The sequence below is a fragment of the Talpa europaea genome (assembly GCF_964194135.1).
Source record: "Talpa europaea genome assembly, chromosome: 4".
NCBI lineage: Eukaryota > Metazoa > Chordata > Mammalia > Eulipotyphla > Talpidae > Talpa > Talpa europaea.
Window position 1 is genome coordinate 77621137 of NC_140070.1, and position 72089 is coordinate 77693225.

Sequence of the window (72089 nt, forward strand, 5' to 3'; positions counted from 1 at the left end):
CCGCCTCCCTTTACCACCTGAAGGAAACCAGGACTAGCATTAACAATGTTGTCCTTGGTCCTGGGATGTTTGTTTTTCCTAGTGGAATGGGTTACTTTCCCTTGGTTGTCCTTATCTCTGAAGCCTCCCTAAATTCTTCAGAGGTCCCCTCCTGCACTGTCCCTAAAACTGCCTAATTTCTAGCTTGCCCTGTGTCTCAATCTGAAACAATAAAAAAGGGGAAAATTACACTACACATATTGTGCCTTCAATTATTTAAGTTGTAAGGATTTTCCTCAAATGGTATATATAACTGTGGAAATTAAACTGAATAGTTAGTAGATTGGCAGGCAAACATAGCTGAGGTTACTTCAGAGGTAGGACGACTTGTCTAGTACCCACGAGTCCAGCTTCGTCACAGAGCCAGCACTCTTGCTATCTGTGCGTACCTCTGCTCTCTGACACCTGGGACTACACACATTCCCTTAGCCTAATTGCTGGGGAGCCTCTTCCATGAGGGGAAATAATGGCCAGCAGAAGCCTCATACCCACCTCTCAAATCTATGCATCCTGCCCTGAAATTGGGGCTTTGGAAGATGCAACTAGGAAAAACATTAACTCTGTGGCTATGTTAAGAATAACAATTTACATGGCTACTCCCATTCATGATTTCAGAAAATCTTTGATAGCCAATTGAAAAAATGTAGATTTTGCAAACAGAAGGAAGTATCAATACTTAAACTCTTAGATAAAAGGATAAGGGTAAAGACAGTGTATTTTGAAAATGTAAATAGAAGAACAAAGGACATAGAAACCTATACTGGGAAATGCCTCTCTGCCCATTCAGTACTCTACTGAAGATGCAGATATTTAGCAGAACTATAGAACCACCAATTGTGCACACAAATGAAACAAAAATTAAATAATACCCAGAAAGAACAGTCATCTTCAACAGTCTTTGGCCAGGCTTAAAGTATTACCTCAGGCAGTGGAATGAACAATTCAAAGAACTCTCTGCAATGGCAGAAGTCCTTACCATCTTTGTATTTGCATCCTCCCTTTAAAGAGCAATAAACAACTTCACCAGATTCATTTGTCTCAACATGCATCTTCTAATTCTAATTCCAGTTCAATAATTTCCTTGAAAGTTTAAGATTATCCTACAGATAATTATTAATGATTGAATGCATATACTTTACTTATAAGACTATATGGTCCACACAGCCAGACAAGGCAAACTCCTCTACGTTAAGGAACAAAACCATAAATCCAACCACATATCAGAATGTAAGTTTAAGCAATGTAAGTTGAAGTTGAAGAAATCATGAGTCATAAGACAATTATTCCTCAACAAATATTATATTTCAATTAAAATTGTAACAGGGTGGTTTGTGGGGTTTGGGCTGCCCCTCTCCCTGTCCTGTAACAAAATGACAGGACAAAAGCTGAACAACTTTAGCAAAAAGTCAAATTTAAGTAAAAATCTTAGCTCTCAAAATATTAAGTTGATCCTTTTTGCTTTGTTAGCAGGCAGAATGAGGAGCACCCCAGGATCCCCAAGCCTGCCTGCTTTAAATGGGTTCTGCCACATCAAGACAAAACTTACTCTAGTGCAAAAGATCTTCAATAGAAATAACATAATTAGTGTGTACTAGAGACAATTAGTATGCAATGGCAAGAAGAAAAAGAATACAGTTTCCAAATAAAGCAAAGTTACCCATCCCCTGGGTAAACCCTTAGCCAAACAGGAATGGCCCAAAGCAGGACCACTAAGGCCTAAAAGCCTGCCACAAGCCTAAGGCACCTTCTGGTGGGGACCCATAGAAAAGGGGCAGAAAGGTTACCCGGCAAGTCTGGAAGGAAAAGAGCAAAATCAAGATTAAGGCTCTCACTGTCAAACCTCCCTGCAGGTCTCTCACCTACATCTGTTTCAAGTGTCTCCTTTCATGTCCCCCAAGTCACTGGTACAAGACCAACAAAAGGAAGCAAGCACAGCTTCTTCACAGGTCCCTCTGCTCCATGTGTCTCCTCTATTCTTCTTTCTCCATTTCTCTGCTTCTTCTGCTCCTTCCCTGAATCCTTTTTCCTGGTCTTTATTCTAGCTTCCCCTCCCTGCCCAGATTCCTTAGGGTGGGGCAGGGGTTTTACATTGTTCTAATTCCTAGCATCACCTTTCAGCACAGCTCCACCCTTCCTTGGGTTGGGTAGGGAACCCAGAACCTCCCCTCTCCCTGGGGATTCCACTGTTAACAATTGTATATGAACCTGAAACAAAACACCTTCAGTTCAAAATCTAACACTGGATATCCTTGAATCTGCAACCTCCTGGCAGTGAGCGGAGACATCATGACAGCCTATGAGACATCTGTAATATTGTTATAGAGCAGCCCCGATATTGAACGGGTTCCTGGCTGTGGGTCCTCACCCGCGCGCTTAAAAGGGACTTATTCCCCCTAACACTTCTAACTTTTTATTGTCCAAACATTATCAAATGCTGGTTCATAATATAAAACAGTATCTACAACATTCTATTACTTGATTGCATATATTGTATTATTACATATATTGTTACACTGCTCAATTTTGACTGGTTTATATTTATAGTATCAGAAGAAAAGGGCATTGGAAATTAGCTATGTGGGTTTCAGGAAAAAAAAAAAAACATTTAAATGAATGAATGATAGAAAATTCATCAATTCACTTCTTTGATTGCCAGGTTGTCACACATGACAGCTCTGCAACTTTAAACCACACTTACACAGTGTGCAAGGGCACATTTTAACATGGAAAAGACTGTATAGAAAAATTTTAAAGGGCATTACTCTGGACCCAGGGAACTTTTCATAAATGTTACTTGATAATGATGTGATTGTAGAAAATAGTCTTAAGGAGATAATTTGTTAACATTTAGTACGTATTCTTGAATGTTGGTTAATTGGCACAGAAACAAAGCAGACTATCATTTTTCTTTCAAAGTTCACTTTGCAAAGTTTTCAATTTCTGGATAGAATATGAAAACCAATTTGAACACACCAACAATCTAATCCTGGTGATTACTGAAGTCATCAAGACACTTATGTAAATATAATGTGCATACATAATTATTGAGAAAGTAAGATGTGCCATTCAAGATACCAGATGCCATATCCTGGGGTGCCTTTTTCTACCCCAGCAGTGAATAGACACTGTGTTTAGCACTAATGATAGATAAAAAAAGCATTTAATAAGTTCTGTAATGGCACTCAACCCAAGATTCTAAATACAATTAAATCAAATAACTTAAAGAGATTTTATATTATGCTACAAAGAATTTTTTTAAATGACTCAAACTTACTGGTCATTACCAAAGACTACATATGTTTCATTTTTCAAATGTCTTCTAATGTGGTTAGCAATATGATTTCAGACATGAAAAAAAACAGAAAACTAAAGAAAGATAGTCTATAAGTTTTACAGAGGTAGGTACACGGTATTAGCAGGTACATTGCTTTATTATTCCAGAAATTCCAAATCTCTTAAGTAATTTATGCTTTCAATTGACTTTTGGCTTTCATTTTGTTGAAATCATTAATATAACTTATCACTTAAATACATTAAACACTTGATCAGTATATGACCAAATTGACTTATCACAAGGATGGATACAGTACTCGCAAGTAATTTTGATTATTAATGTTTACTATCAAAGTCAAAATAAAATTATTCTGTCAGATATACCCTCATCCACATCAAAAGCTTGTTTAATCTATCAAAATGTTTATAGCCATATAGCCATATATTTTTTGCCTAATGAAAGAGGAGTGGCAAAAAGATTCAAGTACAAGAGATAGCTTAAATAATTGATCTGTGCCCAAACCATCAGAATTTGGAATATGGTTCATAAGTTATCCTGAGTAGTCTCCGTGGAGTGGTATGGGAGGGAAATTGTTAATACAATCAATCACAAAATTATTAACTTTAAATAAAGCCAAGACTTTAGAGGGCAGATAACTGCCCTCTGCTGACTTTTAAATGTGTCATTTAAGGTACTGGATGAATAGCAAAACAAAACAGTGATCAGAAACATGGCCTCTGAAACCGAATTGCTCAGGGTGGAGTCTGAGCTGGGCATCTGGTTTAAACTTTATATGACTGGGCCTCCCCTGTTGGCACAGCAGTTGAGTGCTGGGCTGCAAAGCTGCCCGCAGCCTCTGCAGCGCCACTTTGATCCCCGGCCCTGCGAGGGTCCCACATGGCGTGCAGACCTCTCCTGCCGCACCCACTGCTCCCCTCAGCAGTGTACTTCATCGGTCTGCCTGTTCTGTTCCCTGCTCTGGCTCTGATGAATTCTCTCACCCTCCCTTGCATCTGACTGTACCCAGTGCTTGTATAAACAAACAAACGAATAAATAAATCTTTAAAAAAATAAACTTTATATGACTTGAATTTCACATTCGTAAATTGGGGACCAAAATAAAACCTCTTTGATGGTTTTCTTTTCTTTTCTTTTTTTTTTTTTCTTTCTTTTTTGGGAAGAATAGATATCCTTACTGAAATTCCTTTTCATAGTAACAATGCATGTATTATTAGGAGTGGTGACAAATCAGAATTTAACTTATCAATGCTATACACTTGCAAAAACATTCTTGGCTTTTGTTTCAAACTTTATGGAGAGGAGTATCAGTCATATAATCTTTGAGCCTAAATAATAAAATTGAAAGAAAAACACCAAAACTAACTTGAATTTTTTATCTTTACAATTGTTTGGTAGAACAGTTTTGAAAATTACTGTCTTTAGAACAAGGTTCAAATTCCTGTTCTTCCACTAACCAAATAATACTGCATATAGAGGTGATTTAAATTGTCTGGGCTTCTACTTCCTCATCTAACACTAAGAGTAATAATATTTCCCTGACACTATTATTTTATTTTATTTATTTAAGAATTATTTATACAAGAACCAGGGTACAGGCCAGATGCATGGGAGGGTAAGAGGATTCACCAGAGACAGAACAGGGAACAGAACAGGCAGACTGATGAAATACACTGCTGAGGGGAGCAGTGGGCAAGACAGGAGAGGTCTATTTCACCATGTGGGATTCTCGCTGGCCAGAAGGGATCGAACCCATGCTGCAGAGGCTGTGGACAGCTTCACAGAGCGGCGCTCAACCACCTGCACCACCAGGGAGGCCCTGACACTATTATTTTAGAGATTAAATGAAATTAGGTATTTGCAACATCTAATGCAGATTGTGATGCACTGCGGAAATTCAATAAAGGTCAGTGATATACTCTAATATTTTCATGTGCTATTTTCCTGAATGTGAATGAAACTGAATTTACTGGGTACTCAGATTATCAGGAAAAATAACTGGTTAAGAGCTGTGCGAAATATTTAAAAATAGAGCTTTTCTGCTATACAATCATTTGATACACATCTTCAAAATATAATGTACATTTCAACACTATGATCAAGATAAACATGGTATTGATGGAAACCTGAAAAATATTTTTAATTCCATTTATCAGTCTAAATTTTGACCTTTAGTTTTTAGATTATATATAGAAAACCCATACAAACACTAAAATTCTAACATCTACTATACTTTAATATAATTAGAGATATCCTAAGTCAAGGATGCCATTAAATTTTAAAAACTATAATGATCTGCACAAAGAAATAGGACTTAGAGTTCTCCCTCATGGCAAGATGAAAACAAAAGTGGAGGAAGCAGTTTTGTTTTATTTAGTATAGTGTTTGTTTTTTTTTTTTTTTTGAGAATATACTTGACAGTAGATACACAATTATATTTTCATGGTTCACATCCAGACACAGGGCAGAAAATTATAATTAGTTCCCAAGCACACTGATGTGATGAAATGACCAAAAGATTTGGAAGAAAGCCTATTTAACTTTTGTTTTCATAAATTCTTTATAAGCTAAAAATCACTAATGTTGCTTAATATCAAATTTTGGGGTGAATAAAATATAATTCAGATGTTTTCCTTAAGTTTACAATAACTTGAAATGCTATCTTATTCTAGACTTTTGGAAATCAATACTAGAAATAAATCAGGCAGCAAGGGATTCATCTCCTATAAGTTTCCTTCTAAATCCAGACAAAATAAGAATTATGTTATATACCACTGAAAAAGTGTCATGTATCATTGATTTATTATGTTAGTGACAGCACTGAAAAAAACAAATCAAACTACCCAAGAAATAGCCAAAAGTGCACAATACAGATGCTGTCTTCTGGAAAACATTAGCCTGGGGTATAACAGTGAGACATCAAATTGCACTGAAAGTGACCACAGACCACACTTGATTGATTTGACCTTTTGTCTTTCAAAACTGTTTATGAAGATCTTGTTTACTTCAGTGTAATTTATATGTTCACTATGGAATATAATTCTTAACTAAGAACAGTTTATAAATTTGTCACAAACTAGGTTTTATTGACTTGAAATATCTCAGCTCATGTAATTTTGGGTATCTAATTATTCTAGGTTAAAAATATATTAAACAATGTTGTTTTCTACTTAGTAAATAGAGAACTTTTTTTTTTTTCATGCTGAAGATACGCTATCACTCATCTATCACTCATCAATTTGAACAGTGCCAACTCAGGCTTTTCACTAATGCCAATTTAGCAGCCAACCCAGTCTTTACTTTTTCCGTTTGCCATCTATCATTTTTAGGCTTACATTCCCTTGTGATTTAACGATACTCCTTTACAAATAGTTATAATGACTTTAATTTTCTTCTATGATGGTGCTATGATCTCATGTAATAGAGATTCTTTAGTTATCCATAAACTCAAGACATGGTATAATTAAAATTTAATTGGGCAGTAGCCTAAGGTAAGTAATGGATGGGATATATAATTCAAGAAATATACTTTTATTCTGACAAATGGGAAGATAAATTCATGGTGCAATGGATTTAATTAAGTAGCTACAAACTTAAATTCTTAAATGGCAATCATAAAAACATCCTTTATCTGTCTAAAAAATTAATAAACATTCAATTTTTTTTAAGTAACCAGAAAGTCCATCCCCCATTCCATATTTATATTTCTCATCTTATGTTTATATTCCTTATCTGCTCCATGGGTGCAGTACCCATGACTGTGAACCTTACACAATGGTGAGGATATGTTACCCCAGAATTAAGACTATGGTATATTTAAGTCAAAGTCATGACACCTTAATCACTACCCAGATTAAAAAGAGTTTTGTTTCATGGAACACAGATTTTTAAGCTTTTGAGAGAGCAATTTCACAATGCTGCATGAGAAGACATGACTATTGGCCCCCTTACAGAGACTAAAACCAAGTGAGCAGGTATGATGCCCAGTGGAAACTGTGATTTATCATGCTACTGTCAATAAACTACAGAAGACTTTGGGCCAAACAAATAGGAAGCTATGGTGGAAGACCATGGTGAAAAGATGCCAGGTAATAGGGAGCCAAATGTGTGCTGGGCTAATTTAATTTTTTAAAGCTGTAACTCAGCCCACACCTTGGGGACACAATTTATTTCTGGCAACATTTTCTGTGAAGCTAAAACAGTTGCTTCACCTATCTCAAATCAGATACTGTGCTGTTTCAAGCCAATGCTTACAAATAATAATTGTCAGGCATATTTTTCTAGAAAATTTAGATTGAATGAAACAGGTTATCATGACTCAAAAGTAAGGGTTGATAAAAATTGTATTTGCTAATTAAATTTTGATTCTGATATTTCTCATAAAATGAAGAAATTAAATATTTAACAATGTTGTAAAATAATGTATATGCATATATTCCAGTAACTATTTAAAATTTACATGGTTGAAGTATAAGAGATACATGAAATACATATGCAATACAATTAGGAATCCGTTATAGCCAGTATTTATAAAGCATTGAAATAATGATTTATTTTTTTAATTTAAACTTTTTTTTTAAATAATAAATTTTATTTTTATATTCCCCATACAATTGCAGCACCCCCCATTCTGACCCCAATCCCTCCCCTCCCGCCCCCACCCCCCTAAAAGTGTCTCTGGTTCATAGTTTTTTGTTTATTTTGATTTTCACTTTCTTATAGTTATTCATTTTCCTGGTCCCTTATTTAAGTTTTCTAGATTCCTGCTATGAGTGAGACCATCCGGTATTTTTCTTTTTCTTTCTGGCTTATTTCGCTGAGCATGATCCCTTCCAGTGCCATCCATGTTGCTGCAAATTGCATGTGTTTATCTTTTTTGAATGCTGAGTAATATTCACATCTTCTTGATCCAGTCATCTATTTTTGGGCATTTTGGTTGTTTCCTAAGCTTAGCTGTTGTAAACAGTGCTGCTATAAACATAGGGGTGCAGGTGCTCTTTGGAATTGATGTTTCTGTGTCCTTTGGGTAAATACCTAGGAGTGGAATTGCTGGATCATATGGAAGCTCTATGTTTAGTAGGTCCAGAAATCTCCACACAGCTCTCCACAGTGGTTGGACCAGTTTGCACTCCCACCAACAGTGCAGGAGAGTTCCTTTTTCTCCACACCCTCACCAACATTTGTTGTTGCTAGTTTTTTTAATATGTGCCATTCTCACTGGTGTAAGATGGTATCTCATGGTAGTTTTGATTTGCATTTCCCTGATGACAAGTGATATTGAACATTTTTTCATATGCCTGTTGGCCATTTGCATTTCCTCTTCAGAGAAGTTTCTTTTTAGCTCTTCTGCCCATTTTTTGACTGGATAATTTTCTTTGTTGTTGTTGAGTCTCATCAGCTCTTTGCAGATTTTTGTGATCAGTCCTTTATCATTAGTGTTGGGTGCAAAAATGTTCTCCCAGTTGGTGGGGTTTCTCTTTGTTTTTGTTATTGTCTCTTTTGCTGTGCAGAAGCTCTTTAATTTGATGTAGTCCCAGCTGTTTATCTTTGCCTTCACTATCACTGCTTTGGGTGATGTGTCTGTAAAGATGTCTTTGATTTGAAAATCACGTAGTGTTTCGCCTATATTTCCTTCTATATATTTTATGGTTTCAGGTCTTATGTCTAGTTCTTTAATCCATTTTGATTTGATTTTTGTGTATGGTGTGAGGTAGTGGTCAAGCTTCATTCTTTTGCATGTAGCAACCCAGTTTTCCCAGCACCATTTATTGAACAAACTTTCTTTGCTCCAATGCATAGTCTTTGCTCCTTTGTCAAAGATTAGTTGACCATAAATCTGTGGGTTTATGAAATAATGATTTATTAATGGGAACTTAGCTCCATTATATTTTGCCTGATTTTTAACTTTCTTAATACATAGGTAATTTCACCATAATAATCAGGTTTGGAAACTTAAAAATTAGTGTATTTTTAATTTCCCTTTGGGTATTTAAACACATAGATTGATTCTAAACAAGAAACTACTCAAGGATTAGCACATATTTGGGGAAAATAAAAAGTTTTCCCCAGAAGACATTGAAAATAATATATGCGTTCACTACAGGATTTTGGATTCAGTGCAATTCAATATGGTAGCTAAAGTAGGTGGGACATGTTTTGCTTCCTAGCTTTAAATGTCCACTGTTCTTTTGTAATCTGAACTTTAAATCTCACAAAGAAATAATGAAAATACTAAATAGGGTAAAACATGCATGGCTTAGTATATTTCTATGTATGTCAGTTGGAATCAATATTACTCAAGCACAAAACATAATCGACAGCACAATGTTAGAGTACTCCTATATGCCTCAGGAATAGAAAGTCTACAAGATCTCTGAAGTTGAAGGTCAAGAAGTAAAGAAACCTACATCCAGGTCCAGGAGGTGCATAAAAAAATGCTAGAAGGCAAATTCTCTAGCTTCTGGCTAAATTCAGTGAGATGTCACAGTCCAGATGAATCGAGCTTCAAGGAAGTAGGATGAATGTCAAATGATTTATGCCAAAGAGCAGCTTGTTCTTGGAGCATGCTTAAGGCCATTTTGTTCAGAGATTTCACAGAGGAAACAACCTGCAATTGTAACTCTGAACAGTCCACTAAAAATCATTAAAAAAAAAGTTCTTTCAAACAGTGAATTATATGAAATGACTGACTAGACTTGCAGCATCCTGAAAAACTTGTGTTGTTAGTAGAAAATTGTTTCAAGTACAGAGTGACTGAGAATAAGTCCATGTACCATTCTGAGCCAAAGCTAACAGATGTCCTCTTATCTTAAATGTTACATGAACAACAAGGCAAACAGAATAAAGCATATGGACTTGACAAAATTGAGATTCGGGTTTAAATAGACATGTACAGTGGCCAGTTTCTAAGTTTTGAATATACTGCCCTTCCAAATAATGATATGACTGACAGCCATGTGTTTGTTTGGCCATAGACAATCAGCCAGGTTCTGCAGCACCTCTGGTCCTGCCAAGATGACTTCTATAGTTCCAAATGCCAATGTCACAGTTAACACGTTAGTATCATGCTTGCAATGCTCATATCCTTCAACATTAGCTACTCTTGATGTTCCATCTGTCAAAGACATATCTGGCACCTGAATAATAAGTGATGCTATATTAGTATGACTTAACAGAATAACAATTAATAGCCACCATCTGTTTATTAAAAGCAAGGAAATGTGTCTAAACCTTGGCAAAATCTTCATTTGTGATTAAATATTTTCTTTTGGAGAATTGGATCAAAATATTACATCAAATTATATTTTAAAAAGTATTTTAGTGAGACAAAATGCTGTTTATGAAATATGATGTTGCTTTTCAATATATTCTTTAACCTAACACCTAAAGAATGTTTACTTTTTTTGAGAGAGTGATAAATGTGTATTAATAAAAGTAACAGGAAAGAAAGAGTGTATTTACAGAAAAAAATTAAAGATAATTTACAAGTTGGAAATATACAAAAACTTTACACTAAAAGTTGTAAAACACCGGAACTCCTTTGTTTGGGCATACTATATAGCCCTCCAATGGAAAATTAGACAGCTTAAGGCAACATAAACCTTCTGTCAAAACTCCTTTCACTAACTACAACATCCCCCTTAACATTTTCCTTACATATTAAAGAAAGAAAAATGTAAGGAAATCAAAATTCACAAGTGAACAAATGAGGTTAACCAGAGATGGGAGAAGTCAATTTCTATGACTGTAAAATTTGAGGAATTTAAAAATGTTGTTGATCACTTATTTATGTAATACATACATATTTATACATTGCATAAAAAATTGTGCTGGTATAAGTATTGTTACAAAGTATCTATATGTTTTTAATGCACTCTATCTGTAATTTCATGGTAATTTAAAAATAATAACATTACCACGGATATAGCATATTAGAGCTGCCATTCCACTTCAAATTTATTTTACAATCCATAATTTTATAACTTATTTTCCCTAGAATTATTAAAATTGTAAGTTGAATACTACACATAAAACCGGTCTTCCTAGATTTAATTGAATTGCTATGAGAACATTTATAGATTTCTCAAACTAGTTTTTTTCCTTTATTATTTATATAATAGCTGGGGTACAGGCCAGAGGCATGGGAGGATGAGAGGATTCAGCAGAGACAGAGTGAGGAACAGAACAGGAAGACGGACTGAAAGCAGAGCAGAGAGGAACAGACATGAGAGGTCTGCCATGCCATGTGGGAATCTCCCTGGCCAGCTGGGAATAGAACCTGTGCTGCAGAGGCTGCGGACAGCTTCACAGTGCTGCTTTCAACCCGATGCACCACTGGGGAGGCCCTCAAACTAGTTAGTTTTGTATTTATTTTTCCCAACTTCAAATTTCATAGTTAATTATGATATTAATACAGTTAATATTTATTGTTTCTTAATTGTAAGGGAATAGACTAATTTATATAATACTATATTCAATACTACATTACCTATAGTAATATGTTATATATTAAAATATACATTACCATATATCTATTTCAGTTACCTAATTAATCTATGCTATCTATCTATGAGATACCTATGAGATAAATGTCAATTTAATTTGCATATGAGAATTTGAGTGATAGACCCCTCAAAATGGCCTTGAGTCATAAAATTATGAAGCAGCAGGACCAGGTTTCAGGCCCCGGTAATCTTAGTACAAAGTCTGCACTTTGTACACATGAAAAGTACATTTAACAGTTTGAAATTTACTCCAGATATTGTGAGATAAATCATTTATATGGTAGGGTTCCTCCCTCCCAGCTGACACCCAACTAACAGTACACTAAGGTTTGGCTACATTAAAATTGATAATTCTCAAACCCTATGATTCAGGAGGTTCAAGTGGGATTCCAGCTATTTTGGACCACAAATACCTTCTTTCAAATCTGTTTTTCAGTTCAAACACAATTTAAATTTGGAAATTAATGCTTTAATTTGTTGATATTACTTGTAAACTCATATGAGTTGGATCTTGAGACAATTTGGAATTCTAATTTTAGTAAATATTAGTTATTGAAAAGAATGTTTAGATCTCTGAATTAAATTTTATATTCTACAAGGCATCAATAAACATGTTAAATAGCATAAAGTCAGTAATGAAATCTAGTATCATAAACTTAGAGTCCTTTCTCCAGGTTTATAACAATAGATTTATCAACACTCCAGTTACAATTACTCATTATGCAACTACTATATATAAATGAACTATCATATATTCTCCTAGAATGAAATGTTATGATAAAATACTTCGTAGACAACAATCTAATAAACATATAAATGAAATAAAATCATCTTGGTATTATGTGAATTTAAATGTGCTGTTTGCCTTCCAGATGTCATTTTCCTTCCAATGTGTTGCCACACCATCTATTTTATCAGCTATTCTAAAATTCTGCCAGTGGAAACATTTACATAATAAATCTGAAGTTTTAAATTCTACCTTTTCACCATTTCATTTACTATATATATTCCACTGGGCTTCTGTCAATTTCCTTCTGTAACATAAACATACCTAGTTTTCAGATTTCTCTGATCTCTTATTTTAAAAAAATCACAAATAATTTTAATAAAAATACCCCATTCAATAATAGTTGACTCTAACAATCTCTTATATGGATTAGAGGGTAATGATATTAAACATTTTGCCCCATCTCCTTATTCAAATGTACTAGTATAATGACATAAGTCATCATCTGCCCCCCTCTTGAAAATCAAACAAATCCAAAATGAATGGGAAAAACCCCACAAATTACATGTTCAATACAACAAACTGACAAGACACTATCACAAATGAAAAATCGGCTGAAATGCTTTTTGAATTGAAAGTGGGCAAGAATTTTGAAAGAACTGAAAAAAGTACTTGCCATTTTGAAGAAAGATCTGTCACTGAGCTTGTCAAAAACAGCAGCCAATGTGCTGTTAAGAAGAGCAGCATACAATGAAGGGCAGAACTAGCCTGCATTTGCAAAGATACTTGCTAGGATAAGAGTTGAGAAGGCTTGATGAATGAAAACTTTCTGTATCTTTTTTAGACCAAAAATATATAACCAGGGCTAAAACAACAACAACATAAACTATGATTGCAGGAAAAAGTCTAATTCTGTAAAAGTATAGATAGCAATGTCTGAGATTCAAATGAATCTCCTTACTTCCAAAGATTTTAATACAAAGATGACCACTTTTTCCTAACAAAAGAAGTAATTTTATTTAAATGATATGCAAATAAAACTCACCAATAAGTGAATTAAAAATAAATTATTAATATGAAATACAAATTAAAATGAAGACAAACTTCAGAAACTACTGGCAGTTTCAGTTGGAAAGGTTGTGCTACATAAATAATAAATAAAGTCTTACTTCTGTAAGAAGAGCATAGAGTAAATGGAAAACACGGGGAAATGGAAAGTCAATTAAAAGAGATCATTAACTAATTGGAAGAATCAGGTAGTGATAGAGAAAATTGCAAATTAAGAAAAATTAGAAAATCAAAGAAATTAGTCATTGTAATAAACGGAGCTAGGATAGCAACAAAAAAAAATCAATAAAACTGAAACAAGATAAAGTTAATAAAAGACTTAAATTAAAAAAAAGTATTTGAAGATGTAACTCAAGAAAATTTTGTAGTAACAAGAAACCTGACATAGTGATACTTGTTTAGAAATTTATGATTGAGTAAATAAAAGTTGTGATAAGAATATATCATATGTGAAGTATAATTGATTCCAGTTTTACCTAAGCTGTGATATATTTTTAAAAGAATCAATGAGAAAGTTTCATTAAAGAACTTAGAAGCAGCAATATTTATACATCACTGACCAAGTTAATAAAAAACATGTAAATATACAGGGGAATTAAAATTAACTTAGATTTAGTTGAATTGCCATCTCTTTTTAAAACGGAATGCATTTTCTTTTATGCCAATACATTTTTCATAATAATTACTATTAATTATGCCATAAATTTAAGCTCCCCATATTCAGCAATTTAATATAAATGAACTATAGATAATATATGCTTCTACTGCAAAAATAGAATTTGAAAATGAAAAAAAAAATTACTATCTTCCATAGTTTGTTCCTATTTTTTATTGCGGAGGCATACTCCATTTTTGCCATGTGCTACAGGTTTTATCTATTACACAGTAGATCTGATTTTAAATTTGACACTATTTCAAATAAAGCTACTACAAACAAAATATATTGCTGGTGAGCTTGCTATGATATACAGATGCTGATTTTTACACTTGAAACAATGTTAAAAACAATGTTACTTCAATAATAAAATATTGCTTATTCAAAAATAAAATCTAGTTACTTAAATAAAATATGAAATAAAATATGAAGTTCCCCACCTCTCAAGCACCTGTTCTCTTTCATATATTGTATCCCTGCCATAAGCCTGGCTTGTCTCTTCTCTGAGAACAACAAAAGAAATGTGTGATCAGGGAACCATGCTTCAGTGTCAGGTACACAAAGAATTAACTTATATTGGTTTCAATTAAAATGTTTGCAATGTAACTTTTATGCCATTTAACTTGTAGATTGCTTCATTGAGAATTTAGGTGATCAGTATGTTATTTTGATGAGTTAGAAGTATTTAAAAGTTTGGACCCTCAATCAAGATCGTATTTTCATACTCATTCACACATATCATCTGTCAAAGAATCAAAGAATAATAATGAAAAAGTGTGGCAGGCAGATTCCCACAATGATGTGATTAAGGTTAAAGACTCTGAGAACCCTAGAGTATCCAGTTGGATCCAATCTAATGACATTAGCTCTTAATAGCAGAGAATATTTTTCAGCTGCAAAGTAACAGAGATGTCATTTGTGAGAAGGACTCATGTTGTTGATTTTAAAAATGGAGGGAGTCAGGGCCTCCCCCGGTGGTGCAGGCAGTTGAGCGCAGCGCTGTGAAGCCATCCACAGCCTCTGCAGGGGGGGTTCAATCCCGGCCTGCCGGCGAGGGTCCCACATGGCGCTGCAGATCTCTCCTGTCTCACCTGCTGCTCCCCTCAGCAGTGTATTTTGGTCATCTGCCTGTCCTGTTCCCCGCTCTGTCTCTGGTGAATCCTCTCACCCTCCCACGCATCTGGCCTATACCCAGGTTCTTGTATAAATAAATAAATAAATCTTAAAAAAACATGGAGGGAGTCAGAAACTAGCAATGTGGCCTGCTGACAGAAGCTGGAAAAGGCAAGAAAAAAAGGAACCTCCCTTAGAGTGTTCGAAAAGACAGGCCACCTTTCTGATACTTTGATTTCAGTCTAGTGAGACCTGTATCCATTTTCTGACCTACAAAACTGCCATAGACTAAATGTGCCTCACTGAAGTCTCTAAAAATATTGCTATATACTTCTTCTTTATTAAAGACAATTCCCCTAAACACATAAGTTTTGTAAACTGTTACCTCAATAAAAATAACAATTAAAAAATAGAAGCTGGAATCAAATCTAAAAATGCAAACACTATGTTCCAAAACTATATGATAAGATAAGGTGATACTCAGAGGGAAATAGAAACATAGTGGTAGAATAAACAATTTCATGAAAGAATGAGTGACAACTAAATTATCTTACTTAAAACATGGCACAGGGCCTCCCTGATGGCACAAGTAAATATGGCACAAATATCAAAACACAGAGTAGGAAAGTCAAACAATAGAAATCGAAATAAAGAATTCCTACTCCATTTTGGTATTTACCCAAAGAATACAAATACACTAATTTAAAGAGATATGCACCCTCACATTCATGGCAATCTTTAAAATAGCCAAGAGTCATAAAACAACCCAAATACACATGGAAATGTGACTGGATAAAGAAAACATGGTATATGTACAAAATAGAATAACACTCACCATATAAGGATGATATACTGTCATTTGCAACAATATAAATATTTTTATTTATTTATACAAATTGGGTACAGTCAGAAGCGCAGGAGGGTGAGAGAATTTACCAGAGCGTAGAGCAGAGCAGGCAGACTGACGAAGTACACTGCTGAGGGAAGCAGCAGGCGGCAGTGCGCCCTGTGGGACCCTTGCCGGGCAGCCTGGGATCGAACTAGCACTGCAGAGGCTGTGGGCAGCTTTGCAACCCAACGCTCAACCACTGCGCCACCGGGGGAGCCCATCATTTGCAACAATATAAATAGACTTTGAGGGTATTATGTTTAGTGAAATAAATCAGATGAAGAAATGTGATTTAACTCACATGTGGTACATAACAAATGAATGAACTAAATAAAAGAAATATAAAATTGTAGAACAAAAGATTAGTGGTTACTAGCAATGAAGGGAAAATTCAATCAGGTGAAAGGAGTTAATTTTATGATAAAGGATAAAATTCAAATTTTAATGGTGAAGTTACTATAGTACATAAAGACAATGATTTAGAATGATGCACATCTGAAACTTATGTAATACTACAATCCTACTTCACTAAAAAAGTTAAGAATTCCAAAACAGATGGCTACTAAAAATATCTTAAATGATAAACTGTTTAAAGTTTAATAAAGGGGAAATTCTGCAAAAATTCAAAAGAAATATAATGATGAAATAGGCAAAAAACAGAGAGATTCATACATATTGTGTCTGAACTTTTACAAAGTTCTGAAAAATTTTGAAAAACTATCGTAGATTATGTTCTAGGGAAATTCAATTTACTTAAACTCATTTCAGAAAAAAGACACCACCTACAATATAACTTCACATAGATGGAATTAGATTTAGTCTACTATAAATGCATAAATACAATGTTTAACAATTTATAGTTAGAATTTTTCACAGATGTAAACTACAAAATTTTTAAAAGATAATTCTAAATTTAGGATATTAAAGTATTGCTCTAAATACAAACTCACATGCACAAACATACACTAATGGACCAAATTCTTACATACATACATTTACAAAAGCAATTTAAGATATCAGTGTACAGGAAAGGATAACTATGTTGCATTAAAAAAATAGACTATATTGCCTCTATTGTGGTGAGAGCAGAAAAATCAAGACTACGGAGGATTTATTAGCCAACATGAACATTCAATTTTCAGTAAAGGTCCTCTCATGCACTGGATATGCATGGCTGCAAACACCACCTTTAGTGCATTTAAAACTAAAGCTCCAGGTTGATAAGTCAGGAAGGTTTGTTTTATAAGACAATTGCATTTTAAAAAGTAAACTGATAGTTGACTTCTACAGGCAGGAAGTATCAAATAGAACCAGATATACACATGGTAATGTACAAAATCAGGCAGAATTTTGGAATTATGGACTTACCGTCTGAAAGTGACCTCTGAGAATGGCAGAATCATGTTGTTTTGGTTCTTCTGCAGCTCTGGAAGCTGAGATTCCAGCCTTTATAAAGGGAGTTTTCACAGCTGCCCTCAAATTTGAGTGGGCATTAGAAGCACCTGGCGTGCTTGTTAAAACATCCAGTTGCTAGATTCTACCACAAGGATTTCTGATGTTAAATTTACTGCTAGTTCTAGGTAGTTTCGAAAATTCAAGAGTTGTTGCTTATTACTTATTTTGAAACTGTGTGATGAGTCTTTAGAAGAATACTACTTGCCATAGCAATTCTTCAGTATAAATAACTCCCCTCCCAATTCCAGAAACAGATTCTTTAAAGAAGTTTTCATCCATAAGGAAGCCAAGTCAATGCCAGATTACAAGGCTTTTAAGGACAGGAAAATAATATTGCTTAGGAGCATACAAATTAAAACTTCCTGATCTGGCACAATGAGAATCCCAAGGCCTTGCAGCATATCAATAAGCACATAGGAGCAGTAAGAAGTCATGGCTGCCCCAGCTCATCTCCCAAGATGTTCCCCTGAATTGCCAGGATAGCAAAATGCAGAAGTAACTATTTGGCAAATATGTCCCTGAAGTTTCTTGGTTAAAAATACTCCTGAACATCCCTTTTTTACTGGTAATATTCATCCCAAATTCAAACTTTTGTTTCTCTTTCAAAACATCATTTTTTGGACCCCATCAATGGAACAGGAGTTATAGCAGCTTTTAAGAGCTACAACCTAGGGGGGACCACTGTCAAGCTATTGCCACAACTGAGGAAGACACTGGAAAGACACTAACACAGTTCTAGAAGGATGGCAGCATCTGTGATTGCATCAACAAACTTGCTTGGGCTGGGGTGATTGCATGAAGGAGTATATTAGCTGCATCTGGAAGACATTCAAGAAATTCACCTATGATTTTAAAAGCCTTGCCAAGGATGTGATGGTTACAAAGTTCAATAAGGCTGTGATCCAGATGACAAACAACTTTAACCTGGTGTGGATGAAAATGACAATGAATAACTCCTAGAGGTGGTTCCTGGGCATTTAATAAAGGGAAATTTTTGATACTGGAACAGAATTGTAGCTAGCTAAAGCAGAGGTGAGAGAAAAATAAACTGCAGGAAAATGAATAGAAGAACCCCAAAGAAAATTCACTGTGAAGGTTTAGCAGAAGTTTTTAACTCCTTAATGATTGGAAATATGGACCCTAATACCAAAAAATTTTCTTTAATAGAGAGAAATGTTTAAAGTGCATTGTTTGTGGGCCTCCCCAGGTGGCGCAGGTGGTTCAGCACAGCACTGTGAAGTTGTCCACAGCCTCTGCATTGCAGTTTCGATCCCTCCAGCCAGCGAGGCTCCCACATGGCGCAGGAGACCTCTCCTGTCTTGCCTGCTGCTCCCCTTAGCAGTGTATTTTGTCAGTCTGCCTGTTCTGTTCCCTACTCTGTCTCTGGTGAATTCTCTCACCCTCCTGCACATCTGGCCTGTACCCAAGTTCTTGTATAAACAAATAAATCTTTAAAAAAAAGAAGAGCCTTCGACAGGTCCTTCAGGAAGTTTTCCAGACAAAATATTGTTTTTGTAGGAGATGACAGTTTCATGCAAGTTATTGTCCCTGAAGATCCTCCATTTGTACATGATGTAGAACAGGAAAACAGTGATACGGATGACCTTATTCTGTCTAGGAAAATATGCATGTTTTTGACTTGGTTTCTGACAAAAACGTTTAAAAAGTAAAAAAAAAAATTGAAAATAGAAAAATGCTTATGAATCAAGATTTTTTTAAAGATGTATTTATCCATGCATATAAGAACTGGGGTACAGTCCAGATGTGCAGGAGAGTGAGATGATTCAACAGAGACAAAGCAGGGAATAGAACAGACAGACTGACTGAAATACACTGATGAGGGAAGCAGCAGGCAAGGTGGGAGAGGTCTGCCGCACAATGTGGCTATCTCCGCTGCTGGACAGGATGGAACCCGCAATGCAGAGGCTGTGGACAGCTTCACAGGCCTGCACTCAACTGCCTGCATCACCAGTGAGGCCCAGAATCAAGATTTTAAAATAAAATAATTTTTATGACAGTTCAATTCAAAAGTAGAAAAAAAAAATCAGTTAATAAAGTAAAAAAAAAAAGTTACAGTAAGCTAAGATTAATTTATTATTGAAGAAAAATATTGTTATACACTTACTTTACCCTAAATGTACAGGCTTGTAATATTCACAGTAGGGTCATTAATATTCTAGGCCTTCATATTCACTCACTACTCACTCTCTAACTCACCCAGAGCAACTTCTATTCCTGCAAATTCAAGTCATGCTATAATACCCTATACAAGCATGCCATTAAAAAAAAAAATCTTTCAGAGCATTATTTTTACTGTACTTTGTTCTATGTCTAGATTAGGTTAAACACATGAATGCTGTTGAGTTACAATTGCCTTCAATAACATGCTTAGAGGTTTGTAATCCAGAGGCTGAGGCTCCACCACATAGCTTGGGTGTGTAGTAGGCTATACTATCTAGCTTTTTGAATCTACATGTATGATGTTTACCCAATAAAATTGTCAAGAAATTGTCTACACTTCTTAAAATACACAGCCATCCTTAGGCCTCACATACCTGTACACTACCTTTGGTAGGATTTAGTAAGAGTTATTATGCTTGTTTCTCTAATACATTATGAACTACACTAAGTTAGGGAATACATGAGTTTATAATCTTTACAGTGTGTCAGTAGGAACCTTCACATAGTCATTGTTTAATAAATAAATATTCCCTTAGTAATTTAAGACAAATTATGACTTTGCAGACAACTTTCTGACCAAAAATTCATGTATGGCCTGTTGAATACCAAAAATTAAAATTAGTTTTCAGAAGATGCCCTACTGACATTTCACCATATATATTATAAATACCAATTCTCTTTAAAATGTCCCTCTCTTGTGTTTTGTATTTCTAATTCTCCTTACAAATTTTGTGACTTCTTTGCTTCCATTGCTCCTATTCATTTCCATACCTTAAGTATGATGGGGGAGGAAACTCAGGTTATGGTTCACTGTCCTCATTTTTCTCAGTCATCTTATTTAACCATATCATCAAAACCTCAGGTTTTTATATTAACTCTATGCAGATTAATTTTAGATCTTCAGCTCTGCCTTCTCTCCTAAGCTCCAGGCTTTTAAATTCTATTACCTACCAGAAATTGCTTTCCAAATACTTTGATAGTTCCACAAACTCAAAATTGTGAGACAATTTTAGTCATCTCTAACATTTGTCTCAATTCTTACTTCCCTCAACTTTCAGATTTCTATAAATATAACCATCAGACTTTCAACCCTACAGGACTGAATTCTGGCAATATTGTAATCTTAGGAATACAACTAAACTTGTGCAAAAGAGAATAATATAAACTAGATCTATAGTAGAATTTGGAATATGTCAAAATAAAAACATACACAAAAACATTATTTTTATAAAAAAATGAATATATGATTTTAATTTTCTAATTAAACATTAACTGAAAATGTCTAAATGTTTAGTGTTAAAGTAAGATATAGTCCTTGATTCATAAAATTAAACATATTGGTTAATAGAGACAAGCAAACAGGACATTACTTAACATGTCTCTAAGTGCTAGTTAACAGAGTGCTCTGGGAACATGCAAGATGGACATGTACCTTGGAGTCTTTTTTTTTTTTTTAAATTTTTTTTTTTTTATAAATTTTATTGTTATATTCCCCATACAATTGCAGCCCCCCATTCTGACCCCAATCCCTCCCCTCCCGCCCCCACCCCCCTAAAAGTGTCTCTGGTTCATAGTTTTTTGTTGATTTTGATTTTCACTTTCTTATAGTTATTCATTTTCCTGGTCCCTTATTTAAGTTTTCTAGATTCCTGCTATGAGTGAGACCATCCGGTATTTTTCTTTTTCTTTTTGGCTTATTTCGCTGAGCATGATCCCTTCCAGTGCCATCCATGTTGCTGCAAATTGCATGTGTTTATCTTTTTTGAATGCTGAGTAATATTCCATGGTATATATGTACCACATCTTCTTGATACAGTCATCTATTTTTGGGCATTTGGGTTGTTTCCAAAGCTTAGCTATTGTAAACAGTGCTGCTATAAACATAGGGGTGCAGGTGTTCTTTGGAATTGATGTTTCTGTGTCCTTTGGGTAAATACCTAGGAGTGGAATTGCTGGATCATATGGAAGCTCTATGTTTAGTAGGTCCAGAAATCTCCACACAGCTCTCCACAGTGGTTGGACCAGTTTGCACTCCCACCAACAGTGCAGAAGAGTTCCTTTTTCTCCACACCTCGCCAACATTTGTTGTTGCTAGTTTTTTTAATATGTGCCATTCTCACTGGTGTAAGATGGTATCTCATGGTAGTTTTGATTTGCATTTCCCTGATGACAAGTGATGTTGAACATTTTTTCATATGCCTGTTGGCCATTTGCATTTCCTCTTCAGAGAAGTTTCTTTTAAGCTCTTCTGCCCATTTTTTGACTGGATTATTTTCTTTGTTGTTGTTGAGTCTCATCAGCTCTTTGCAGATTTTTGTGATCAGTCCTTTATCATTAGTGTTGGGTGCAAAAATGTTCTCCCAGTTGGTGGGGTTTCTCTTTGTTTTTGTTATTGTCTCTTTTGCTGTGCAAAAGCTCTTTAATTTGATGTAGTCCCAGCTGTTTATCTTTGCCTTCACTATCACTGCTTTGGGTGATGTGTCTGTAAAGATGTCTTTGATGTGCAAATCACGTAGTGTTTCGCCTATATTTCCTTCTATATATTTTATGGTTTCAGGTCTTATGTCTAGTTCTTTAATCCATTTTGAGTTGATTTTTGTGTATGGTGTGAGGTAGTGGTCAAGCTTCATTCTTTTGCATGTAGCGACCTTGGAGTCTTAAGCAAGGTTTCCAAATGAAGAATAAATGTGAATGAAAATATGAGCTTATAAGTAGAGGGAATAAAATAATGCTCCTGGCAGAAGCAACAATATTAAAACAACAACAACTCTTTGACTAAAATGTACTGAACTATTTCTAAGTATTAGAGATAACTCATTAAGACAGTAGTTCATTAATTTGCAAAGTAAGATGAGCTAGGAGTAGAGAGTTCACAAGAACAAGGTCAACGGAAAACTTAGATGTCATATTAATGAGTGTGGGTGTAGTCTTAAATGTAATGTAGGTTCAAAGAAATGTTTGTACAGGGAAGTAATCATAAGGAAGATCACTACATGCATGTGATGGGAATTGGAGGTCAGGCTTTAATCAAGTGTATCAATTAGTAAATAGTTATTATAATCCAAATGAAAATGGATATGGCCTATATATAAGTGATTATAGTGTAGGGGGGTGGCAGATAGGGAAATTAGGGAAAATTAAGCAATTGTCTTAAAGTATATTGCAATTGTCTAGATTTGGAGAAAACTGGTGTTATGAACTACAGACATCTAGATTTTGACTAAGTCTGCATCATGTTTCCATGTGCAAAATTTAGGGTGTTTTAATGACTAAATAAATAGAGCACAGTATATTTGCTTAGGGATAACAGAGCTGGGGAAGAGCAGTAAGGGATGATTTCTAAGGAATGACTATATGGAGGAGAGTATTGAGAGTGAAAAAAGATGTTCTATAGAAGACATGAGGAAGAATAGTTGAAAAAAATGGAGTGCAACAATATGAATAGATATGAAAGAGTATACCAAGCAGGAAATACTGCAAAATATCAAGAAAAAAAGAAAAAAAAATTCTTATGGATGATATAGTGCGGACGAGTTAAATTGTTTTCAGGAGACAGGGAGTATAGTAGTGGCCACCAGAGTAAATTGCATATATAAAATTGAGATAATTTTCAAATTATTATTATTATATAATAATAAGCTTTGGTGTCAAGTAAAGAATTAAAGTGGTAACTGAGGGGAGATCTTTGTTGTGGATTTGTTGTTTCTTTATTCTTTAAGCCTAGATATATTTGACCATGACTAAATTCTTATGAAAAGAAGTTAGTAATGAAGGAGAAAAAATGGATGGTTGAGGGGCTAAATTTTAGTCTATAAGTGGCAAAATTAAATTAGGAAAATCAACATTTTCTCTATTCAAATAATAGAAATGAAGAAGAGTTAAATGTATTCTCAAAATTTGTCATGGAATGAGAGAAAATCAATGGATTCCAAATGGGGCCCTGCTGCTTACAAAATAGGAGAGATTTAGATGTGATGATTAAACATATGGACTTTGGACATAGATAGCATGAATTCAAATCTCATCACTTTCACTTTCTGTGACAATCAGCAAATCTCTTAATTATCATCTACCAGTTAATCCATAGCATATATGGAGGTGACATAGCCCCTACTTCACTGATTTAGTATGAGGGCTAAATGAGATTATTCCTAGTAATTGCTTAGGATTTTCCTAATGAAAGTAGCAACTTTCATTATGGAAACTGTTATTATTAATCCCTAAGATTTAATGTGGAAGTTTGAAGATAATTATAGAAATATTTTATACAGAAAAAAAGAAAATATTGAATCTAATTAGTGGGAAGATATAATTAACCCAAGGGACATAACATAATTCTTTATTTTTCCATTTGAGAATGAATACCCTAAAAAAGTAGTCACTACTTGGTTAATCAACTGATTTGGGTGAGGCTTGGCTGAATGAATAACACTTGAATCAAACTGATTGATTTAAAAATGCAAAGACTTCTACTTTGAAAATTATCTCAACATATGGCATAAATACATGTATTAATATCAAAAAAGAATATTGTTATAAAAGTCACATTTCTAAAACATATGTTCAAAAGAGAAAACAGACATAGACATAATGAAATATTTGTCCATATAGTATTTGTGGGCAAGTGACATCTTTTTGTGAAACTCAGCTATCACGCACAAAGTTTTACTAAAATATCTTCTACTAAGCATTGTGATAGTTTATTCCAAAATTCTATAAGAATGTTTATTGTAGTAAAAGAAAAATCAGTTTTGATTTAGGTCACAGGTATATACATACTTTGTATAATCTATCATTTGTTTATAATAAATGATGAGGCACAATGTTTGGCAAATTATTTGCCTTTCAGGGTTCATGATTTGTTTTATTTCAAAAATTTGGAAGTAATATTCATCATTTGATATTAAAGTATCCATGAGCTATTATTATTTCAATTTATAGAAAGCATAATTGTTCAAACATTGTATAACTTTCTATAAATTGGTAATTGTTTTAGAAAAATCTGAAGGAGGCTCTAACCCATGGAAAAATGAGTCTGCATAGTTTTCTAAAACCTCTTTTGGACTATGCATCTTTTTGTAATACAATTATTTGATGAAAGAAAGGTTGCAATTTAAACTCCTTTTTATAATTCTATGCAATATGATAGCAGAGGTCTGTGAGGAAAACAAAAGGTGATGTTCAAAGTGGGAAACTATTTTGTCATGCTAGAAAGCTTGTTTGTAGTTGTTGTGAAATGCCAATAGTGGCTTAGAATGTTATTTCATGCTCAGCAATTTTAAAGAAAAGAACATTAAATTTGTCCCACTCTAGAAATTGGCCTTTAGCCAAAATTCACAGCTAAGTTTAAAAAAGGAAAACATTGTCTTTTATACAAAACAATTCTGTGCTATATTTCAAGGCAGGCATTATTATATTATGGAAATTAATTGATTAGATAGTGTGAGAGGAAGTGCTTTACCTAGAGCTGTGGAGGAAGAGAGAAAGAAAGAAGGGGGAGGAAAGAGAGAGGCAAAGGGAAAGACATTTTCTTCATAATATTGACTACTGCCTCGAATATTTCTCAGTTTTTTCGTGGACATTGGTTATACACGTTGATCATCTGTACCAGGATAAAATTATGATGCTGAAATTATTTTCTAAATGGTAAAAGAAACTACATCAAATGCAACATAATGTGGTTCCATGGAAAGCAATTTCACTACCATCTTTTTTAATATTTTCTAGAAGCGCGGTTTAAAAAATCCATGAAAATGACACATAATGTTGTTTTAGTGGAAACACATGCTTATTATAATCGCTAATCTAATTTTTTCTGCAAATCTTGGGGCATTTTGCATATTTGCCTGGCTATTATACTTAATTATGAAACTATAGTTTTCCAATTTAATTACTTTGAAATATAATTTAGAATCATCAAAAGTCCAGCCTAAACATGAAAAACACATTTGTATTTCTAAAATTTTGGTTTTGCATTTGAATCAAAGTAAACAAGTTAATAATAGAACATATTAAATTATATTTGCATGTTTCAAGCTCATATAAATTTATCTTGCTTATTGTTACTGTGTGCAATGTTATAAATGTTACTTAAAATGGGATGCCAAGTAGTTATACTAAACATAGGGATGACCACAGAGATTGTTGCATAGTCAGAGAATGCTTTTAAAGGAACATTGTTAGCTATAAGGTGATATAATTTTGTTTACCACAATGAAGCTTTATGATAAAATTATTTTAAAATATTGCTTTGCATCACTAATTTTACTCTCAAATTAGAAATCCTGACAATGTGTATATACAGAAATTAATATTGTCCATTTGTCCCTAAAGTAGTTCCAGTCCTATATTTTAAATTATGTGCAAGTAATAAATATATTAATATATACACAATATTCTGGCTAATGGGTAAAAACTAACTTATTATTGGTCTATTTAATGATCCCTGAACATACCACATGCAATTCTTCAGAGTTCTAAAATCTGCAAAATAGGGTCCTCCCTAGTGGCAAGGGGGGTTAAACCTTAGCCCTATCAAGCTATTGCCAAACATAGCGACATGAATTTGTTCTCTGCCCAGCACGCTAACCCACATGATGCAGCAAACCTCTCCTGTCTCACCTACTGCTCCCCTCAGCAGTGAATTTTAGTAGTTCTGCCTGTTCTGCTCCCCACTCTGTCTCTGGTGAATCTTCACACCCCTGCCATCTGACTTCTGGCCTATATCCCAGTTCTTGCATGTGTAAATAAATAAAAATAAATCTTTTTATTAAAGGTTTATTTTTATTTATTTACTTCTTGTATGCATAAGTAAATAAAAATAAACAATTTTAAAAAGATTTATTTATTCATGCATTCAAGAACTGGGGTACAGGCCAGAGGTACAGAGCGGGATGGTGGTAAGAAGATTCACCAGAGACAGTGGTGAGCAGAACAGGCAGATCAACTGAAATACACTGCTGAGGGAATCATCTGGCAAGGCAGGAGAGGTTTACTGTGCCATGTCATGTGGCTTACCTCCTTGGCCAGGCACTGAACTGGTGCTGCAGTAGCTGCAGATTGCTTCATATTGCTGACGCTTAACCTCTTGTGCCATCAGGGAGCCTCCTAAAAATAAATCTTTAAAAAAAAAGTAAAAATAAAATATGCAAAATATAATGAGGAATTGATACTCTGAGTCTTATTTAATCACTTCAAACAGTAATGTGCATATAATATTTTATCTTAAGTATTATTTAAATTAAGGACAAATAAAATAGAGTAAGAAAAATTTGATTTGTTAAAGAGACTCTTTACTTAGGCTGAATTATCTGGAAAAAATGATTGTGATCAATACAAATTGATGACATTAAACATAAACAAAAATCTTTCTCTTAAACTTCTAGATTTACTATTTTTATAGACTCTTGTATGGAGTTTTTATTGCCATATTTCTATCACTTACAGTGGAAAACACTTCCCTATATGTGGTCAAAGATGGGAAAGAAATATGGAAATATGATTTAACATTAGAAGATTTAACAGTGTCTTTAGAGTAATTTTGATTGTTGAAAGCAATCAAAAACTATGTTGTATTTGTTGTTAAAAGATAATAGTATTTTTTAGACTTAAGTCATGCTTAATATATCATGTGTTCAAGTTTGTCTTTTAGACTGACTTGCTTTACTAAAAACCAATTTTTTTTGGTACTAGGTAAATTTTATAGTAGAAAGTGCAAGCAAACTAGAGCAGTTTTGGAAATTTTTGTATATATGGACATCTACATATGTGATGAAACATTCTGTTTGTTGTAATACATGAGAGACTATTTCATAAAGCAGTCTTCTCAGTAAATACTTGATACTGGTTCTTAGGCATCTCTAATATAATTATGATAGAATTTCTAGATGAATGGTATATACCATCAATTGTTCTTGGAAAATGCCCAGTATTTTTACTAAAAGAAAATATTGAAAAGATGACTAATTCAATATTTTCATTGATTAACTTTCCTAAAAATGGTAGTATGAATTAATCTTATCTTTTATACTTCAGTGATAAAAATGATTGTATGATGGCTGTATAAAAGCACATTCATGGATGTATTATTTTATTTCCAGGACCTTTTTTAAAATCAAGTGATATGATCCTGAATCAATTAAATATTTATTATAGTTAATTATTGCAGCTTATTTTTCAAAAAACAGTCTTTAGAGCAGTATTTATGAATTCTAAAATTTTATGCAGATATTTTACCACTGCAATCATTTTACCCCTATCATTTATAATACCTTCTTTTCCTTAGTATGTTGTATTAATTGTGTCTGTTATAACATAAATTTAGGGCACTTTATGCTAATTTATAAAATGAAAGTCAGTGTTTTAAATCTGTAAAATAGAAACTTTAATTGCTCTGTAAAAGCTAGAATTTATCACATTTAATTGAGTCATCTTATAATTATTCTCTATGATTCATTATTTTTATTTTTTGAAGCAAGTTCAGGCAAGATGTCAGAGATATGTATGAAAGTACTACATAATTGAAGTATCTATTGTTTCCATTAAAAGTAACACCTCAGTTTTTGTACTTAGTAAATGTTTAAGCTTCTCTGGAGTTTAATAAACCATGCCCAAATACAGAAAAACGGAAAATGGAACTTTTAGAAAGCTGTCAGTTTATGTTATTCCTTCCAATTTCTTGTTCTTCCTCTTACTTCTATTTTTGTCTTATTCATCTAATTCAGTTAATTTATTTACTACAATGAAAATGGACACCATTGACAATATTAAAACTGCATTGAAAATGCAAAGTAATATTGTACTTTCTCTTTGGAGTTTAGATTTCTGAAATGTTATAGGTTGAAAAAGGAAACTACTAATTTTGGATTGATTTTTTTTAAATTTTTTTTAAAGATTTATTTATTTATACAAGTACTGAGTACAGTCGGAAGCACAGAGGGTGAGAGAATTCACCAGAGCCAGAGCAGGGAGCAGAACAGACTGATGAGGGGAGCAGCGGGCGGCAGGAGAGGTCTGAGCGCCATGTGGAACCTTCACCCAGTGCCCAGGGATCGAACTGACGCTGCAGAGGCTGCGTGCGTCAACCGCTGCGCCGCCACCGGGGAGGCCCTGGATTGATTTTAATGTAAACAATGGATTGAAGTATCTAATGTTGCTTCATTTCAACTCTTCAGGGATATAAAATTTAATGAATATAGTGTTATCAAAGGAATGCCTTATAAAACAGTACTTCATTAATTTCAGCACCAATATTCAAACAGATGGATAAGCCATGTCTATAAAAAAAGTACAATAAACATTAGAGTATCAAAATTGTATAATACTGGTTTGTTTAATCAGAGCCGTGAAACAGAATTAATTTCTCTATGTGTTCTCTTCAGTTTACTAAGTATATGGTATATGTCAATCTCTCCCCAGCCCCATTGAAACAATGGTTATTTTTGACTCCAGAGCAAGCAAACCAATGAAAAGTTACTATTAATAGACAAGATAAACCTCATTAAATATGCAAAGAGCAAAGTTATGAAGAAATAAGACAAGCAGTAATAATATTTTCAGATGTCTTGGGATAGTAAGAAGTTCAGCAGTGAAAATCAAGGGCAGTGTAAAAATCAGAAAAAATCATCAGATATAGAATGAATATTGTATAAAATATAATGAATACCAATTCTTGGAAGTTGTTCTTCCAATATGGGAATCACCTGCTACTGTAAATTATCCTAATAATTCAGTTACTAAAACACATGTACTAAATAGAATAAACACTGATACTTTAGTGCGTTTACTGGTTAACTGGAATTTGAAGATTTAATTATCATTCATTTTGTGAATACTTGTTTTAGAAAAGTATTACTTAGTCGGATTCTAACTTGCAATAAGTTTGAATAAACAGATTTACACTATACTATTTTATAATAAGCTATGCATAAAATCAGTGTATATAAAAACATTTTTTTAAAATAGAACATTTCCAAATAATTTATAATTTTGAGTTTGAAAATTAAGTTATATTTGTTAAGCATATTTAAAAATCAATCAAAAATTGTCTAAAAATGGCGAGATGGATAAGGAATAAGAAACTCATGAATAATACAATCTTTTAAAAAGTGTCATTGAAAATAATCAATGTAATAAAATATCTTAATATTTAGCCATCAGTGATTTTTGAAATTGCAATATTGAAACAGGGTGGTTCCTAGGAAAGGGGAACATTCAAGTTTCCCTGAAACTTGGAGAAGAGATTGGAGAAGGAAGGAAGAGAGATGAGCTGGAAGGAGACCAGGAGGAGGCTCATGGAGCAAGGAGACTTGTGAAGAAACTGCACTTGCTTCTGAGCCTTGAACTGGTTGAAACAGATGAGGGTGAGAGACCCCTGGTGTGGTTAACAAGGGCAGTTTTTATCTTGATTTTTCTTCTTCTACCCCTTCCTTATGGGTCCCCACCAGGAGGTGCTTTAGACTCCTGGCAGGCTTTCAAGCCTCAGTGGCCCTGCTTTGGATCAACCCTGTTTGATTGGACATTTACCCACAAGGGGATGGCTAACTTTGTGTGCTTGATTTGAAAACTATATTCTTTGTCTTTTCTTTGTTACACACTAATTATATTAAAGTTTCTTTCATTAAAGGTCTTATGCACTAGAGAATATTTTTCCTTGATGTGGCAGATGACAGAACCTATTTAGAGCAGTCAGATTTGAGGATTCTGGGGTGCCCCTTTCCTTGCCCTGTAACAATGTGATTAAGACTATATAAATGTTCTTCATTATCATATACATACAAGAATAAGCATAATATTTATCAATACCCTGCAGTTTCTCATAAAAAATAACTCTAATATCCTATTTTCTTTCACCAAAAATAACCAGATATCCAAATTGTCATTTTCATTTAGCAGAAAGTTAACCCTTTTCTTTTTTTTTTTCTATTGTCCATTCCTTTCACTATAGTAAATGAGTTATTGACACATATAGGATAATTTGTAACTAAGTTTTAAACAAAAAAGTGTATAAAATAAACCAAGTGCATGATTGTTTGGAATATGCTTGACTTTAATGTGAAAATGAAAATCATGTTGCAGCTCAACATCCTCAAAATTCAATATGCAGCTAGTGTAAAAACCCATTGCTTTCTGGATACTGAGCAATCTTTTAAAAAGAATTTGTAAGATCTCTCATGGAAATAAGACAATAGCCTTTTTTTTTTCTGGACATGTATAATATTTAAATTATTTTCAGTACAATTACAGAAAGACATCCACAAAATATTAAAACTCCTAATCTATGTGAAGGTGATTAAACAGCAATCCAAAGATACAACTGATAATTAAGAAATTCCATTAGGGATTTTTAGTGATCTAAGAGGCACTGGCCATAAAATATGGGAAAAAACCTCACATTTTTCCCATTCATGATTTACAACTATAAGCAGATTTTTTCTTTGTCTTAGTCTCACAGTGAATCCTTCTGAAGCTCTAACTTTGACCTTTTCCAGGTATGCACATTTTCAAATAACATCTGTTTGTATATGAACTCCCCTCTGACCCCCAAATTCTTTTTCACTAAATTATAACAGTTGGATCTTAGATTCAAAGAAGATTATAAATGAACAATGCCATTCTTTTGTAATTCGATTATGTATATGACACTTTCAGGTTCAGACAAAAAAACTAGCACAGAGTTCACATAAGATACATATTCTCATATGGCAGAAAGAGCATTATTATTCATATACAGTTTTGTTTGCTCGTTTTCCTAATCTTTGTCTTATAATAGTGCCCTGTTTTTTTCTGATTTGCAACTAAAAATTGATTGTAGTAAGTATTCATATAGGACAAAATGTTGTCAGTTCATATAAGCTACAAAGAATAATTGGGGGAAAATGTTTTTCTACACAGTATTCTGTGTGTTTTTTTATGGTAAATCATTAATGCTTTTGAAAATATCTATCAGTGAAATATTTATATGAGTTGATACTGATAAATTTTGTCATACTGGAAATAATTTGAAGTAATTTTATAGTATGTATGACAGGTTTATATTTATAATCTCATCTTTTATAACAAATAGAATAATAAAATAGAAACCATTGCCTGTTAGTGTCACCATCAATCAGTTTCTATCATTGGAATTTTAGATATGCAAAATTTATGCCCTTTAGTATTGGGCAAATTATTATTGAAAATATATGATGCTTATAACTTTGCCACCATCACTGAATATAGATTCATTTTATCATTCAAATGAGATATTAAATGATCGGCTATATGACAGAAAAGAAAATACCTATTTCGGACTATGGTGGTGGATTTGAGGTTACTCCATCCTTAATAGTGTGGTATTGTAACATATCTGAAGAGGTGTAAACCCTAAATCTCTGAATTCTAATACATTGTTGTAAATCAATGGTACCTCCGCTTAAAAAAATACCTGTTTTGAAGAACATATTAAAAATTATAACATTTTAATCCTCAAATATCAATAAAATAATTACAATATCTGGATATTTGAAAATATAAAATACCATTAAATTATTAGAAAAATAACCAAATGATGGTTTTGTTTACTTTTTAGCTTTGTCATTGTTTAATTTGGCATTGAACTATTTAAATTTCCTAAATAGAGACATATTATTACCTTGATATTTATTGAGAAAATAACAAACACACACAAATTCGATAGTTTAAATAATTTAGATGTGACTAATTGATATGCTTCTATTTGGAAGTCCATACCATGCTAGATATGTTGATAAAGTAGTCTCTGATTTTGCTTTGTATATTCCTATATTCAAGGTGATTGCTCAGTTCCACCATAATGACACCAGTTGTGCACTGTTCTTATATCACCCTTTATGGATACTATCTTCTCACTCAAAATATAACTTACAAAGCTTGTCACTTAATGTGGGCATTATATATTGCATTATTTCTTTTCACAGCATAACTATCAAGTGTATGTATAAATAATGCCTAATAAAATGCAAACAATTGTGCTATATGAGGAAAAAATAGTCAAAAACAGATAACTGTTATGGTCTTGGTATGAATCAGAACACACACAATCCAGTTGCTGTTTACAGCCTCCTTCTACACAAAAGGGAAGAACCTGAAGAATTGAGTTCTTGGTAGGACCCAGGCGAGGCTGAGAAAATCTTAGAAACTGGTGCACAAACACACAATGTCCATAGATGCTACCTGAGCCAAATCAAACTCTGTTGTAAAAGCCAACTTTACTTCAGGTTCCTCAACCCAAAGGAATCTTACAGACATCTTAAAGAATTTTTCTTAACAAATAATGACTAAAACACAATACATTACCAAGTATATAATTTACTGTGGGGGTGAGGAGGGAATGGGATCAAAGCAAGGGGGGGTGGGAATTGTATGGGGACTATAGCCAAGATGAATATGCATATATTGTGCAAAAATGAAAAATGATGTAAAATATATAAAACTAAAAAAATAATAATAAAAGGGAAAAATATTAAATATCAAGTATAAATACAGAGCATAAATCATTTTAATTTTACAAGACAAAACTAATTTTTATTTTTCTGTTGTGTGTGATAAATCATTTTCAGAGCAGACATTTTAAACATTTATTACACTGAAATTTCATTTACCATAACACAATAATGGAAATTATTATATTGTGATTGTTGCTATTATTGCATATTTTAAATTGAGTTTTTACTTTAAAAATATTTATTTTTAAAATAATGTATGTTTTTAAGTCACTGAAGTCCTGTGTACCATAAAGCAACCTGGTTTCACTTGAAACTGAATGGTTCATAAGTCCCAGGTTCAGCTCTACAAATCCTCAAACATAACTGTACTGGGAAACTGTGCTGGATGAGTGAACCAAGTTCAGAGGGTTACTTTGATTAAAATGAATTGTCTGCCACTAAGGCTACTGATTTCTCAAAGGTTGCTGATATAACTTCTGAAAAATATTAAAGTTTGCAATCCATACCTTCTGCATTTCTCCTCATTCTTAAGTTCACTAACTATAAAGGTAAATTAAAAATGGATTATTGGTGATAATTTTATTATGATATATCTTACTATGTATCCTACATATGGTTTATAGTCACATGCATTTGTATCGATACATATTTTCATGTTTATCTTTTCACCTGTTCTGTATCACTGGAGGAGGGATGCTTTTCTTTTAACTGAATATAATGACTAAAACAAAGGAGGAATACAGAGACTGTCAGTTTCATTTAAGATGATAAACAGATGAATGTCACTGAAATGAATATATTGGAAAGTCACTGAATATTCATAACCTATTAAAGTCTATATATAAACAAACTTTCTTAGAAAGTGTGTACATAAAATAGCTGAAACTGTGCTTAATGCTGAAACATATGGGGAAACAGCAGTCACAGCTATGCAAACAGTTCATTCTATTAAGTGATTTAATTTAATTAAAGGATAAAGTTATAGATTACAAGACAAATTTGTCAGCCACCTTCCAACAGAACATTGGAAAAACACCAGTGAAATATAAAAATGTAGAGAGAACTGCAACCCTGATAAACAAGGAAAGTCACTTAGCACTTTAAGAATATTTTGAATCTTATTGCTAGATATAATAAAGAAATATACAGCAATTCTATCTCCAGAGAAGTATTGCAATAAATTAAGTAACAGAACCAATGGGTTCTAGAACAAAGGGTGACTGTAGATGTGAAACTTACTCCTGGCACCTCATTTGGTGAAGCTAGTCAAAGGATCAGAAGCACAAGGAAGGAGCAGTTCATCCCCAGAGAATAGAAATCTGCAGAATTTATGCCATTAAGAGAGGGCTCAGAAATGAAACAATGAATGAGTGGTGGCTTTGGGGATGGCTTGATGTACATTGCAGTGAGGGTTTAACACAACAGTAGGTATAGAAATTTGGATTTGAGTATGTTAACTTCACAAAACACCAAGAAACTCCACACAGAACTTAATTTGTTCATGACTCTTTTATTTTTCTCCATTTCTCTCAGGTTTACAGATCACTACACTGTTAATATGAACTTATATCAACCAGCTATCCAACTTATGTTTCAGAAAGCGGATTTAAATACTATATTGGAAGACAAGAAATATATACGCATAGGATTTTTGAGCAAATGTCACCACTGAATAAACCAATATTCATTCAAAAATGAGTAAAGAAATAGACACACACAAAAATTGAGAGTCAGTATAGTTTCTTGTTTAATCAGATTTAATTTTGAAATAAAGGCTTGTGTTGAGTTCTAACACTGTCACATTATTGCTATGTCCTTGGTCCAAATGCTAAAAGTCTCTTATAGTTTCCTAATTTCCAAAAGTAAAAAAAAAAAAAAGAAAAGAAAAAAAAAGGAAATAATTATGCTATTGATTTGAAAATTGAATTAACAGTAATAGAAATCACAAGTTTAAGACATAAAAATAATCATAATATATATTAGTTTTTAAAGGGAGCCACTTCAAATCTACAAAAATCTAAAGTGAGACCTCCCTGGTGGTGCAGGGGTTAAAGTCTCAGTGCTATCAAGTTATCACCAGCCACTGCGATATGAGCTGCCACTGTGATATGAGCTCGATCCCCTGCCAGGGAGCTAATCCACATATGCTACAGCAAAACTCTCCCATCTTGTGCTGCTCCCCTTAGAGTGCATTTCAGTAGATCTGCCTGTTCTTCTCCCCACTCTGTCTCTGGTGTATCCTCTTACCCCCTGCCACTCCCCCCCTCAACCTCTGGCCTACCCCCAGCTCTTCTATGCAAAAATTAAAAAAAAAAAGTGTGGTTTATTGTTTATTACAGTGATGAACAATGAGATGATGCAGCAAAATATTTAATGAACATGAGCTCTGATTAAGTTAAAGGATAAGATGCACAAAACCTAAATCAATATAGCATAGTGATATTTTATTTTTTTTTTTATTTTTTTTTTTTTATTTTTTTTTTTTTTTAAAGAGGCACGTATTTTATTTATTTATTTATTTATTTATTTGTTGGTTTGTTTTTTGTTTATACATGCACTGGGTATAGTCAGAAGCGCAGGAGGGTGAGAGAATTCACCAGAGCCAGAGCGGGGAGCAGAGCAGGCAGAAGGACCGAAGTACACTGCTGAGGGGAGCAGCGGACGGCAGGAGAGGTCTGCACGCCATGCGGGACCCTCCTCCGGTGGCCGGGGAGCAGCCGGGGATCGAACCGGCGCCGCAGAGGCCACGGGCAGCTTCGCAACCCAGCGCTCAACCGCTGCGCCACCGGGGAGGCCCAGCATAGTGATATTTTAAAGCACCTATTTTGACAGTGAAACAGGAAAGATCTTCAAAAATGGCTACAACTGGGAGTTATATGAGCAAGAGCACAATGACTATTTCAATGCATAATCCATATCTGTATATGAAAAGTGTGTTACTTCAACTGTGCATGTTCTTCATAATTTATAGAAGTTGGAAAATTTATTGGAACAGAACAAAGTATGTAGTGAATTACCCAGACATTCTAGTGCCCAGATGTCCGATTATATTTATAGGATAGAATCCTATCCAGGAGCTCTTTTATGATAATATATATTTTTTTTAAGATTTATTTATTTATTTATTTATACAAGCACTGGGTACAGTCAGAAGCACAGGAGGGTGAGAGAATTTACCAGAGCAAGAGCGGGGAGCAGGGCAGGCAGAAGGACCGAAGTACACTGCTGAGGGGAGCAGTGGGTGCGGCAGGAGAGGTCTGCATGCCATGTGGGACCCTCGCCCGGCGGCCAGGGATTGAATCAGTGCTGCAGAGGCTACCGGCAGCTTGGGCAACCCAGTGCTTAACCACTGCGCCACCGGGGAGGCCCTCTTTTATGATAATAATAAAAAGACTATGGTAGATTTGATGATGAGGATGACGGCCCTGATAATCACTGTTGAAATTATTGAACAGTTTTCCAATGTTTATGGACCAAGTAATATGTTTTTACTGTATTTAATTTTAATAGAATTCTGCTAAATATGTATCCTTTATTTTTTTTTTAAGAACTCATTATAGATCAAGAAATCAAAATCTTGTCAGGATTTAATTTCACAACATAGAGAAGTCCTTATTTCCTGTGTTTAACATTATGTTTCATCTTGGAAACTGGTCTTAACTATATAGACAGAGGCATGAAAATTAAAAATATTTATAGGCAAGGAGAGCAGCTTGCATTTTATAGATTTGCTTTAGTTAGATCCTAAAAGTTCAGTGTGATGTTTTCCATTTAACTCAAAAATGTAACACAGTAGGCAAGCTATTGAATTTTGCATGAGCTAAAACATATTTTTCCTCTTCTAAGACATACCTACATATACAGTTAAGATTTTCAGGTAATTACTTCCAGGTGTCTGCCTATAGGAATTCATTGCATTGCAATGAAATCAGAGTAATAAACTCATCAGTAAAAATTAACCCATAGGCATGTTACAGAGACACTTATATTTAAATGACTTCAGTATTATAATTTGTGGATTGTACATGTTTATGTTCATGATGAAGACAATCTCCTCCTAGGTAATTAGGAAGATCTGCATACAACTAGGTATGTTTGGTGTGATCCTAAGTTCATTGGATGCTGTTCATGCTCAATTTTTAAATAGGTCATTTATATTTATGAATTTGTCTTATAGAAATCTTCAGAATTTGATTGCCCCATTGTTTTTGCTAGCAAAACACAATACAGCTTTGCTTTTATTATCTCTTCTCCTTAATTACAGTTCTTTAATACTGAATATTAAAAATTACTTTGGGTGAAGAGTACTGAAACACTACAATCTTTCTGTTTTTCATTTCTTTTTTTTTCAAAAATCATATATGTCTTAGTCACTTTGCTGCCTTCAAATCAAAGATAACTTTCTACTCACTTCAAATGATAAGATGTGGTACTTAGTGTTGCTGCATCTGAAAATGCTAAAATAAAGCTGAGTCATTTTAATACCACACTAAATTAAATATAAACAAATAAAAGATCTGAGATGATTCCTATTAAAATACAGCCAGACTTTTCCTAACATACAAACTATGAAATTAGAATACCCATATCAGAATAATAAAATGGAATTAAAGTTGTGTATATATAAAGATAATATCAAATAGAATTCTGAAGATTTAAAAGATACAGATTACTTCAATTTATGTCAAAATATGTTAAAATATTCCCATTGCATAATCTAGTCAAATTATTAAAATATGTAAATAATAAAATAAAATTATATATGTATGTTTATTTATATATAGCAATGCTAAACTTTTTAATCCCTTTGCCCAGAACTTTTGGAGTTTTATTCTATTCAAGTCATTACAAATTACTTATAAGATAGTATTACTGAGCAATGATCAGGTAGGAAGGGAAATTAATTGGAGATACACATTTTTGTTTTTCCTAACTCCCCCATTCCACTTATCATGCTCTAAGAAGCATTAAAAAAGGATCAGGAGTGACTGACTGGGGGGGGGGGGGGCACAGTCTTTGCAGAAAACTTTGAATGACAACAACATGCTAAAAACTCAAATGATCCTCAAATTCACTCTTGTAGAAAAAACAATGACCTGAAAATAGTGTGAAGAATCTCAGGGGAGAAGAAGATTTTCCTAAATTTCAAAGGAGGAACAGGTTAGATGAGGTTACATACTGATTACAGTAGAGTTGGAAGGAATATTTTAATTCTGCCAAAGCCTATGAGAAGTACCTCACATGCCAGAAGTCACCCTATGAACACATAATAATCCTTCATGTAGATTTCATGACCATAACTTCAGAACACTATTTGGGTATTATGAATATCAGTTATTAATGATCTATACAAAGACAATCAGAATTCAGCATAAACGTAAATGCTTATTATCATGTTCACGGGAAAGTAGATATGCTTCTGCTGATCTCCGCTTATGATTTTGGGTCTACATGCTGAAATGCATGATTTTGCTTTGAGCATCATTTCTGAAAATAAGTTGGATATCATTGTTCCATATATATCTCACTCTCTGGATTCAGTAAAATATGAAGAATGTTCTTATATTGGCAATTGTACAGAGTAAAAAACAAATAGAAATATATGACATCATTTATAAAGGCTATAATAAGAACTGACCCTATGAGGCTTCACCTAAACAACTGGACAAAGCAATCAAGAATATACATTCCGTGTCTCTTAAGAGGAACTTCAGCTACATGAAAAATAAATACACACAACTTTCCAAATATCACAAACTTTAGTAAAATCTATTTTTTTAAAGACTTATTTATTTATTCATACAAGAGCAGGGGTGTAGGCCAGATGTGCAGAGGGTGAAGGGTGAAAGGATTCACCAGAGAGACTGAGGAGCAGAACAGGCAGATGTACTGAAATACATTGCTGAGGGGAGCAGTGGGCAAGACAGGAGAGGTCTGCTGTGCCATGTGGGTCACCTCCCTGGCCAGCCAGGGACTCAAACTCATGCTGCAGTGGCTGGTGATAGCTTGCTAGTGCTGTCTTTAACCCCTACACCATCAGGGAGGCCCATTTTAGTAAAATCTAGACACAATGAATGAGAGATAATAGAAATTAAATGCAATATATTTAGACTTCAAGACTACAGATGTTGTATGTGTCATGTTCAGAAAATAGAGTCAGTATTTACAAAATGTATTTTAAAATAATGAATGAAATTACAAAGTCAGGCATATACTGAAAATCTGACAATAATGTTGAGTCAGACTTGGCAAGAAAATCATATATAATTTCTAAAATGTACTGTGTAACTGTTGGGGGAAAATGACACATGAAAAAGCTGAAAAGCTGAAAAGCTGAAAAAAGCTGGAAAATATATGAAAAATTCATTTATAAAGTGGTATGAAATATGACATATAAAAATTATAAAAGAGTAAAAATAAGAGAATTAGAAATGTAATCACACATCTTACTTGAGGCCCATAGATAAAAATAAAGTGAGAAAATATAGAAAAAAATGGCCTCCTTGTGGGTGCAAGAATTAAAGACACAGACAGCGCTATCGAGCTATCCCCAGCCACTGCAGCACAAGTTCGATTCCCAGGCTGGCCAGGGAGATAACCACATGGCACAAAGCACAGCAGACCTCTCCTATCTCACCTGCTGCTCCCCTCAGGAGTGTATTTCAGTGGCTCTGCCTGTTCTGCTCCCCACTTTGTCTCTGGTGAATCCTCTTACAACCCCTGCACCCACCTCTGGAATGCAACCAGTTCTTGTAGGCATAAATCAATAAATCTTTAAAAAAAAAAGAAAATATAGGAAAACATTATGAAAAACTGGTTATAGATTTTCCAGAGCAGCTGAAAAACATGAATCTACAAATTCAGGACAATATCATATCACAAACAGAAATGAGTAAATAATAATCACAAATCCTTGTTTTCTGAGACTTTGGGAATTAAAGATCATTTTAGAGAGAAGATGCTGAAATTAGTCAAAGTAAAATGCATTTGTAGTTTAAAAAATACCATTACAATTATAATACTGTGGCAAAAAAAAAGGCATGCCAAAAGATAGAATAAAATTTACAAAGTTAGTATATTAAAACTATTTTTAACTTATAATTGTTTATCTACAAAATATTCTTTCAAAAGTAAATTAAATTCATTGTAGTTAGATATAGTTTCAGCTATGTAGAATGAGTAAGATGTAGAAAATTCTGTATATCTTGCTTATAATTAACAATACTGCATTGTACTCTTAAAAAACTATTATAAGAATATAGTTCATATTAAATGTTCTCATCACAATACAATTTTAAAAATCATAATACACAAAATTTATAGCTAAAACCTGCTCTAATGATCTGTAAAGAACATAGTTACTGCACAGCTGCTGAAAAGGTCCAATAAACCTTAGTTAAAGAGTTTAAAGCATGGAGCTGGTTCCCAAAAGGCTGAGGCCTAACAAAGTCAAATGCCTGCTAAAACAAAGGAACACCACTAATAAGGAGAAAATAACAGAATTTAGAGTCTCCACAACATAAAATTGAAAATATGAAAGATACAGCACAAAATAATTTGTAGAACGAGGTAAATAGAGGTCTTTCTAAAGAGACAAGTCAGTTAATATGAACAGTGCCTTGGTGACTCAGATAAGGAGTATACAGTAAAATAAAAATGTTTTAAGAATGTGCATTTGGGGATTGAAAAGATAGGGTATCTCAGTAGAGAGCTAAAACTATAAAAATAACCATATGGAAATTTTTGAAATAAACAAAAAAGCCTAAAGAAATATATTGCATTGTTTTAATAGAAACATGATGATGGAGCATAGCAAAAGAATTTAAATATGGGGCTTCCCTGGTGGTGCAAGGGGCTAAGATGCAACCTATGAAGCTATCTGCAGCCACTGCGGCATGAGTTCAATCCCCAGCCAGGGAGCAACCTACATGGCACAGCAGATCTCCTGACTCACCCGCTGCTCACTTCAGCAGCGTATTTCAGTCAATCTGCCTGTTCTGTTCCCCACTCTGTCTCTGGTGAATCCTCTCACCCCCCACATCTCTGGTCTGTATGCATAAATAAATAAATCTTTTAAAAAATAATTTAAATATGGTTCAATAGTTACAGTCCAATTTGATAAACAGGGGGGAAAACAGAAAAATATAAACAGAATCTTAGAATTCTTAGCTTTGTAAAAGAATCTGACAAAAGTTATCCAAGTTTTAGAAGGGAAGAAAGATTATAAATCTAAAAGACAGAAAAATTAACAAATTTGATATATGGAAGAAGTTGTATATTTAGATGTTTAATAAACACCAAGAAAGCTGAACTGCTTTTAAAGTTGTGGAAATTCAAAATTAGACTCAATATCTTAAAAGTCAAAGGTAAAAGCATCAGACTTTAAATCAGGAAAGGGAAAAATGTTGTTTTGACTATCCTAAGTGCATATTTTCTATTACACATTGATTATCAAAGTTGGAGTAAAAACACTACCTAATTTTAAAGCTTATTATAAAGCCAAAGTAATCAAAAAACCATGATATTGGTGTCAAGTTAGACAAATAGTCCTGTGGAATGGAGTAAAGTCAGGTAATAGAAAAATACATAATGGAAAACTGATTTCAAACAAGGTGCAAATGCAATTCAGTGGAGATTGGATTATCTTTTTTCTTATAAATGGTGTTGCTACAATTGGATATCAATATGCAAAATAAAAGGAGCTTCAATTCATATGTTGCATCATAAACAGATATTGACTCAAACTTCATCACATATCTGAATGCAAAATTTAAAACCATAAGACTTTTAGAATAAAGAATAGAAGAAAACCTTTGTGATTCTAAGTAGGCAAATCTTCCTTAGATATGACATAAAAGCATGATATTTAAGATATCAGATTCATCAATTAGACTTCATAAAATATAAGTAAGAATATTCATTCATATGCAGAGGGAAAAACGTTCAATGTCATTATTAATTAGGAAAAAAGTACAGAATAAACCCTAAATGAGGTGCCACTCTGATCTAATAGAATGTCAAAATTAAAAAAAAAAATTAAAAAGTGACCATATGGTTGATAAGGAATTAGAGGACTTATAATCCCTATGTAATGGTGGTGAGATTGTAAAGTGGTATAATCACTTTGGAAATAAGTTTGGCAGTTTTCTTTAAAAGTTTAGCATATAAATAATGTATGATTTAGCTGATACATAACTGATTATCTAAGAGAAAGGAAACGAAGGTTACACAAATATCTTACATAAATATTCACTGCATTTTTCTTAATAATGAGCAAACTCACTAAACAAGGCAAATGCCCAACTATAGGGAAATAATAAACTTTGGTATAGATATATACTAGAATATTGCTCAAAGATTAAAATGAATGAATTATTGATACATTTTACAACATGTATGAATCACAAAAAAATTATGGTAAGTGAAAGAAATCAGGTACAATAAACAAAGCAAAAATACGAGTATATTCTGCATGATTCCATTTATACATCTCTTCAGGAAATTCAAAAAATATACAGGACCAAAATTTGATGAATGTTTCCCTGCTAAAGGGAAGGATGGAGAAAGAGGGCATATTATAAAGGACCAATGGGAAACGTTGGGGGTTGCTAGATATAAAGATGCAAACAGTTGATTGTGAAAATTGTCATGCATGTACAGTTTATTGTGTGTCAATTGTACTCAATGAAATGCTTTGAGATAAAGCCAGAAGAAAATTAAAATTGAATTCTATAAAAATTCTGATAAAAAAACAGAAATAGAGGAAAAACAAGGAAAAATGAGGGTAAGCAGATAATAATGAATAGCAAAACTAACTCAAAGCAAATAACATTAGATATCAATGGACGAAAATTACCCAAATAGAAAGCAGAGATTTATACACTGAATAAAATAGTGAGACTTGAATCTGAGATGTTTAAAATGGATGCAAATTCTGCTTAATTATGGTTTCATATTTACATTTAAAGACAAAGGCAGATTTAAGACAAGTCATGAAAAAGGCATTTAAACATCCATACATCTGGCAACTTCAGAAATCATTACTTCAAATGCATGTTTTATAAAAGTTATTGAATGATCCTTAGTAGTATCCCAAAATTTAGAATTATATGGAGAAAACAAGTTTTATCACAAGATAAAATTAGAATGGAAATATATCTAGAATAATCCAAAATAAGCTATTTTTTAGCAATACATAGTTCAAATATGAAACAGCACGGCAATAAAACCATATTTTGATATCTTTTATATTTAACATACACCATGTCAAAACTTGCACAAAGCAACTGTAACAGTGAATACAGGAAAAAATATTGTTTCTATTTCTCATATTTAAAAGAAGGAAATAAAATCAATTATGTTTTCCTAAAGTTCTAGAAGATATTAAGCCTAATAAAAATAGGAAATACTAAATGATAGTACAAAATCAAGGTAATAAAAAAGTGAAAACAGGAAAATGTCAATGAAGGAAGACAGATTATTATTTTAAAAGTACAATGACATTTGCAAATCCATATAGTCTGGGATTTATCAAACTTTGTTCTCAGCTCTCAGATCACAATAGTGTCTTTGGCCATTGGCTCAATATGTTGCACACTTGAAAGATTACTCTTTTTCCTGAGGTTGCAGACTGCCCCCAGTAAATCCTAAGGATAACAGAGTTGCTAAGGAAATTTCCAGACCATATTTATGGTCATGGTTTGAATATATTAGCAACAATTGTCCACTATTATAAAATAGCTAATGCAACAAAATTAAATTTCTCTATACCAAGATGTATCAAAGATAGTTTAATACAAAGAAAACTTTATTTTACCGTATTAAGAAAAAAAGCATGCTAATCTTAGTTATCACAGAAATTACATTTGATAAAATTTAGTATTTATTCATTGTTTCAAAATCAGTGACTCTATTCCTTAAAGAATAAAGAATCAGTAACTATAAGATCAGTAACTATAATCACATTTGAACAAAGAATATCTTTTTTCATTGTAGTAATATTTCATTATGAATTTATATAAGCTTCAGTTGTTAATTGTTGAGACTCAACATATGTATATACTATACTGAATTCACTATTAAAAACCCAAATATAGAATATATATTCAGTAAGTAAGAGACAATAAAGAAAGTGAAAAACAAATCATAAATTGAATAAAATATATTCAATATGTAAGAAAAAATAATAAAGAATTTATAGAGTATTTCTATAAATCAATAAAATGTAACAGTCAGATTTGGAATAAAATACACACAGTAAGGATAAAAAGAATGTACATACAATACTTGGGTACATTTCATTCTTCCCTAGAAAATATATCCCACTAATCACTTGCGGTTTCTATTAGAACTACTACTTGGTTGTATTTGCAGTAGTCTGTCATTATCAGGACCCAACAGGCTCTTCTAAGGACCAGTGTTGCATATTATATGTGGTAGATGGGGGCAACAAAGCTGGCATTCTTTAAACTAATCTCTGTTTTCGCTCACTACCTCTGTTATTCTTCCTGGTATGTGACATTGTTTTTGATGCATTATTTTGATTGAGGAAAGTGTTAGGGTCTCCTATTTTGCCTTCTCTATGGGTTGTTTCTTGTCCTGAAGATTAAAATCAAACCAATATAGGTGCTCTAACAACTACCAAGAACATCCATTCTAATTACATATTCTGAGAAAGGTGAATGATAACTGGATCCATCTGTGTTCACTAGGACTCTGTGTGCCCCCAGAATGGACTGGGTGATCATTGAAGTTGAGTATGTATGTCGGTTTTAACTCTGTGTCAAATTATCCAAAAATTTGTATGTATTTCCTCTCCCAATGTAAGGCTATCTGAATAAATGTGTATAGTGTGCATTGAAAAAGCTTAAATTCAGTGTTGTACTATGGAAAAAGAACCTCTCTTTGAGACAAGAAAATTCCAAGTCTGAAAATTCTCTCTTGCCGTAAAACTTGGCAAGTGATTGTTGACAGCTGCACTGGAGGAGTTGCTCTCAGCCTTCTGATATTCTATCCTTGGTTAGGTAAATAAATTAACCAATGGACTTATCAACTGTTCATCAATTTTATACCTAAAAATTATGCAGTAATTTTTAAAAAAATATCTAAAAATTATCTAAAAATCTCTCCAAAGTTAAAGACCCTTCAATACCATTCTGATCTTGCAGTTCAGTACAATAAGTACTCCTAACTAGCTGCTAATGGTTAAGAACTTCTGCTTGATATTTATTATAGTGGGATCCTATTATTTCCATTGAATAAAGGAAGCCCAGCTCTTTAATTAGGTGTCTATTGTCAGCCCTCACCACTACTGATTTCCCTTTAGTGATGTTGATAGCCTTTTTTCGATCACCTCTCTTATTTTTTTTTAACAATAGCAAAGGCATTTTTTTTTTAAGATTGATTTATTTATTTATACAAGCACTGGGTATAGTCAGAAGCGCGGGAGGGTGAGAGAATTCACCAGAGCCAGAGCAGGGAACAGAACAGGTAGACTGACAAAATACACTGCTGAGGGGAGCAGCGGATGCGGCAGAAGAGGTCTGTTGCACCCTGTGGGACCCTCGCCAGCGGCCAGCGGCCGGTGGCCAGGGATTGAACTGGTGCTGCAGAGGCTGCTGGCAGCTTCACAGCCCAGAGCTCAACCACTGCACCACAAGGGGAGGCCGGATCACCTCTCTTATTGCCTTGAAAAATGGATTGCTCCTCAGATCCTCCCACAGTGGTCAGATATTAGGTGTTATGGGCTAAGTAAAGTTCCAAAAATGTATATATTGATGTCTGCTCCCCACCCAGGCACCAAAGTAGGGTTATTTTACATGTAAGATGAGGTCAGACTGGAAAGGATGGCCTTCTAACCTAATGTAATTGGTGTCCTAAGAAAAAAAAAGAGAACTTGGAAGACAGGAAAGCACACAGGGAATATGTCATGTGAAGATGAAGGCAGAAATTGGGATAATGCATTTATAAGCTAAGGAATGCAAGATGTTTCAGAAACTAGATGAGCAGCATGGAACCAATTTTCTCTCATAGCCTCAGAAAAACAATCTTGTTAACACATTGATCATGGATTTCTAACATCCATAACTGTGATAAAATAAATCAGTGTGTGTGGTTTAAGGCACCCATACGTTGGTTCTTTTTATGGCAGTCCTAGAAAATTAAAACAATACATTTTCTGCATAATTTTTTTTATTCAACTTTTTTAAAGATTGCTTGCTTGCTTGCTTGCTTGATTGATTGATTGATTGATTTGTATAAGCACTGGGCATAGTCAGAAGCGCGGGAGGGTGAGAGAATTCACCAGAGCCAGAGCGGGGAGCAGAACAGGCAGACTGAAGAAACACATTGCTAAGGGGAGCAGCGGGTGTCAGGAGAGGTCTGTGAGCCATATGGGACCCTCGCCAGGAGCCGGTGATCGAACCAGCACTACAGAGGCTGCGGGCAGCTTCACAGCCCAGCGCTCAACTGCTGCGGCACCGGGGAGGCCCTGTATAATATTTTAATATGACTTGATCCTATATCTAAGCTATTTGATACTTTCCTCAACTTTCTCCAAAGGAACTCCTGAAGGTTATATTTAGTTCACTGACTGGGCCATAAGGGCCATTACCATGACTTTCCAGGAGTCATCAGAGCAACATGTTGGCAATCTTTTCTGGGTTCCATATCGTAGTGTAAGATCCTGTTTCTCATAATCAATTAAGCCAATTCTTTTTAAATTTTATATTCTGTTCCCCTTTTCATACAAAGTTCAGAATGTTGTGCTATATTCTTTCACAACTCCTGCTGGTTCTTGTTTGTCGGATTGCTTAATTCCTTTGTTACATAGTTTCTTTCCTCCTGTGGCAAGCCTAGTCCTATCGGTTTACATAGCATTTTAAATGTCCTGTAATTATTGGTTTGGTGACCAGAGAAGTTGGGGTAGGTTCTCTATCTTGCCATATTTTTCTCTCTGCTCTTACTGCAACATTCTCAGGAATTATAAGAACTTTACATCTTCTACTTGGAACACTTTTCTCAAAGATACAATGTTTCCATCTTCACTTTTTTCATATCAATATTAAAGTATTACCTTTGCCAATTATCTTTTTCAAATAACATATTTCTGCCTCCCCGTTTTAACTTGTTCCATAGCATCTGATAGTGCAATATATAATTTATTTTTTTAAAGTTCTTAATTTTACTCTTCGCATCATCAAAATGTAAGTTATAAGAGGGTAAAGCAGTATGTGTCTACTTTATTTCTAACTTGTATTCTTGGTACCTGAAACAATAGCTGATATATTTGTTAACAGATGAAGAAAAGCTCATTATTCAATAAGATGTGTCACATTAATGTACCTCTTGTGCCCAAATTTTGTAGTACAGATAGAATTCATTACTCATACCTTGTATGTCTGTATTTGTTTATTTAACTCTGCTTTTTAGTGTCTGTTTATTGAACTTAAAAACTAAAACCAACACATTGTTTTAAATTTTACCCAGAGAAGATAATCCCTTTAGTACATTACATTTGAACTACTCATTTATAGATTCAACAGATATTTACCAATTATTTACTGTTGGTAACTATACTAGATACTAGACTAGATACTAGTCAAAAATTGATAAACAAAATACAAATTCTTGCCCACATATAAACATGCTTTAAATAGCTGAATACTTTTCTAATATTTAAGGAGCTTTTCTCCAGGTCATACAATATACATCATGATTTAATTTAATTTGAGAAGTCATTTTGTTGATATTTTAACTTTATTCCTTAAGAATGTTCTTCAGGGCCTCCCTGGCGGCGCAGCAGGTTGAGCACAACCCTGTGAGGCTGTCCACAGCCTCCATAGCACCGGTTCAATTCCCGGATGGCCAGGGAGAATCCCATATGGTGAAGCAGACCTCTCTTTCCTCGCCCGCTGCTCCACTCAGCAGTGCTTTTCAGTCCGTCTACCTGTTCTGCTCCCTGGCTCTGTCTCTGATGAATCCTCTCACCCTCCCACGACTCTGACCTGTACCCCAACTCTTGTATAAATAAAAATAAATTTCCAACTTTTTTCTTATCCCATCCAGGATAATGAGGAGATAATGCATGATTTAGAGGTTGGGGGAAACTGAGAATGCAGCAACAGGGGCTCATAACACATTAAAAAGCTGTGGATCCTACCAATCACTTCACAAACTATATGGAGAAGCCTACCCATGATCTGGTGGGAGCACAAAGCCTGTGAACTACTGCTCCCCAACTGGTGCCCCACTGCAGACCTCACCCACCACCTCCCCTGTGGCTAGATCCCTGTATGAATCTTCAGAAATGATGAAAGTCAGATGTTGTGGAGAGTGAACCCCATGTAGATGCTGACAGAGAAGAGAATGGCTTTGAATCTGATTCTAGTGCTTCTGTTTCTTATGTTAGCCCATGCTTGGTTTTTACCATTTTATAAAACTTTAATAGAATTGTTTTGACACACTTTTATGACACTTATCCCATAAGATCCCTATGTTCATCACAGGAGAATAATTGCCATTTTTCTGTTCTTCTAGAGAGACTCATAGTTTCTTAAGTTTCAGATTACTATGGTGTCCTGCAACTGACGGATTTGAGAGAAATTATGACTTACTTTTTTTATATATGCCTTGTTATTAGGGTGAGAGTATCACCCTTTTTGGTTTTCTGTACCATAATCCAAAGTGAATGAACAGTACGGTTGGGTTGGTTTTAAGGATTCTCTTTATTTTTAAACTTCAATGTTTTTGATAAAACTATGATTAACTTTCTATTTGTTTTATGGAGTGATAGTTGACACTCCGGCACTTGTAGCATCATCTTATTAATTTTTTGACAATCTACAGTGATTATAGCTTCAAATTATACTTCAACCCCAAAACACATTTTTTTTATTTTTCTTTTTGGCCTTATGGGTTCTAATTAAATATATGTTTACTGAGCTCTACATATCCTATCCATTCTCCTCTCTTTTTACACCACTTCTTACTTGTATTTATTTGAATATAATATTTCATTGTCATTCCCTTTATGTCCAATGTGTTGTTAATGCTATCCCATTATTAATTTCAGTTTTGTAAACAATGTGTGGATTTCCACATATTCTTCATGTTTTTTTATAGTCTTGAAATATTGGTCATGATTATATTATATTATTTTATCAATATCTGTCACTTTATTTTTTGATCATATAGATGTATTTTTCCATATCTCATTTTTGATTTGCTAACACGGTTCTCTTTTCCTGAATGCTCTGAAAGCATTAAATGAATGTGAGCATTGGTAAACTGTATTATTTGTGGCTTATATAGTTTAAGTTCCTACCACTAGGGGGTGGGGCATATTTCTCTGAGATATTGTAACTGGAATTGATCATGTTAGTATGTGTTATGAGTGCAAAATACAAAAGTCATTCTGTATATAATTTACTGTTCTTTGGTTCTAATATTATCATGGATGGACTCTAAGGAGGCCACAAGTCACAAAAGAATGTGTATCAGACTTGAAGTTAATCAATGATCTGATGTGAAACTCAGCTGAACCAAGCAAAACTATAGATACTGGAAACTGTGAATAAGAATAAGCAATTATTATTTCAAAGCATTGGATTTTAGTGTGCTTTATTATACAATGTTGTTGCAATAGCTGTCTTTTGTTGCAAACACTATGGAATTAAAAACATTAGCTTCAATCTGCATAGAGTGTATTTATTTTTAGATGTTGACAAAGAATGGGTATATTACTTCAGTCAAGCCTGATTTGGTTGCCCTTTTAAGTTCCTCAGAAATCTTACTCCAAAACTAGAACTTTATCTTAAGATACATTATCCCTAGCAAACTGTTATCTTCCTTCCATGACAATTACTGGAATTCATTCTCTCTCAACCTCGCTCTCTCTCCCCAAGTGTTTCTTTATTTTCTTTATGCTGGGTCACTGGTTACACTCCCCAGCCTCCCCAGACTCACCCTCACCCCCTGCCATACACAGACATAGCTTTGAGGTATCAATGTCTCAGGAAAATTGTGCTGGTGGATCTGTTGACCTGTAGCTGCCCTTCCTCCAGGATCTTGGTCCTCTGACCTATAGCCATATTAATAATCCTAAATTTCAAGATCATTGCATTTACTTTAAATTCCAAATTGCCTTTTTCTCTTTAACCACTGCAGCCTACACCAATAATAAGCAAATTTGTTCTCAATAAAGAAAGCAAGAAAATAAAAAAAAATCTGCAAATGAACAGAGATTTTAAATTACTAAGTTTCCCATAAGTTTTGGTCCTTCAAATTCTCTTTGCTTTGCTGCTTTCCAATGTCTCACAGAGGATTTTTGTTTTGTAAATAACCATGATCATCATTATCTAGCTTTATAGTTGCTCTCAGGAGAAGGATTAGTTTAATACTTAAATATGAACTATGCAGCTAAAGAAAATAGAAATGTGTTTTTCTTTTTAAGGTAATCCTTCCTTCCTTCCTTCCTTCCTTCCTTCCTTCCTTCCTTCCTTCCTTCCTTCCTTCCTTCCTTCCTTCCTTCCTTCCTTCCTTCCTTCCTTCCTTCCTCCCTCCCTCCTCTCCTCTCCTCTCCTCTCCTCTCCTCTCCCCTCCCCTCCCCTCCCCTCCCCTCCCCTCTCCCCTCCCCTCCCCTCCCCTCTCCTCTCCCCTCCCCTCCCCTCCCCTCCCCTCCCCTCCCCTCCCCTCTACCCTCCCCTCCCCTCCCCTCCCCTCCCCTCCCCTCCCCTCCCCTCTCCTCTCCTCTCCTCCCCTCTCCTCTCCTTTCTTCCTCTCTGCCTCCAACCCACTGTCATTTTTTTTCTAGCTATATTGTGGATCTACTGTACTATATCAAGCTGTGAATTCATTTTTATTTATCTTGCTTAGAAATCAGCATGTGTATTTTACTAAGAATTCACCTATTTTTTCAGTTCTGGGGTTGTGTTGGTGATTATAATTTTTAGTATTTCTTATCTGCTTGTACTGTATTTTATTCTGTTAGCACTACAATTGTTCCTATTCTATAGTTTATCTACCTCTTCTTCATGCTTTTAAATTTTGTTTGTTTATGATGCATAATGCTTATATAAATAACTGCTGCCAATGTTGGGGATAAGAAATTTTAAGAGAGTTTTGTGCTTCTATTTGGTTAAGTTGACTACAGTGAATAGTACCTAGTATATTAAAGTATGAAATGTGTGTTTTTGTAGAATATTTAGAAGGAGGGTAAAGCATTTTTTACAAAAGAATGTAACTGATAGTCTGGCATGCCATGTTTAAATACCACAAAAAAGACAAAGGCAGCATCTATCTAAAGACAACAGAAAAGTTTGGCAAGAAACACAAAACCACAGATGGTTGTAGGTGGCAGTCTCTTAGCAGCAGAAACAGATTTTCCTGAGAAAAATTTCATCAAAACTTTGCTTTGAACCAGTCTGTTCTACCATATTGAGGACAATACTCAGGGCAGAAATCTTTGCTAACATATAGTCAGCAGAAGTTGGAGACAGTTTACATAGTGGATATTGCCTAAAAAGGTAAATAAGATAAATGCATGGGAACTGGCTACAAGAACTCCACAGATAGTGAAATCCACGCATACTCACGCTCTTTATATAGTGGCATAATATTTTCATACCACCTATGCATATTCTATTTCAAAATTTAAATCTTCTCTAGATTACTTAAAATAATACCAACTATAATCTAAATATTTTAAGTAGCTATTATACTACATTGTTTAGGGAATAATGACAAGAAATGATTCTGCATGTGTTCAGTACAGATACAACCACTGTAAACGTACCTACATTGCACATATTTTCAATCAGCAGCTGATTGAACAAATTTCATTTCTATCACATGGTATTGAATAGGGCCCCACTGAAAAAAAATATTACACTAGAAAAACTAATTGCAGAGGCGTAGCTTCTCTATCAATGCTGCCATTCTTTCAGTTGTTTTTCTTGTATTAAGCCCCCAGAAGAATTTCATGCATCCAAATAAGTTCAAAAAGAATTCCATGTATCCAACTATTCCAAAAACTATAGTTTGCAAATGAAGAAGTTCATACTAATAAGATTTAATATTTAATAGTTCTTTTTCTATTTTTCAGTCCTAAAGCTTTGGGAATATACTATGTTCTATTTGATTTAAGTAAAAGGTCAATGTACTACAGTGGTTAAGAGCACCAGTCCCTTCCTAGTAGACTTCTTTAAACCTTAACTTACTACTTGTAAAATAAAAATATATTTTTCATCTTATTGAAAATTGGAATATATACATATATACATGCATACACACATACATATATATGTATATATATATCCATGCACAAACCTCAATAAACACCATTCTATTTTAAGTAGTCAATGTACATGAGTCAATATTCCTGACTATAACTTACTATTCTTAAAGTAATTGGCAGTATAAAATATTTAAAAATTGGTATACTCAGAATGACAGTATCTTCAATACCAAATTATTGAGCTTGTATAGTTTTCAGAAATTTGAATATGATCAACTCCTCTTTAGTAAGATAGACACATTTCTTACGTCATTTCATAAGTATAGCATTTCTTACATTGTGAATTTATTTTAGAAAATTTGTTTACTTTTTCTTCAAGTACATATTGGTGTTGGATATATTTTGAATTGTGTTCAAAAGGGTCAGTTATAGTTTAGAAAAGTGTAATATATAATTTGTATTTTCTTTAATAGTATCCTCTACAAACTGAAATGGGAATATATCCGTAAAATTAAGTATGTCTTATAAAATGAGGTATTATACTTAAAAATCTGCTAAAATGAACACATTTCACCAAATTATTAATATATGCTTGATACAATACTAAGGTTACAAAGAAGAAAAAAAACATTTATTTTCACAGACTTTAGAATAGTTAAAAATTTTTGCCTTTTGTCATCAACAACAACGAAATGTAACAACAACAAAGACACTAAACAGAAAAGGTTTTTGCCAGTGTTTATAATAACTAACAAGAATGAGTTCTAAAAAAAGGCAAACATAACCAGCTCAGTGGGTTACTGTACAAGTAAAGATGCTTTGCCCAGGAGAAAAGCATTCACAGAAATTGGAAAGAAAAGATAAGAAAAGGCTGAACCTAGAAAAGATAAGGGAATGGCTGAGCATTACAAGAGAAAGCAGATCATGAACCTAAAGACTGGGAAAGAACATTCCAGAAGATTTTATTAGTGCAACAATGCAGAGTAGGAAAACATTGAAAAAAGAACACTAATATATTTGGACACTACTTTTCCTTAACTGTTCATGCCTTCAAGGAAGAAAAACAAAATAATTTTGAACAGATTTTTACTTCAAGGAATTCAAATAGATTTTTTTTTTAATAAGACAATAATTTAGCTCAAAGTTTTTAAGGGATGCTAAATCTAGATTTTTTTCTCCCAACTGTACATGGAAACGTATTTCTGTTTAGGAAATAATATCACAATAAAATATATTTGGCTTTCATTTTTAGGAAGCATAGTTGCTTATTAGTATTGTAACCATATTTAACTATTTCCATTATAATTTTTAAATGCACTTTAGCTATTTTATTATACTATCAGTATGTTCTTAAACATTCTGTTTACTTTTATTGATTTACTTGTAGTCTAAATGCAGCATGCTTTTTGTGGTTGACCACAAAATAGTAATAATAAAAATAAATATCTGTCCTATGCAATCTAAAAAGCTAAATGTAAAACACCTATCATATAAAAATTTTCCCAATAACACCATCCCTGAAAAAATAGAATTGCCATCAATTAGATGGCATTGAGTTTATACTTTTTTGAAGTCTGTCTATTATCTATGACTTCTTACAGATATAAAACAGATCCTTCCATGGTGTTGTGGTTGAAACTTAAATGCATGACATTTGGATATCTAGAGAGCAAAAATCCATTTACCCAGGAGAGATGTTCAAATATCATATTTGCCCTTCACCTTTTTTATTCTAACACACCATCCTAGTACATTATTTATTGATAAAACAAAGAGAAACTTCCTTTGACTGATGATGCCAAAATCACTAGAACAGTATCAAACACAGTTGTTGAGATGACAACATGTAATGTTGTTTAACTCTTACACACAAAATCAAGAAAGGGGAAAAGGGAGGGAGTAAAGGAAGGAAGATATGAACAGAAAGAGAAAAGTGAGCTTTATTAGCCAAATAAAAAATGAAAACTAGAATGGAAATATGTCAATCTTAACAAATTACTGATTCACAAAAAAGTGTTCCGTATCAATGGGGATATAAGTTGATTATACTAGAAAGTACTAAAAATTAAGGTCTTATTATTTCTATTAAGAATTGTCTTGTCAGGGGCCTCCCAGGTGGTGCAGCAGTTGAGCGCTGAGCTGCGAAGCTGCCCGCAGCCTCTGCAACGCCGGTTCCATCCCCGGCCACAGGAGAGGGTCCCACATGGCACGCAGATCTCTCCTGCCATGCCTGCTGCTCTGGTTAGCAGTGTACTTCGTCAGTCTGCCTGTTCTGTTCCCTGCTCTAGCTCTGGTGAATCCTCTCACCCTCCCGCGCTTCTGAATGTACCCTGCACTTGTATAAATAAATAAATCTTTAAAAAAAGAAAAGAATTGTCTTGTCAAATCATTAATGAAAAAATGTTAGTAATAAAAGTGAAGTAAATCAAGAGAGTTTTCCTTAAGTCAATTCAGCCAATACATGCTTAGCCATTTTATACTATCTGGTAATGAATGATTGATGGAAAAATATCTGGTGAGTTATTAGTGGGGAGAGCCCACTACAAAATAGAAAGATTTCCAATTGTGACAAGAGATACAAACAGAGGTCCTGGCCATACTCATGTAGCACAGATCATCAAAAAAGAAATTGGAGTGAATGTGAAGTTGGAGCTAATAATCCAGGTTGAAGGCCCCAATGTTACATCTTTAGTGACTGTATTGTGAGAAATAATCAGTGTAAAAATAACACTTATGTGAAAGCCAAAATATCTTCCAACACACAAATCAATACTGTTTGTATGAGGAACTTTTGTGAAGAGCTGTGACTCAAGAAATGGAATGCTGTTGGTGTATGTGTGATTAATTGGTTGGTTGTTTTTAATATGTTAGTTCATATTAATAATGGTAGATATTAATAAAGCTGAAATTCACAATCCTTATTTATTCTGTCATAATTTCCTCTGGTTGCTGGAAATTACTTTTCAAAAAGGTGTTTTAGCTTCCCTTAGTGGTAGGTAACATGAACAGGTATGATGTGGGAAAAGGTAGTAAATAAAAAGTGGAAATTAAAAATATTGGGGAAAATAATAATATTTGTAATTTAATAAAACATAATTCTACATTTCACTTATTTGATGTAATTAATGAAGATATCTTCTGGTTATAGTGCTATATCATGGTGCAGAAGTGATTAAATTACTATGTGAGATTTGTCAGTTTTTTCTAAATCTGTTATCACATTGTATATCTGACAAACATATTCCCACAAAACTCCTAAGTGAAACTTCTATTACAACAAAATTAATTTTTGTCTATTTATTTTACATTGTTCCTATGTAGAATCGAAGTAAGTTTACCTCTTTATTCTTCTGTCATAGGATTACATGTAAAACTATAGCTTTAGATTTAAATCCCACTCCAGGGCCTCTTTGGGGGTGCAGTGGGTTAAGCACAGCGCTGTGACGCTGTCTGCAGCCTCTGCAGTGCAGGTTAGATTCCTGGCCAGCCAGGGAGAAACCCACATGGTGAGGCAGACCTCTCCTGCCTCTCCTACTACTCCCCTCAGCAGTGTCTTTGGTCCATCTGCCTGTTCTTTTCCCCACTCTGTCTCTGGTGATTTCTCTTGCCCTCCCATGCCTCTGGCCTGTACCCCAGTTCTTGTATAAATAAATAAATAAATCTTAAAAAAATAAATCCCACTTCAGTCTCTCCCTCTTATGCACCTTCTAACAGGTAATAGTAGAGAGATCTCACAATTCCAGGCATTGTTGATCACCATTTCAGCAGTGTATTACGGGAATAATACTGTAAATTATTTTCAGATTTTATTAACATATTCTGAAAAAAATAAAACATTTATTTGTATATGGTTTCTCTTTTTAGTCTAATTTTCTAGTAAGCATTACTTGCTGCATAACTATATGTTTCATGGTCTAGACATTATATGAGCTGTAGAATCAGTCATTGACTTGGTGGCTATTGCCTATTTCATATAAAAGTATACATTTTAAACTTTACAGATTTGTAATTTTCAGTTATGTCAAAAGATTGGCAAACATTTTGAATGCCAAAATGTTACAAAATCTGTATTTTAAATGATCATAGACTGAACATAAAGATGAAAAATATATATATTCCATAAAAATAACTCATTTAAAATGTGAGATTTGAAATTCTTTGTATTGATAATTAACTTTTTTCTTATAGAAAAAGCACAGGTTTTCATGTTAGAAGTGATTTTAATTCAACATTATTATTGCTAATTATTTCTCATTGAATATGTTGTTCTTATGAACTGTCCACTTTTGGAAATTCAGAAAAGCTAACTTTTTGCGTGTAAAATATAAACTATTCACAGGTAGGATGGAAACAAGTTTAAATTTGGATATCCTCTCTGTATTCTCTTGAAAATGTTTGTCTTGAAAACTTGAGGAATAAGCTAATAGGGTCTATGATAGTACTTTGGAAGGCAGAACTAAATTATTATATTTAGAGATAAATTGATAATGGGAATTTATTGTATGTTAGTCTCTGACGACAGGGAATACTTCCAATGAATTTATTCAAATTAGCAAAATGCAGTAATTCATCTGTTTTATTAAAAGTTTGTGATTTTCAGAATTTCCATAATGTATAGGAACCCCCTTGACAATATTTCTGATAAGTGCACACCACTGTAGTTGCCAGATTGAGTGATTCCAGTGATAAGACCATTCATCATTTTCACCTGAAATTATGAATTCTTTATTTGCTGCATAATCATTAATAATATATTTTTGGTATCACACTGAGTGAATATTTGGTACATTGCTAGGAATATGTATATATTTCATTTCTTGCAGATGACTTTGAAAATGACCTAAAATTATTTAGTAAGTTAGTGACAGACTCATATCAGAATATATAATATGTTGTTTCTGGTCTTCATCTTTTCCCTTTTTCCACCCAGTAAGATAACAGTTCTTATACTCTTTTCTACTTTTGCCATGACTATTCTGAAAATCCGTACAGACACCGATCTAAAATAAAAAGTAAACATTTATAAAGTAACTGAGGAATAAAAGCTTTATTTATTTTTAAAAATATTTTATCTTTATTTATTTATGCATACAAATACTTGGGTATAGGCCAGAGGTGTGGGGGTGAGTTGGGGTGAGAGGATTTACCAGAGACAGGGTGGGGAGCAGCACAGGCAGATCTACTGAAATACACTGCTGAGGGAGCAGCAGGAGAAACAGGAGAGGTCTGCTGCACCATGTGGGTCAGCTCCCTTGCCAGGGATGGAACTCATGCCACAGTGGCTGGTGAGAGCTTGATAGCACTGAGACTTTAACCCCTGCAGCACCAGGGAGAACCACTCCCCCCGCCCAAGGCTTTAACTTGAATTTGAGGAAAAAGGGCAATATTCTGTAAGTATATGGTTTAAAAGCATATTTGTAAGATCTTATTGTTTTAAGGGAAATAATTGGCACAGAATAAAAATGTTTCATAACATTTATGAATTCCTTGATTTTGGTCATACTTTTTAAAATCTGGAATATTAATATGGCAAGCTTAAGTTCATTATTAAGTAAGCATTTATTTATTTCAAATAAATAATAAAATGTAATCAAAGTAAATTATTAAAACTCTACAGGAGTAGTTGTATACATACTTAATTCGCTTTAGGTTTTTCTCAAATCAGAACTACCAATTTGAATTTTAGCAACCTCAAGTGAGAATTCACATCTGAGAGCCTTTTATTGCAGTTTGCAAAGTGTGCGTAGACAGCATGGGTAGATGTTTTCTTTGGCCCTGCTATTCCCCATGTGATTTCTTGCCAAGATCAAATTCCTGTTGTGGAGATAATAGTTTGTTCCCAAGATATCGAGATTGTTAGATGAATCTAATCAGTCCCAAATTCCTGTTGTGGAGATAATAGTTTGTTCCCAAGATATCGAGATTGTTAGATGAATCTAATCAGTCCCAAATGTCTTACATTTATAACCCTTTCTATAGAAGTAAAACTGATAAGAACAAACTATTTCACTGTAAATTTATATTCAAAATTAAAATGTGTACAAATTTACTTTATGAATTTCTGTTTAAAGTGGTTCACAGCAATTACTTTGAATTTACATACCCATAATGTTCCCCTAAGTCATAATTATTCCCTCATACTATTAGGATCACTTACTCTCTCCTATTCCATTCAGCATTGTGTTTCCACATCTAAATTATCAGTCCTACAGAACATTAAGGTAATTATAAAAATTAATTTTGCACATTTGCTACAAGTCATTATTTTAATGAATACATTTATCTCTTTAAAATCCAGTGGGCTATACAATTTTCCAGGTCAACTAAAGTATCTTCCAACAATCTACCGAGAAGTATCATCAAATCATGTCTTTGGTTTAAATGCACAAATTTGTAAAGGTTAGGGAACACAGCTGAGTTTGAAGAACACTAAGGAAATAAACTGTGTTGGGTAAGAACTGAAGCGGAACAAAATGATGCAGAGATGGAATGAGAAAAGCTCAGCTTTTAATAGGTTACAAGCCCAGTTACACTAACTAAGAATGGTCTGTGCTCAAAAGAAGAGTATGAACTCTAGGGAAAGCTTAGAGGCTGTTATAAAATTCATTATTAGTTCATCCTCCTATAAATGGACCTTAGTTATTTCAAAACCATCTGTAAACTGTCTTAACATACAGACATTGATAGGTTAACTAGGGGAGATATCAGTATGCTAGTTTTAATATACTATCATTTGTGTCTCTCAAAAATAAATTAGGTGAAACTTCATTTCTAGCTTTAACAGACTAAATGTTACTAGATCTGCTTTGCATCATAAAACTTTTTTAAATACACAACATGTACAACATAGTTCTTTTCAAGCGTTGGACAACAGAAATGCTCGATTTTATAATTCATGATGCAAGGAAAACTCATGAGGTGAACCATATGAACAGCCTTAGTCCAAAATACATTGAGTCCAAACAAAATGGTGGTTTCCTGAGCAAAAGGATCAGGTCAACCAGCCACTACTACCTTAATATTATGTTTGATCTGCATATTTCAGATATGGCCCACTTACACGAAGGATACTAAAAAAATGGAAGTGATACTGGTAGCAACACCTATTTACTTAGAAATCTCAATCCTGCACTCACACTCTGATAATAGACCCATAAAGTTTTTTTTCCAGACTGAAATATGAAAAAAGTTATTTATTCTCAAAGTTGAAGGAAATTATTTAGTGTTAATTCTTATATGATTGAAGCTATAGAATTAAGTTGACTTTTACAAAAATAAGTAAGAATATTTACATGAACCAGGAGAGAATTATCTGAATGCATTGTAAGTAAAAGCTTAAAGAAATATTTATGAAACAAATATGCAAAATTTACAAAGATAAAGTTGTCAACTAACTTTTAAATATATGTATATGTGCTTATGTAATTTATGTCACAAAATGGAAAAGTCTGAGTGCTAAATTTTAATATATTGTTTAAAGTAGTCATACATAAAATATACAGTATAGTGCATGTCAGTATATGAGACTGTTTTCTACCCAGTAAAATATCACTAGGTAAGATTATTAAATGCTTAACATACATTAAACAAAATATTAATGCAAATTTATATTTGAAATATGTTGCATATATAAATATGAAAATATGTATTAATGGTTAATAATGATAATGGATATATATATAACATAGCTAACACCTATTAAAAGAATATATATCAGACACTTGGCTAAATAAATACTTGATTTAAAAAGAATAAAATATAAAACAAAAATTGAACAATAGAAATAAGGCCTTTATAGAGGAACAGCATTTAGTTAAATCATATCTCTGAATGAGCTGTAGTAATTAAAGGTACATATGAAAAATTCCTGTATACTATTTTTTTCAAACTTCACACAAGTACTGTTAATTCTACATTAAGAAGAATAAAGGCCATTAAAATTGTTCATTCAAAGAAAACATCAAAGATTTCATGTTAAAGTCTAAAATGCAAAGTGAAATGAGCAAAACCTATCATTTCAATAGAAAAATGAATAGTAGCATCAAATTAACAAAAGGAAATAATCAATAATAAATATATTCATAATCAAGGTAAATATTGGGTCCTAAGTAACAACACATTTTTTTATTTCAGAAAAAAAAACAAATATATAGAACTAAGGAATACATATTTGTTTTTTTCCTCTATGTTCTCTTACATTTGTGTAATCATAATTTGGCATGTTAATCCAAAGTAACTGATACATTGGGCCAGTCAATGAAAGGTTAGTTCTCTAGTTCTAAAACGCTATAGAAATTTATGAATTTGGAATCATCTTATCTTTTTCAGTAGCAATTCCTTGAAGGGGGAAAAACAGTGAGAGCAAACACCTCCCTGGAAGAGATTAAGAGTGTTAAGATCTTTTTATCCTGGGATTTCTCAGGAGTATGTCATACCAGAACATCCTAGTGTACAAAATATTTATGAAATTTTTCCCACCTTCACAAATCTATTCTCTATATGTTGATTTATTCTAAAAGAAGAAATTATTGCTATGTGATGGATGCCAAGAGAAAGAAAATTAGTGGTGTCAGGTCTGACCCCAATTGCCTTTTACCCATCCCCTTTTTCTTCATATATGATAGTTTAGAGAACATCTATCTTTACTAAAGTCTAGACTTTACATGCTGACTAGACATCTTTCTCACATTACCACTCTAAAGTGTTTCCAATGCAGACATTCATCATTCTAAATAGTTAAGGTAAATACCACATTCTCTGCTTTGTCATATTTCACTTGATTATGGTCTGGTGGCATATTAGTCCTCGTTATAGATAACTACTGGACACCTGCGATAATGTTCATTTAAACAGCTGTGAAATATATGAAAGCTAATCTAGACATCAAGAAAGCAACTAATGCCAGTGCAAATATATAGTAATGCATCTTGGAGGAGTATGAAGTCCATGTGTCAAGGAGAATCTGTCAGTTGTGAAGAGCAAAGCAGTTCAAGAACCTAATTTCTTACAAGAACCCAGGGCAGCGACAGAGGAACAAAAATTGCATGTGAAGTAAATGGACAATAAAATAACCCAGGATATATATCTTCTGTCTAGAGTAGTTTTTCATAATGAACACTCATGATCTACACTACTAAATCATTTTCTGTAACATTTTTAGTACATATACATGTTTGTATACACACACACATATATACATCTATAATATCTTTTGAATTTGCATATTCCAAACTCTTTTGGAAAGTGTAAATAAGACAAACGGCAAATACTTGATAAAAATAATGCACGCCTTGGTGTTTGGTATGTTATAATAGCATACACTGAAAGAGATGGGGTATTTCTGAATCATATACAGTATTGTCAAGCAATGTTACTTCAATGAAAAAAATATAAAAATGTGTTATAAAATGATTTGTGTTATATTCATCTGCTCATGTTTTTGTTTTCGTTAAATTTAATTAAAGCCAGTTCCCTGACTTTGAAAACTCTTCATTCCTCTACATAAAGGAGAAGACATGTTTTAGTTCTTTTGATAATTAGTCTTCTTTTAACCCTATCAAACAAAATGCAAAATTGCCTATTGAAAATAATGACATTTCCTTCAAAGAATAATAACTACTCTAATTACCTAGTAAAGAGTGACTTTAATTACAGAGTTGTTTAGAAGATTCATAAGCATAGTAAAAATATTTAATTACTATCAAGATGTAACAGAGGTGACTCATCATTTTTTCCAGGAAGATCATTGTAGGGTAAGGTAAAAAGTACCAGGCTTTTCTGCCCTCCCGCCGTTAGGACTGATGTTGGATCCCTGAGGTCCCGAATGCATGCCTGATGGCGGGCACCTGGAGTAGGGTGTGGGCAGATGTAGATGGGATTCACCTAGGCTGAGACTGGGGATATAAGGGCGGCGTCACTGGGATGCCAGAGGAACAGCAGAGCAAAAGAAGCTGAGAAACAGAGGCCTCAAGAGAACACCAGATAGTCTAGGAAGAGTGCAGATTCTCCCGGGGCCTGGGAGGTCTGACAACCTCCGGCCCCAGGCACCACTGCCTGCCTTGTACCTGGTAAATCCCAACAAAAGCCTGGAAAAGCTTCTGAGGGCTCCAGGACTCTCCTCCTTACCCTCTCTGCTCAGGTCACAAAGCACCTGCCCTGTGCTTCCTGCCACTACAATCATGTATGTATTCATACAGATGCCTGCATTTATATAAATGCAAAATATATACATGTTTTAAAAAAAAATATTTATTCTATTTATAGAAGAGCCGGGGCACAGCCAGATGCGCAGGAGGGTGAGAGGATTCACCAGAGACAGAACAGGGAACAGAACAGACAGACCGACAAAATATACTGCTGAGGGGAGCAGCCAGAGAGACAGAAGAGGCCTGCTCGCCATGTGGGTTGCTCCGAGGCCTGTGGGGACAAACCAGCACTACAGAGGCTGCTGACAGCTTCACAGCACTGCGCTAAACCACCTGCGCCACCAGGGAGGCCCCAAAATATATACTTTTATCGCATATTTAAATGTCTGCATATATTTGGACATATATTTAAAAATAATTATTTCTCACATATATAACACAGTATGTATATAACATGTGATGTATACCATATAGTATTAACCACATTATGTTAATTATATTATGTGAAAAATAATCCCAATTTGATATTTGCAAGCAAGTTGGTATAAGCATTTAAATTATGTCATGGAAATTTGAAATGGTAGTACAGAAAATCTTCTTTACCTCTGTATAAACAAAGCAAAAAACAGCAAGCCCAGCAATCTAATGAACATGAAAAGTAACAGTTTAAAACCCCATGCATACATCTACTAAGTCTCAGAATGGATAGTGACTTAGGCAGAAGTTTGACCATGAAATGAAGTGTCACAAAAACTACTTCCTAAAATTAAAATAAAATTGTGTCATATTTTTGACAAAAAAGTGAACCTTAATTTCTCACATCAACACACATATTTGCTACAGTTCACTGCAGCTACTTAGGCATCTATAAAAATAAATTACAGATATTTTAAATAAAACAAGCTACTATATAGTTGTGACTCTGAATAGTGCTTAGCAAGGAGGAGAATTTATTTGCTCTTTTTTTTTATTTTATTTTAAAGATTTGTTTTAAAAGAAGCTGGCTTAATAGCTCCATGGGGATCATAGTTTGTTTTCAAATCTGATCCACAAAATGTTGACTTTGAAGATAATTTTATTTTATGTTCTGAAATTGTAATTTTGGAGTTCTTTTATTTTTAGTACTGGTTTTCTAGAATCAAAAGATAAACAGTACAGAGAATGAAGGAATAAAGAATGATTCTTTTTGAAACCAAAGAAAAGTCCTAACAAAATATACAAAAACAAACATGATGTCTTTGTTTAAAACATTATCTAGCAGGGCGGAGCAACATGGCTGCGAGGAGACGCTGCGAGTAAGATCTCCCATTAAAAAAAGTTAATAGGGAGGAAAAGCGGCAGGTCCCAGTGAGAACTGGGACACAGAAGATAAACAGACGACTCCAGCAAACTGCCCAAAGAAGAAAGTTGCCATAAAAGAGGACGAGAAGGGAGGGAAGCGCAGAACCCTGCTCCCCTCCCCCGCCCACAGAGGCGGCACTCTCCGACCGGCAGAGACGAGGGAAACAACAAACCAAAACGCCCAACAAGAAAAACGGATGCAGCAAGCGGGACTGTGAGTGGAAAGGAACTATTTCAGCCACCACACCCCTTGAACGGGAGCTGAGGCGAACCCTGCAGGATCCGCCGCAGAGGTGAGCTCCAGGCGCCATTAAAGAGAGCCCCGCCCACCAGGAGGAGACCAGCACCTGCACACAGCCCCAGCCGCCCGGTAAGCTTGCGCGAAAGCTGCGCTCGGATTGCAGCTGCCCAGGCCCCTGCACCTGCGACCTAGGCTTGCGGGGAGACGGCGGAGGCCCTCCCTGAGTGAGCAGGAACAAGGTGCCCAGGCAGGGGAGCGGGATTCAAAAGGCGCCATTCCCGCGCCACTGATCTGGGCTACAGCCCGCGTCCTGGAACTGAGGGCTTTGGAACTGAGACCCGGGCAGAGGCCCTCCCTGAGTGAGCAGGAACAAGGCGCCCAGGCAGGGGAGCGGGATTCAAAAGGCGCCATTCCCGCGCCACTGATCTGGGCTACAGCCCGCGTCCTGGAACTGAGGGCTTTGGAACTGAGACCCGGGCAGAGGCCCTCCCTGAGTGAGCAGGAACAAGGCGCCCAGGCAGGGGAGCGGGATTCAAAAGGCGCCATTCCCGCGCCACTGATCTGGGCTACAGCCCGCGTCCTGGAACTGAGGGCTTTGGAACTGAGACCCAGGGCACGAAATTAGGGGCGTGGGTTCCCCACGACGGTGGGGCACAAGGCAGACACAGCACCCCAAAGCCGTTGAGGTGTACCCTACCATCCCCAATCTGCTCCCTGTCCCACGGGGTGGAAAATCAGCTCCCCAAGGGCTCTAGGAGAGATCTCTGGTGCCACCTAGCGACTTGACCCCAGCACAGGCTACTGAAGGAGCTAGTGGCCAGCTGGGGAGTTAGCCCACACCGGGCCCCTTCTGAACAAGTAGTCTGAGCCCACAGGGAGAGCGAGCACCCACAGCCGGGGCAGACCAGGCGCGCAGAAGAGTGTGCCTGAGACCAGAAGCGCAGGGAGTGTGTCCCACATCACCATTTTAGAACAGGGACATTTCTTCAGTAAAGACTACCTGCAGAAGGCTTCCTCAGGAGCCAGAGGTGAGCGGGGGAAGTTCGCCCACGCCAGACCCCCTCTGGCCTGCAGTCCAAGCCCAGAGGGGAGCAGGAACCCACCGCCGGGGCAGACCAGGCGCACAGGGGAGTGTGTCCCCACATCGGCATTTTAGAACAGGGACCTTTCTCCAGTAAAGGCTGCTTGAAACTGACAGATGACTCCTGGAAGAACCAGAGGGGAACAGAGAAGCCCACCCAAGATGCCGGCAAGTCCCAACAACACAGTGTCCCAACGCATACGGCAAATTAGAAAACAGACAGTAGGGAGGAGAAGAACCACACGCAACCTAGCAACTCTCCAGAGAAAAAGCACACCACAAAAAGAAAGCCAGCCCCCAGATTGCAACGACAATAACTTGGAAGAATTTCTGAGCCTTCCAGAAAGAGAATTTAAAATTGCCGTGATTAAAAAACTGACAGAAGTCATAAAGGAAAACAATGATAAGGGAAAAATAATCAACGATCAGAAGAATGCAATTGAGTCCCTAGAGAGGGAAAACAATGGTCAGAAGAAAGAAATTGAGTCCCTAAAGAGGGAAGTAAAAGAAATGCAGGAGATCAAAGAATTAATGGAAGAACTAAAGAATTCTGGGAAAAGCAATGAAAGCAGAATAGATGAAATGGAAGAACGAATAAGTAATCTTGAAGACACAGAAATAAAAAGAACCAAAACAGAAAAGGAAAGAGAAGTACGAAGGAAAAAGAACGAAGAAAGACTTCGGGAACTATCTGACTCCATGAGGAAAGGAAATATAAGAGTTATAGGAATACCAAAAGGAGAGGAGAGAGATGTAGGAACAGAGAAAATATTCAAAGAGATAATTGAAGAGAACTTCCCAAATGTGAAGAAGGAGCTGAAAATTGATATACAAGAAGCAAGAAGAACACCAAACTTCCACGACGAAAGGAAAAATACAGCAAGACACATAATAGTAAAGCTCCCAAGAATCCAGGACAAGGAAAAAATAATGAAGCTGGCAAGAGGGAAGAAACAGATAACATTCAAAGGAAAACCAATCAGGCTGACATCAGACTTCTCCGAAGAAACACTACGGGCAAGGAGAGAGTGGAGGGACATAGTCAACAGACTCCAAGAAAACAGATGCCAACCAAGAATACTCTATCCCGCAAAGCTCTCCTTCCTCTTTGAAGAAAGAATATGGACCTTCCCAGACAAACAGAAACTCCGGAATTTCATTGCAACTAAACCCCCACTCCAAAAAATACTACAAGGAGTCCTAAAGCCAGAACCTCAGAGCGACGAATAACAATGAAAGAAGGCCAAAAAAAAAAAAAAGTTATTAAAAGAATAAATAAAATCAAAGGAAAGACAAACACAATGGCAAATACAGATGTTAACATATCAATATTAACTCTAAATGTAAATGGACTAAACTCTTCAATAAAAAGACACAGAGTTGCAGCCTGGATTAAGAAACAAAACCCAACCTTTTGCTGTCTCCAGGAAACACATTTAGCTACAAAAGATAAAAATAGGCTCAAAGTTAAAGGATGGAAAACAATCCTACAAGCAAATGGACCAAAAAAGAAAGCAGGAACAGCTATACTTATATCAGATAAAACAGATTTCAAACTCAAAAAGATAAAAAGAGACCCCAATGGTCACTACATTATGATCAAGGGGACAATACTTCAAGAAGAAATAACACTCATTAACATATACTCACCAAACGAAGGAGCACCAAAATATATCAGACAACTGTTGTCCTCTCTGAAAACAGACATCAGAGAAAACACATACGTAGTGGGAGACTTCAACACACCACTATCAACAATGGATAGATCAACAAGACAAAAAATAAGTAAAGAAACCAAAGCTCTAAATAAAGACCTAGAGCAATTGGGCTTAACAGACATCTATAGAACACTAAACCCCAAAAAAACGGAGTACACATTTTTCTCAAGCGCACACGGATCATTCTCTAGGATCGATCACATACTGGGGCACAAGACAAACATCAACAGATACACCAAGATTGAAATCATATCAACCATCTTTTCTGACCATGAAGGCATCAAACTAGAAATAAACCATAAAAAGAAGGCAAGGAACTTTCCTACCTCATGGAGATTAAAAACCACACTACTGGAAGACCACAGGACTAATGAGGAGATCAAAGAAGAAATTAAAAAATTTTTTGAATTGAACGACAAGGAGGACACCAATATCCTAAATGTATGGGATGCAGCAAAAGCAGTAATAAGAGGAAAATATATAGCAATAGAAGCTCACATCAAGAAACAAGAAAGAACGCAAAGAAACAACCTAATCTCGAAGCTCAAAGATCTAGAAAAAGAACAACAAAAAAACCCCAAAACCAGTAGAAGAAAAGAAATAATAAAAACCAAAGCAGAAATAAATGAAATTGAAACTAAAAAAACAATCCAAAAGATCAATGAAACCAAGAGCTGGTTCTTTGAAAAAATCAATAAAATAGACAAACCCCTAGCCAGGCTCACAAAGGAAAAAAGGGAGAAAGCACAAATAAACAGGATCATCAATGAAAGAGGAGAAATCACAACGGACACAGCAGAAATCAAAAGAATAATCAGTAACTACTATGAACAGTTATATGGAAACAAGTTTAACAATCTAGAGGAGATGGACAAATTCCTACAACTCTACAATCACCCAAAGCTAGATAAAGAAGAAATAGAACACCTAAACAGACCAATTACAATTAGCGAAATTGAAATGGTAATCAAAAACCTCCCCAAAAACAAAAGCCCAGGACCTGATGGATTTACAAATGAATTCTACCAAACATTCAGAGACGAATTAGTGCTTATCCTTCACAAACTCTTCCAAAAAATTGAGAAGGAAGGGACAATACCAAACACGTTCTATGAAGCCAACATTACACTAATACCAAAACCGAACAAGGACAACACAAAAAAGGAAAACTACAGGCCAATCTCCCTAATGAGCACTGATGCAAAAATCCTCAATAAAATTTTAGCTATCAGAATCCAACAATGTATCCATAAGATAATTCACCACGACCAAGTTGGATTCATTCCAGGGGCACAAGGATGGTTTAACATCCGAAAATCAATCAACGTTATCCAACACATCAACAAAAAGAAATATAAAAACCATATGATAATATCAATAGATGCTGAGAAAGCTTTCGACAAAGTGCAACACCCATTCATGATAAAAGCCCTTGAAATTCTTGGGATACAAGGAACATACCTCAACATCATAAAGGCCATCTATGACAAGCCAACAGCCAGTATCATTCTCAATGGTGAAAAGCTGAAAGCAATTCCATTAAGATCTGGAACAAGACAAGGATGTCCACTCTCACCATTGCTTTTCAATATAATACTGGAAGTCCTAGCCAGGGCAATAAGACAAGAGAAAGACATCCAAGGAATCCAAATAGGAAAAGAAGAAGTCAAACTATCACTATTTGCAGACGATATGATATTATACATAGAGAACCCCAAAAACTCCACAGAAAAGCTAATTCAACTCATCAATCAGTTCAGTAAAGTGGCAGGATACAAAATCAACACGCAAAAGTCAGTAGCCTTCCTATACACAAACAATAAATCTGAAGAAGAAGAAATCAAAAAGACCATCCCTTTTGTTATTGAAACAAAAAAAATCAAATATTTGGGAATAAATCTAACAAAAGAGGTAAAGGACCTATACAAAGAAAACTATAAAACACTGTTAAAAGAAATAGAAGAAGACACAAAGAAATGGAGAGACATCCCCTGCTCATGGATTGGAAGAATAAACATTATTAAAATGGCCATCCTTCCAAAAGCAATATACAGATTCAATGCTATTCCAATCAAAATTTCAATGTCATTCTTCAAAGAAATAGAACAATTATTGATGAAATTCATATGGAATCACAAAAAACCCCGAATAGCCAAAGCTCTCCTGAAAAAAAAAGAAGGGAATGGAGGCATCAGACTCCCAGACTTCAAACTATACTACAAAGCCATAATCATCAAAACTGCATGGTATTGGAACAAGAACAGACATACAGACCAATGGAATCGAATAGAAAATCCAGAAATAAACCCACAGATTTATGGTCAACTAATCTTTGACAAAGGAGCAAAGAATATGCATTGGAGCAAAGAAAGTTTGTTCAATAAATGGTGCTGGGAAAACTGGGTCGCTACATGCAAAAGAATGAAGCTTGACCACCACCTCACACCATACACAAAAATCAAATCAAAATGGATTAAAGAACTAGACATAAGACCTGAAACCATAAAATATATAGAAGGAAATATAGGCGAAACACTACGTGATTTGCACATCAAAGACATCTTTACAGACACATCACCCAAAGCAGTGATAGTGAAGGCAAAGATAAACAGCTGGGACTATATCAAATTAAAGAGCTTTTGCACAGCAAAAGAGACAATAACAAAAACAAAGAGAAACCCCACCAACTGGGAGAACATTTTTGCACCCAACACTAATGATAAAGGACTGATCACAAAAATCTGCAAAGAGCTGATGAGACTCAACAACAACAAAGAAAATAATCCAGTCAAAAAATGGGCAGAAGAGCTTAAAAGAAACTTCTCTGAAGAGGAAATGCAAATGGCCAACAGGCATATGAAAAAATGTTCAACATCACTTGTCATCAGGGAAATGCAAATCAAAACTACCATGAGATACCATCTTACACCAGTGAGAATGGCACATATTAAAAAAACTAGCAACAACAAATGTTGGCGAGGGTGTGGAGAAAAAGGAACTCTTCTGCACTGTTGGTGGGAGTGCAAACTGGTCCAACCACTGTGGAAAGCTGTGTGGAGATTTCTGGACCTACTAAACATAGAGCTTCCATATGACCCAGCAATTCCACTCCTAGGTATTTACCCAAAGGACACAGAAACATCCATTCCAAAGAACACCTGCACCCCTATGTTTATAGCAGCACTGTTTACAATAGCTAAGCTTTGGAAACAACCCAAATGCCCAAAAATAGATGGCTGGATCAAGAAGATGTGGTACATATATACCATGGAATATTACTCAGCATTCAAAAAAGATAAACACATGCAATTTGCTGCAACATGGATGGCGCTGGAAGGGATCATGCTCAGCGAAATAAGCCAAAAAGAAAAAGAAAAATACCGGATGGTCTCACTCATAGCAGGAATCTAGAAAACTTAAATAAGGGACCAGGAAAATGAATAACTATAAGAAAGTGAAAATCAAAATCAACAAAAAACTATGAACCAGAGACACTTTTAGGGGGGCGGGGGCGGGAGGGGAGGGATTGGGGTCAGAATGGGGGGCTGCAATTGTATGGGGAATATAACAATAAAATTTATAAAAAAAAAAAAATAAAACATTATCTAGTATTAACAATTGTAAGAATAAATCAGCTGAGTATTTAACACTTTCTTTTGATCTTTTAGAGGGTATTTATTTTCACTCACACTGTTGCATTATAAACAAAACAGTGAGAAAGATTTTACTGAGTTTTAGAACTTGAACATTGTGGTTTATACTTGTAGGGTAAGGTAAAAAAGTATCAGGCTTTTCTGCCCTCCCGCCATTAGGATGGATGACGGAATCCTGCGGTCCCCAATGCATGCCTGATGGCGGGCACCTGGGTTAGGGTGTGGGCATATGTAGATGGGATTCACCTGGGCTAAGACTGGGCTTTTAAGGGTGGCATCCTGGGGACACCAGCAGAACGAATGGAGAAGCAGAAGCAGAACCACGAGAGAGCAGAGCAGCAGAGACCACCAGAGAATGCGGGAGAGCCCAGACAGAGTAAAGACTTGCTGGGGGCTGGGAGGCCGCCCAGTACCCCTGCCTGCTGTGTACCTGGTAAATCCCAATGAAAGCCTGCAAAAGCCACTGAGGGCTCCAGGACTCTCTCCTCCTTAACTTGTCTGCTCGGATCACAGAGATCCTGCTCCATGTCCATTCCTGCCCTTACAATACTCTAAAAAATGGGTATACAATTATAGATATATATAGAATCCATGATGATATTTTAATAAATGACCACCAGAGACATTTTATGACTTGGTATTTGTATCAAATTGCCTGAAGTGTTATTGTTCTAACTCTTCTTGAGTTAAAGAATTTGGCCACTCAACTCTGACAGATTTCACCTGCTCACTCAGGTAATTTGTCTCCAGGAAGTCACACAAATGGAGACTAGTCAGTGGTCCATTAGTCCAGTTCAAGTTGTTAATGATTCATGATTTTTTTTTCAAATGTAACACAAACTCCACATATTTTTAACTTGTGAAGGCTTTATTGGACCATAACTCCATTGTTAAATTGAGAAAGACTTGTACTAGCAATCAAAACCATGTATAGACATGTAGAATACTTTTGATAGGTTATAAATAGACTGATCACAAACCAGGAAGTGATTAGTGAACTTGGAGGTAAAGTAACAGAAATTACACAAAGGGTAAGATAACAAAACAGAAAAATACATGCAAAACACAGCATACTTAAAAATTTATATATAAGTCAAGGGAAACCACTCACAGGTGATAAAAATACATATAAATAAAAATTATGTAAATTAAGAATACATCAATGATGCTTGATCTAAAAATTGTTAAAACAGTATTTTGGGAATTATATAAATATAAAACAGTATTTTGGAAATTATGTTACTGGAATGCTAATCATCTCTAAATTAACTTTCACAAAAATGATTCAAT